This window comes from Neoarius graeffei, chromosome 2 (assembly GCF_027579695.1).
Source record: "Neoarius graeffei isolate fNeoGra1 chromosome 2, fNeoGra1.pri, whole genome shotgun sequence".
NCBI classification, from domain to species: Eukaryota; Metazoa; Chordata; class Actinopteri; order Siluriformes; family Ariidae; genus Neoarius; species Neoarius graeffei.
Genome location: NC_083570.1, coordinates 117,199,613 through 117,271,701, shown reverse-complemented (window position 1 = coordinate 117,271,701; position 72,089 = coordinate 117,199,613). Strand labels below are relative to the sequence as shown.

General features: G+C 41.6%; 1 protein-coding gene and 4 long non-coding RNA genes across 10 annotated transcripts; 1 reads left to right on the top strand and 4 right to left on the bottom strand.

Moving 5' to 3' along the window:
• The first annotated feature begins 2,513 nt into the window (after window positions 1-2,513).
• On the top strand, window positions 2,514-4,362 carry LOC132875098 (programmed cell death 1 ligand 1-like). 2 transcript variants are annotated; one of them, XM_060911725.1, is made up of 5 exons: window positions 2,514-2,622; window positions 3,226-3,310; window positions 3,418-3,765; window positions 4,106-4,171; window positions 4,317-4,362. In XM_060911725.1, the coding sequence occupies exons 2-4, from the start codon at window positions 3,256-3,258 to the stop codon at window positions 4,129-4,131; spliced, it is 429 nt and encodes a 142-aa protein (XP_060767708.1). In that variant the 5' UTR covers window positions 2,514-2,622; window positions 3,226-3,255; the 3' UTR covers window positions 4,132-4,171; window positions 4,317-4,362. The 2 variants fall into 2 exon arrangements, with proteins under 2 accessions (XP_060767708.1, XP_060767700.1); XM_060911717.1 differs by having other exon boundaries at window positions 3,418-3,770.
• Window positions 4,363-16,874: 12,512 nt separating this feature from the next.
• Window positions 16,875-27,537, bottom strand: LOC132882159 (uncharacterized). 3 transcript variants are annotated; one of them, XR_009654122.1, is made up of 3 exons: window positions 27,140-27,537; window positions 19,309-26,787; window positions 16,875-18,937 (listed from the first exon to the last, which is right to left on the bottom strand). It is a non-coding gene; the product is annotated as an uncharacterized LOC132882159 (long non-coding RNA). The 3 variants fall into 3 exon arrangements; XR_009654123.1 differs by lacking the exon at window positions 16,875-18,937 and having other exon boundaries at window positions 19,014-20,956; window positions 24,687-26,787; window positions 27,140-27,535; XR_009654121.1 differs by lacking the exon at window positions 16,875-18,937 and having other exon boundaries at window positions 19,014-26,787.
• Window positions 27,538-42,503: 14,966 nt separating this feature from the next.
• LOC132882158 (uncharacterized) lies at window positions 42,504-43,478 on the bottom strand. Its single transcript, XR_009654120.1, has 2 exons — window positions 43,070-43,478; window positions 42,504-42,713 (listed from the first exon to the last, which is right to left on the bottom strand). It is a non-coding gene; the product is annotated as an uncharacterized LOC132882158 (long non-coding RNA).
• A 3,875-nt stretch (window positions 43,479-47,353) lies between these two features.
• On the bottom strand, window positions 47,354-57,468 carry LOC132882156 (uncharacterized). 2 transcript variants are annotated; one of them, XR_009654119.1, is made up of 3 exons: window positions 57,173-57,461; window positions 53,799-56,815; window positions 47,354-47,399 (listed from the first exon to the last, which is right to left on the bottom strand). It is a non-coding gene; the product is annotated as an uncharacterized LOC132882156 (long non-coding RNA). The 2 variants fall into 2 exon arrangements; XR_009654118.1 differs by lacking the exon at window positions 47,354-47,399 and having other exon boundaries at window positions 55,339-56,815; window positions 57,173-57,468.
• A 3,107-nt stretch (window positions 57,469-60,575) lies between these two features.
• Window positions 60,576-71,064, bottom strand: LOC132882155 (uncharacterized). Of its 2 annotated transcripts, XR_009654117.1 has the most exons (3): window positions 70,703-71,064; window positions 61,224-67,285; window positions 60,576-61,138 (listed from the first exon to the last, which is right to left on the bottom strand). It is a non-coding gene; the product is annotated as an uncharacterized LOC132882155 (long non-coding RNA). The 2 variants fall into 2 exon arrangements; XR_009654116.1 differs by having other exon boundaries at window positions 60,576-67,285.
• Window positions 71,065-72,089: the final 1,025 nt, after the last annotated feature.

The following is a 72,089-nucleotide window of genomic DNA, read 5'->3' as shown; positions in this document are numbered from 1 at the left end:
GCAGATTGATGCTCTGGGTGACTGCTGTTCGCTGTATCCAGCATGGTTCTGATGTTCCAGCATGCTACTTTCAAAAATTTTGAGGTGAGTGGAGAGCACATATTCTTTTTTCCTGATTGTCGACCGCATTGGAAGATGCCCGTTGACTGCGGCAAGCCAAATGGGTTCTATGGAGACAAGCTTTGATCAGGCCACCTTTTCTAGGCCCCTCCCCAAGTGGGGCAAGCAGTGCTGTCCCTAAACAGGGCTGCTTGGTCGCTCAGTGCGCTGCCGGGTGACGTCGTCATCTCCAGGTCGACGTCAGATGACCCATGGTCCTGAGGCGCCTGCATGCAGGCTTGGGGCTGAGAATACCAGTGACATCTTCCACTTGCTGTTTTCGCCCCCACCCATCACTGCAGGACTGGATATGGACTTGTCCTTCATGCCTTGCGCTATGGAGCTTTAAGGTAGAGTGCAGTGTGCCCCAAACTGGCCCTACCCTTTACACCAGGGGTTCCTCTGTCATGGCCGAGTAAACTGGGATGGTGGCAGTGATGCTCCTTGGTCGTATGTTTTATATCAGAGTTTCCCTCTCCTGTGCAGGTTGCTGTACTGAGCTGAGAGGCCTGCCTCCCCTATTTGAAACCACGGCCGCAGTCCGCTGGAGTGGAGCGCCCTGATTCGTACACCTGGCCAGTGACTCCATCGCGGGAGTTCATATGCCCAGTGATGCAGTGAAAACATCACCCCCTCGCGTGGTTTAGCCCGCCAGCTGAAGCGGTGTACCGGGGTGTGGTGCTAGGTGCCAGCATGTGAGAGTTTGGAGATGGATGAGGACCAGTGATGTCTGTTACATCCTACATGTGGATGAAGCTGCCAGACATCAAAGGTACTACCTCTATCCAGAGCCCCCTACACCATATATATATATATATATATATATATATATAAATATGTATATCTCATCTTATTATCTGTAGCCGCTTTGTCCTGTTCTACAGGGTTGCAGGCAAGCTGGAGCTTATCCCAGCTGGCTACGGGCGGGGTACACCCTGGACAAGTCGCCAGGTCATCACAGGGCTGACACATAGACACAGACAACCATTCACACTCCCATTCACACCTATGGTCAATTTAAAGTCACCAGTTAACCTAACCTGCATGTTTAAGGACTGTGGGGGAAACCGGAGCACCCGGAGGAAACCCACGCGGACATGGGGAGAACATGCAAACTCCACACAGAAAGGCCCTCGCCGGCCACGGGGCTTGAACCCAGAACTTCTTGCTGTGAGGCGACAGCGCTAACCACTACACCACCATGCTGCCCGTCGAAATAATTGTAAATCATAAATGTAGAGCCAGTAGTCTGTAGAAAGTGATCTCAGTATGGATGTGAGATTTTAAAGTGAACACGTGTAACTGCTTAAAGAGAATAAAGGCTAAAACAGAGGGAACTGAGGAAGGATCCGAAGAGAACCGGTGCTAGAACCCAGCAGGGTGTTTCCCACAGCAGTGTTGCTGAAAGCATGTTGGTATTTAAAGCACATCTAGTTTCCTGGAAAGGGTGTGAGATGTGTTCCATGTTCCTGTAAATCACATTCTCATCTCCTGCTTCGGGATCTGAACAAACTCCTGCCTTCATTTGTTCTTTCACCACTAAACTGATCCCATCGTCCTTGTTCCACTCACACACTGTAATCAACAACAGCACAAGCAAATATTCTGCTGTTCAACTCAGTCAAAGAACACACACACTTCACTGTCTTTATGTTCCATCACAGTTTTAGTTCCATTACAGCTTTTATTTTATTAACACTGCAGTAAATAGTACATTTGATACACTTTTCATCATTTTAACATCCAAGATTTATTACATTTCAGTAAAAGTCAAGTTGACATTGTTATTATTATTATTATTATTATTATTCCTTTTATTTACATATCAGGGCGGCACGGTGGTGTAGTGGTTAGCGCTGTCGCCTCACAGCAAGAAGGTCCTGGGTTCGAGCCCCGGGGCCGGCGAGGGCCCTTCTGTGCGGAGTTTGCATGTTCTCCCCGTGTCCACGTGGGTTTCCTCCGGGTGCTCCGGTTTCCCCCACAGTCCAAAGACATGCAGGTTAGGTTAACTGGTGACTCTAAATTGACCGTAGGTGTGAATGTGAGTGTGAATGGTTGTCTGTGTCTATGTGTCAGCCCTGTGATGACCTGGCGACTTGTCCAGGGTGTACCCCGCCTTTCGCCCATAGTCAGCTGGGATAGGCTCCAGCTTGCCTGCAACCCTGTAGAAGGATAAAGCGGCTAGAGATAATGAGATGAGATGAGATGAAAAACGTACACTGCTGTAAGTTTCAGCTGATTCCTTTTCCTTCAGACTTTTTCGGTCTCGACAGACTGAGGAGAAAATTCCAGGAAATGAATCTTGACAGAGACACAGAGACTCTGAATAAAGCTCAGTCAACTGAAGCGAAGTGAAGTAAATCGACTCACTGAATCAGCTGTGGAGTCGACTCAAGACTTTCGGAAGTGAACTGAAGTTTTAACCGAAAATTTTCTCCTTAAATGTTGTTCTGTAAGGAGAGATGAGTGAAGGTGAGAGTAGGAGGAGTGAAAGGAGGATCCAGTGGCTCAGAGTGAACTCAGGTAGGCTTGGCTTTCAGTCCTGTGCCCAGTGTTTGCTCTTGTGGAGTGTAATTAGTGAAACACGTCACTTTAGTGAATCGGTTAGAAAGAGTGACTCGTTTCAGAAAGAGTCGTTTTGATTTTCTTCTGTGATTTGATTCAGACACAGGATTCAGTTGTGTTTGATGAGAGAATCAGAGAAACACACACTAACATGACTGAATAGTGTTTATACCTTTTGCTGTTTCTGGCTGTAAATGAAGCAGCTCTGTTTTATTCACACTGCTGCTTCATGGTTCCACTTTTGTCCGAATATTTTTAGCTGAAATACTTCAACAAAAAAGGTCACTGGCATGATATTTTTAGTGTTTGTAGCTCTGACCTGTGAGAAAGAGAACTTTGATTTATATTGAGACTTTTAGATCTTTACAGCTTCAACATCGTCGAATTTAATCCCTTTCTTGGTGCGTAGAGCCGCAGCATCAGCACCCGACCAAACACGAACATGATCTCAACTGTAATTGGGATTAATCACAATCTCACAGGCTGACCATCAGCAACTGTGTTTGAGAGTGCATCAGCTGGAACACGTCTCACTTTTGCTAATGTTGTCTTTTGTTTTAGAAAATCTACACACACACAACTCCAGAGAGAATGGATTTCACCAAATGGGTTTGTGTTTGTATCCTGTGCTTCATCGTATCTGTAGGTGAGAGACCAGTTTCAGTGAAACCCATCAGCCTAAAGCTTTATTACAGCAGTATATTAGGCGAAAAGCAGTCAGAGTGATCCAGATGTTGATCTTTTGCTCCACAGACTCCCCCTCTGTAGGCTCTCAGATCAGTGTATCTGCTGCAGAGGGACACACAGCTGTCCTGCCGTGTGAATTAAACGTCCCTGTTCAAGCACTATGCGTCTCGTGGTGTGTAGATGATGAATTTGTGTTTGAGCGATGTGCTGAGGAGACACTTCAGGGTTTAGGATATAAAGGACGTGTGGACGTTCCTGAGGAGGAACTGCTTAGAGGAAACGGTTCCATGGTGCTAAAGAAGGTCAGGAAGGCTGATGAGGGAATCTACACCTGCTCACTGAGAACAGGACACAGGAAGAGATCTGCCTTGACCAACCAGGAGGTGATCCAGAGTGTTAAACTCCAGCTCGATGGTACGGTAAGTGTTTTAGTCTCAGTAGAGCAGACGAGGACTCGAGCCATCAGAGCAGATCAGAAAGGTTTTAATCATGTTTTATATCTAAAGATGCTCATACGAGCTTATTTAATGGCATCGGTAGGTGTTGTCTCCATATTACACCGTGTAGTGTTTGTAAGGCCGTCCAGCTGTGCAGTTACGATCACTACATGTGTAACTATTAAGACGTAACTCCCTGCTGTAGAGTTAAGGAGAAGATTAATGTGAGCGTTTTGTTGAGAAAGCTGACTGTTAGCGCTCTCATTGTGCTACGATCAGACAATGCTCATGATTTTTGTCTTTTTCTTTTTCCTCAGAAGAAACATCTGTTTCCCCTGACTAAACCTGTGAAAGCAGTTCAGATTGAAATTCAGCTCTAGCAGGTGAGTGATATTAAATCTAATCCCCGCACAGGAGCTTTACACTTCCTGCATTTCTAAAATGACCAAGAGCTCTCAGATATTTCAACCAGGAAGTCATTTGAACAGAAAATTGAAGTAACAAGAAGACATTTCTGTCTCTCTACAGATGATGCTGGGGTGAATGTTCCTCACTGGCTTTGAAGAAATATGTGAAAAACAAAAAGTTTAATAAAACTTGAAATTGTTCAAATAATGTCCTGAGTGGTTCCTCTCTCTTTTGTTTGTTTGTTTGTTTGTTTGTCCTGTGATAATTATTACTTTAGGCTTGTTAGCAAGCTGTCTATTTAATTTTTCTACTCTGAAATTACGATCATTATGAGCTTCCACATAGAGCTTTATTAGAACCTTACACCCAAATATTAGCTACTTCTATGGAAAGACCCAGTAATAACAGATTTACTGATTGCTCTGGTAGAGTTAACACTTTGCTAATATCTCTCTTGTTTGGGTTTAGATGGAAAGCTCAAGTCAAGTCTACCAATTATAAATCAAGTATACAGTACCAAAAAGTTTGTACACCCCTAGTTGACTCATTAATGGGATTTTGTGTATTTTGATAATTTTCTACATTGTAGAACAATAGTGAAGACATCAAAACTATGAAATAACATCTGGAACATATATGGAATTATGTGGTAAACAAAAGTGTTAAAAAATACAAAATAAGTTTGATATTTTAGATTCTTCAAAGTATCCAGCGTTTACCTTGATGACTCTTTGCACACTATTGTCATTACTTTTCAATTAACAGCTGAGTCTTGTCAAAAGCTAATTAGTGGACGAGTTTCTTTCCTGCTTAATGCATTTGAGATCAAACATTCATCTCATTCATCATTATCTCTAGCCGCTTTATCCTGTTCTACAGGGTCGCAGGCAAGCTGGAGCCTATCCCAGCTGACTACGGGCGAAAGGCGGGGTACACCCTGGACAAGTCGCCAGGTCATCACAGGGCTGACACATAGACACAGACAACCATTCACACTCACATTCACACCTACGGTCAATTTAGAGTCACCAGTTAACCTAACCTGCATGTCTTTGGACTGTGGGGGAAACCGGAGCACCCGGAGGAAATGGAGAGAACATGCAAACTCCGCACAGAAAGGCCCTCGCCGGCCATGGGGCTCGAACCCGGACCTTCTTGCTGTGAGGCGACAGCGCTAACCACTACACCACCGTGCCGCCCTGAGATCAAACAGTAAATATTAAATAATAAATATACAGTAAATAGCCCTATTCCATCCACAACTGTAGTAATCCACACAGTATTCTAACAACTAAGTAAAGAGAAACGACATCCATCATTACTTTAAGACATGAAGTGACTTAATTAATAACAATAAAGAATAAACAGTGAATTAGAAGGTGTGTCCAAACTTTTGACTGGTGCTGTGTGTATTACTGTATTTAGCTTTAAAGGACAAACATAAAAATAACTGAGGAGAAAACATTCTTCAGAAATGGGCAGGATTAAGAATAGAAGGAATTATTCAGATGCTGTCACATGTTCACTGAGTTCACACACGTAACTTCAGGACATAACATGAAATGCCCTTTACATTTTATTTTAGTAATGTTTTAACTCACATAATACAGTATTTTAAAAATGTGTGAATTGGACATATTTTTTTTCCTAAGGGTTGACACTGCTGATTGATCAGAACCACTATAAATAAATTAGCATGGGGTTTACACAATTAAGAATGATAAAGGTCAAAATATTTTCCTCGTTATATTCATACCTGTAATCAGGTGTCAGGCTGGTAAATGTCTGATTCCTGCATATACCACTCTATCCAAATCTGATGTGTTTCTCTCAGTGGGTTCTGTCTTGTATGAAAGACTGGCATAGTGCAGATTCATTTCCTACAGAAAAAAAAAACATTATACAGTTGATGAATAACATGTAATAATGTTATCATTTTCAAGTGGACTTATTGCATGGGGAAGCCGTGGCCGAAAGGTGAGAGAACAGGCTGCTGGTTCGAGTCCCTGGACCAGCAAGAATGGCTGAAGTGCTTCTTGAGCAAGGCACCTAACCCCTAACTGCTCCCGGACAGCATGATGGTCAAGTTGTTAATGCTTTTGCCTTACAACAAAAAGGTTGCAGGTTCTAACCTCACAGCTGGCAGGGGCCTTTCTGTGTGGAGTTTGTGTGTTCTCCCCATGTCAGTGTGGGTTTCTTCCGGGTGCTCCGGCTTCCCCCACAGTCCAAAGACATGCAGTTAGGTTAACATGGAGCAGTCACAGCCCTGAGGTTGGGCTGAAGTGCCCTTCAGCAATGCACTTAACCCACAACTGCTCCCCGGGCGCTGTAGCATAGTTGCTCACTGCTGTGGGTATGTGTGTGTGCTCATTGCTCATTTGTATGTGCGTATGTATGTGTGTGTGTGTGTGTGTGTGTGTGTGTGTGTGTGTGTGTGTGTGTGTGTGTTAACTGCTTCAGATGGGTTAAATGCAGAGGTTAAATTTCACTGTGTGCTGAGTCTATGCTTGAGTGTACATGTGACCAATAAAGGCTTCTTGGTTTGACTTTTTCTTCTTATATATATATATATATATATCAGTGGCGGCTACTGGTTTTTAAAACAGGGGAAGCCCATTTTACGCATTCATCGTAAAACCTGTAGGCCGGATATCAAAGCATAGGAAGGTGTGCCCCATTAGCATAGTGAACTAGACAACCCTACCTAGTGGCAGAAAGTATTTTTGCTTGTACATTTCATGTTATAGTCTGGCTTGCCAGGCTAGTGCCTCATATCCTTAATCAAAAATATCAAACATCCAAAAATCACTGGCTATTCAATGAAGAGCCTTGAACATCATACCCTGATATGCAACACAGAGTCTTTAACACAACACCCAGCTGTGCAACACATCCTTGAACATCTTCTGCAACACAGTCTGGAAATTCATAACAAGGTAGGCTATGCAACACACAGAACCTTGAATATTATACCCAGGTATAACCTATAACACAGAGCCCACCATTCTCTTAACATTACTGAACAATATGCACACTTCAGATTCATGAACATTATATGATGCACACTATTTATACACAAATTCTGCCCTCCGCTCCTTTTCCAGAAAATGGTCTGTGACCCTGTCATACTAGCTGGTTGTGCTTTCCAGAGACTTCACCAATTTCTGTTAGCAGCTAGCACTGCAGATCCCAATAAGGCTCAAGCTAGCCTACAACCAGATTGAACTACAAATGAAATAAACAAGTGAATTCACGAATGATCAAACTGATAGAATGGATGAAAGTTAACGGAGCACAACGAGTAATATTTACATTTATTTACAGAATAATGTACAGAGACATCAATGAGAAGAAACGTTTATATGAAAAGAAATTCGGACAGCACTTTGGCACACGACTACACTTTCTTGACATCCGCTAGGGACTGACTGATCATGTGCTTACCGTGTTCCTCGCCGACGCCGAAGTACAGAGCCCGCCCTCCTCATGTCTTTCAAACACTACCTCCAATAATCCTTCATCAGCCCGGCTTCTTGCCCCTCCCACTGTCTCGTTTAGTCCCAGAGAAGCCCAGCTTCCCTGGAAGTGACGATTTTGTCGATTTTAACCAATAACAACTAGCCGAAATTGGCTGTTCAGAGCCATCTCATAGACTGCAACGGATACCCGGCTGCCAGCGCATAGAGCGCATTGAAATAAGAAAGGTTACAGCCAGTGTTGCCAGATTGGGCGGTTTTAAGTGCATTTTGGCGGGTTTTGAACATATTTTGGCTGGAAAACGTCAGCAGTATCTGGCAACGCTGGTTACAGCCTGGCAGCAAAGGTGATTCTCGTAGCAAACTGCAAGTTTGTCAGACATCATTCAAATAAGTTACAGGATAGTTATGAACATAAATACAATCTTGGGCATATATTATGTTATGCAAGTCATTGTTTTAATGAGAATTCAATGTCATAGATGCTGCAGTTTGGGGAGAGAATTTTAGGGGAAGCTCGGCTTCCCTTGTTGTCTCTGAGAAATCGCCCCTGATATATATATATATATATATATATATATATATATATATATATATATACAGTGGGGCAAAAAAGTATTTAGTCAGTCACCAATTGTGCAAGTTCTCCCACTTAAAAAGATGAGAGAGGCCTATAATTTTCATCATAGGTATACCTCAACTATGAGAGACAAAATGAGAAAAAAAAATCCAGAAAATCACATTGTCTGATTTTTAAAGAATTTATTTGCAAATTATGGTGTAAAATAAGTATTTGGTCAATAACAAAAGTTAATCTCAATACTTTGTTATATACCCTTTGTTGGCGATGACAGAGGTCAAACGTTTTCTGTAAGTCTTCACAAGGTTTTCACACACTGTTGCTGGTATTTTGGCCCATTCCTCCATGTAGATCTCCTCTAGAGCAGTGATGTTTTGGGGCTGTCGCTGGGCAACACGGACTTTCAACTCCCTCCAAAGATTTTCTATGGGGTTGAGATCTGGAGACTGGCTAGGCCACTCCAGGACCTTGAAATGCTTCTTATGAAGCCACTCCTTTGTTGCCCGGGCGGTGTGGTTGGGATCATTGTCATGCTGAAAGACCCACCCACATTTCATCTTCAATGCCCTTGCTGATGGAAGGAGGTTTTCACTCAAAATCTCACGATACATGGCCCCATTCATTCTTTCCTTTACATGGATCAGTCGTCCTGGTCCCTTTGCAGAAAAACAGCCCCAAAGCATGATGTTTCCACCCCCATGCTTCACAGTAGGTATGGTGTTCTTTGGATGCAACTCAGCATTCTTTCTCCTCCAAACACAACAAGTTGAGTTTTTACCAAAAAGTTCTATTTTGGTTTCATCTGACCATATGACATTCTCCCAATTCTCTTCTGGATCATCCAAATGCTCTCTAGCAAACTTCAGACAGGCCTGGACATGTACTGGCTTAAGCAGGGGGACACGTCTGGCACTGCAGGATTTGAGTCCCTGGCGGTGTAGAGTGTTACTGATAGTAGCCTTTGTTACTTTGGTCCCAGCTCTCTGCAGGTCATTCACTACAGTAGGTCCCCCCGTGTGGTTCTGGGATTTTTGCTCACCGTTCTTGTGATCATTTTGACCCCACGGGGTGAGATATTGCGTGGAGCCCCAGATCGAGGGAGATTATCAGTGGTCTTGTATGTCTTCCATTTTCTAATAATTGCTCCCACAGTTGATTTCTTCACACCAAGCTGCTTACCTATTGCAGATTCAGTCTTCCCAGCCTGGTGCAGGTCTACAATTTTGTTTCTGGTGTCCTTTGACAGCTCTTTGGTCTTAGCCATAGTGGAGTTTGGAGTGTGACTGTTTGAGGTTGTGGACAGGTGTCTTTTATACTGATAACGAGTTCAAACAGCTGCCATTAATACAGGTAACGAGTGGAGGACAGAGGAGCCTCTTAAAGAAGAAGTTACAGGTCTGTGAGAGCCAGAAATCTTGCTTGTTTGTAGGTGACCAAAAACTTATTTAACAGAGGAATTTACCAATTAATTCATTAAAAATCCTACAATGTGATTTCCTGGATTCTTTCCCCCCATTCTGTCTCTCATAGTTGCAGTGTACCTGTGATGAGAATTACAGAATTACAGGCATCTCTCATCTTTTTAAGTGGGAGAACTTGCACAATTGGTGGCTGACTAAATACTTTTTTGCCCCACTGTATATATATATATATATATATATATATATATATATATATATATATATATATAATTTATTTAATTGTCAATAAAAACGGAATGCAATGATGTGGAAGTTTCAAAATTCCATATTTTATTCAGAATAGAACATAGATGACATATCAAATGTTTAAACTGAGAAAATGGATCATTTAAAGAGAAAAATTAGGTGATTTTAAATTTCATGACAACACATCTCAAAAAAAGTTGGGACAAGGCCATGTTTACCACTGTGAGACATCCCCTTTTCTCTTTACAACAGTCTGTAAATGTCTGGGGACTGAGGAGACAAGTTGCTCAAGTTTAGGGATAGGAATGTTAACCCATTCTTGTCTAATGTAGGATTCTAGTTGCTCAATTGTCTTTGGTCTTTTTTGCCGTATCTTCTGTTTTATGATGCGCCAAATGTTTTCTATGGGTGAAAGATCTGGACTGCAGGCTGGCCAGTTCAGTACCTGGACCCTTCTTCTGCGCAGCCATGATGCTGTAATTGATGAAGTATGTGGTTTGGCATTGTCATGTTGGAAAATGCAAGGTCTTCCCTGAAAGAGACGTTGTCTGGATGGGAGCATATGTTGCTCTAGAACCTGGATATACCTTTCAGCATTGATGGTGTCTTTCCAGATGTGTAAGCTGCCCATGCCACATGCACTAATGCAACCCCATACCATCAGAGATGCAGGCTTCTGAACTGAGCGCTGATAACAACTTGGGTTGTCCTTCTCCTCTTTAGTCCAAATGACACGGCGTCCCTGATTTCCATAAAGAACTTCAAATTTTGATTCGTCTGACCACAGAACATTTTCCACTTTGCCACAGTCCATTTTAAATGAGCCTTGGCCCAGAGAAGACATCTGCGCTTCTGGATCATGTTTAGATACGGCTTTTTCTTTGAACTATAGAGTTTTAGCTGGCAACAGCGGATGGCACAGTGAATTGTGTTCACAGATAATGTTCTCTGGAAATATTCCTGAGCCCATTTTGTGATTTCCAATACAGAAGCATGCCTGTATGTGATGCAGTGCCGTCTAAGGGCCCAAAGAGCACGGGCACCCAGTATGGTTTTCCAGCCTTGACCCTTACCACAGAGATTCTTTCAGATTCTCTGAATCTTTTGATGATATTATGCACTGTGGATGATGATATGTTCAAACTCTTTGCGATTTTACACTGTCGAACTCATCTCATCTCATCTCATTATCTGTAGCCGCTTTATCCTTCTACAGGGTCGCAGGCAAGCTGGAGCCTATCCCAGCTGACTACGGGCGAAAGGCAGGGTACACCCTGGACAAGTCGCCAGGTCATCACAGGGCTGACACATAGACACAGACAACCATTCACACTCACATTCACACCTACGGTCAATTTAGAGTCACCAGTTAACCTAACCTGCATGTCTTTGGACTGTGGGGGAAACCGGAGCACCCAGAGGAAACCCACGCGGACACGGGGAGAACATGCAAACTCCACACAGAAAGGCCCTCGCCGGCCCCGGGGCTCGAACCCAGGACCTTCTTGCTGTGAGGTGACAGCGCTAACCACTACACCACCGTGCCGCCCCACTGTCGAACTCCTTTCTGATATTGCTCCACTATTTGTCGGCACAGAATTAGGGGGATTGGTGATCCTCTTCCCATCTTTACTTCTGAGAGCCGCTGCCACTCCAAGATGCTCTTTTTATACCCAGTCATGTTAATGACCTATTGCCAATTGACCTAATGAGTTGCAATTTGGTCCTCCAGCTGTTCCTTTTTTGTACCTTTAACTTTTCCAGCCTCTTATTGCCCCTGTCCCAACTTTTTTAAGATGTGTTGCTGTCATGAAATTTCAAAATGTCTCACTTTCGACATTTGATATGCTGTCTATGTTCTATTGTGAATACAATATCAGTTTTTGAGATTTGTAAATTCTTGCATTCCGTTTTTATTTACAATTTGCACTTTGTCCCAACTTTTTTGGAATCAAGGTTATATATATATATATATATATATATATATATATATATATATATATATATATATATATCTTCTCTCTCTTGGCATTGATTCGCGAATGAATATTTATGAGGGGGAATGTCCACGTTGGCTACAGTCTCTCTTATGGCTGATGAGACCTATCCTCGACAGACAGGTTCGGCCACAGAGGTTGCAGGTCAGCATGAAATCAGGGTTGGGAGCAGTGGTTGGTTTATTTTTCCTTCTGCTCCTTTTGTCCTCCAGGTTTGCTCTCCGGTCGTCCTCAAAGGAACTGACAGCACTGTGAACAGTTTTTCACCATCTGTCACGATCTGAAGCAAGAGATGTCCTGGAGTTGGGATTGATGTTGCAGATCTTTAGGGAAGCCTTCAGGAGATCTTTATACCTCTTGACTGGGGCCCCTGGGTTTCGACGGCCAGAGGACAGCTCCCTGTACAGGACAATCTTGGGTAATCGATGGTCTTCCATTCTGGCCACATGTCCAGCCTATCGCAGCCATGATTTCAGTAGCATGGCCTCAAGAATGGTGGCCTCCGCCCTCTGTTGGACCTCACCATTCATGAAACTGGCCCTACCAGGGGTTCCTCTGTCATGGCCTAGTGAACTGGGATGGTGGCAGTGATGCTCCTTGGTCGTAGGTTTTATATCAGAGTTTCCCTCTCCTATGCAGGTTGCTGTACTGAGCTGAGAGGCCTGCCTCCCCTATTTGAAACCACGGCTGCAGTCCGCTGGAGTGGAGTGCCCTGTTTCGTACACCTGGCCAGTGACTCCATCGCAGGAGTTCATATGCCCAGTGATGCAGTGAAACATCACCCCCTCACATGGTTTAGCCGGCCAGCTGAAGCGTTATACCAGGGTGTGGTGCTAGGTGCCAGCATGTGAGTGTTTGGAGATGGAGGAGGACCAGTGATGCCTGTTACATCCTACAAGAGGATGCAGCTGCTAGACATCAAAGGTACTACAGTACCTCTATCCAGAGCCCCCTACACCCTATACACACACACACACACACACACACACACACACAGTGGTGCTTGAAAGTTTGTGAACCCTTTAGAATTTTCTATATTTCTGCATAAATATGACCTAAAACTTCAACAGATTTTCACACCAATCCTAAAAGTAGATAAAGACACCCAATTTAAAGAAATGAGACAAAAATATTATACTTGGTCATTTATTTATTGAGGAAAATGATCCAATATTACATATCTGTGAGTGGCAAAAGTATGTGAACCTTTGCTTTCAGTATCTGGTGTGACCCCCCCTAGTGCAGCAATAACTGCAACTAAACGTTTGCGGTAACTGTTGATCAGTCCTGCACACCAGCTTAGAGGAATTTTAGCCCATTCCTCCATACAGAACAGCTTCAACTCTGGGATGTTGGTGGGTTTCCTCACATGAACTGCTCGTTTCAGGTCCTTCCACAACATTTCAGTTGGATTAAGGTCAGGACTTTGACTTGGCCATTCCAAAACATTAACTTTATTCTTATTTAACCATTCTTTGGTAGAACGACTTGTGTGCTTAGGGTCATTGTCTTGCTGCATGACCCACCTTCTCTTGAGATTCAGTTCATTGACAGATGTCCTGACATTTTCCTTTAGAATTCTCTGGTACAATTCAGAATTCATTGTTCCATCAATTAGGGCAAACTGTCTTGGCCCAGATGCAGCAAAACAGGCCCAAACCATGATGCTACCACCACCATGTTTCATAAATGGGATAAGGTTCTTATGCTGGAATGCAGTGTTTTCCTTTCTCCAAGCATAATGCTTCTCATTTAAACCAAAAAGTTCTATTTTGGTCTCATCCATACACAAAACATTTTTCCAATAGCCTTCTGGCTTGTCCGTGTGATCTTCAGCAAACTGCAGACGAGCAGCAATGTTCTTTTTGGAGAGCAGAGTGAGAGAGAGTAAGAGTTAGAAATATCTATGAAATATCTTGATGGCGAGTTCTAACAAACTTCACCAACAGATCCATATCACCCAAGAGAGGCCATCAGTGCATCTGTGTAAATTATAAGTGCAGTATTATCAGCCTTAGGGTGCTGGGAGGTGTGGCTCACCTCGACAGACAAACCCAAAATTAATCAAAAATAGTTTCACAACTATCAGGGCAATACACATAATCTTGGTCTCTATGGATCTGTAAGACCTCACAGAATTTCCAGTGTCAGTACCATGGTGACATACTAAGCCTGAGTAAATTGTGATAAACAAAAGAAGAAATCTGTCTTCTTTATCCTCGCCTAAAGTTTATTCTGGATTAGACAGTGGACAACACCATGATCGCAACAGGCGCAGATGCAAAGATACCACTTTTTTCATTCAGCAACACCATGACTACAGCTGGAAAAAAACCCTTGAAATATCACAGAGTACAGAGATACTACAAAAGTTTTGATCAGGATAGAACTTACCAAAAAAAAGCATGTTTAAACTTTTTATGGGAAGTCAATTCTATTGGACCTGGTACCGGATCTGTAGGGTTTAAGAAATTAATTATCTCCTGGAGGAACCAGTGAGCTGAGCTGCAAACTGAGAGGAGCTGTTGGTTCCACAAGTATCCTTCCTGGCAAGGATTCCTCTCAGAGCAATCCTTGCCAGAATCTCAGGTTTTGAGCCTTCATCTGATATAATGTGACGGCAGAGGGAGCCAAAGACCCACAGATCACCCTAACAACCCTCTTGGCTGCTAACACCGTTCACACCCAGCTTCCAGTGACCTTAAAACCTACAGGATGATTGAGAGGGTCAACGACCCATGTGACTTCAACAACTCTCCTTAGGGTTGCTTTTTGGTCCACTAGAGGATAAATACCTGGAACTCCCCACTAGTCAGACAGAACTGAAGAAGCCTTTCGGATGAGAGGTGAAACATCTTCAAGGATTTCAAACAAGTCCGGTTGCCTTCTTTAGCACCCACGGTTTGTCTGCTGGAAGAAAAGGATGAGTAAAACTGTCTGTAGGCAGAGGAAGGGAACAAGACACATTACCACGAATACTATTTAACTTTTCAATGAGTGTTGCTGTATAATCACTGATGATTGTGTCCAGGTCACCTGTAAAACAAGGCCCAGGATGACCCTTTACTCTCATGACTACTTCATAGGGTGACAATTTAGTAGCAGCTCTGGGTGTCACTTATTTCACAAACGACGGCAGATGACAGATCAACCCACGACTTACCACTTTTCATCCTTGCTGTAGTTAGTCTATCTTTTCAACATTCCATTTGCTCTTCAACCACCCCAGATGACTGTGGGTGATAAGGAATGTGAAATTTCCACTCAGCGTTTAAGTATTGACAAAGTTTTTGTCTTACTTTGGATCTAAAATGTGTTCCATTATCAATTTTAATAGTTATTTATAATTCTGTGCCTTAGGATAATTTTTTTCGCATTTTTTTACAACAAGGAAGAGTTTCAACCCATTTTGAGAGTCTGTCAACAATGAACAGCATGTATTTTAAGTTGCCTATGGGTGGCATATGAGTGAAATCAACTTGCAGGTACTGGAATGGGGCAGGAGATAAAGCATCATGCTTAGCCATTTTTCCAGGTTGGTTGGTCCTGGCACATACAAGGCAGGTATGTAGTAGCAATTTTACAGTTTTAGCTTAGATCTGTAATGCGGAATAGTTGTTTGATGTTCTTAATTACCCCTCTCCAGGTGACATGAGAAACACCATGATAATGTTACATTAGGAATGGTAACACAGAAGCCAGGAGCATTAGACGTTGTGTAAAGTCCCTCAACAGGCATCAGGGCCTGGGGTACACTTCTGCCAGTGTGTCCGGTCACATTCTGTGGGTCTAGATTGGAGAAAAGCAACATCAGTGCCAGGAGTGAGCACATTACTAAACATGAAATACACAGCGACCGTGCAAATATGTGGTAAGGACGTGCCCTTTTTGGCTGCCCATTTAACCACTTCATCTGCCAACCCATTGCCCTGAGCTACTTGTGTGTTAGAAATGTCATGCCTTTTAACCTCGATGACAGCTGAGTAAATAGGCTTTGAGCAAGCATCAGCAAGATCAGCTACCAAAGTGGAATTGATGAGAACTGATGAGAAGTGTGAAAGATGAGGGTGTGAGAGAAGGCCAGTTTCTCACCATCAGCAACCAGGAGAGCTGCTGCAGCCACCGCACAAAGGCATGATGGCGTGCCCTGGACTACAGATGTTTTAGGTAAATAAGATACAGGATAATAATTACCACCTGCTCTTGGGGAACGACTCCAGCAGCCATACTACTGTTTTGAGAAACAAAATTCAAAACAAGCAGGTTCTTTTTGAATAGTTTGGATCCCAGGAGAGGGCCTTTAATTGGTTTTTCAGTGCTTAAAGTATTCAGTTCATCAAAATGCTATTTTCTGTTAGAAAATCAACAGAACAAAGATGCTCTTACTGTGAATGTCTCATCTCTCATCTCATTATCTCTAGCCGCTTTATCCTTCTACAGGGTCGCAGGCAAGCTGGAGCCTATCCCAGCTGACTACGGGCGAAAGGCGGGGTACACCCTGGACAAGTCGCCAGGTCATCACAGGGCTGACACATAGACACAGACAACCATTCACACTCATATTCACACCTACGGTCAATTTAGAGTCACCAGTTAACCTAACCTGCATGTCTTTGGGCGAAACCGGAGCACCTGGAGGAAACCCACGCGGACACGGGGAGAACATGCAAACTCCACACAGAAAGGCCCTCGCCGGCCCCGGGGCTCGAACCCAGGACCTTCTTGCTGTGAGGCGACAGCGCTAACCACTACACCACCGTGCCGCCCCTACTGTGAATGTGTGCTGCATAATTTTTTTTACAAACTGCAACCCATTCATTTTGTTTTTATGTTCCCAACAATGCTTGCTGGGGCTGATTCAAGACTGAATCTAAAGATGAAGCACTGCCAAAGTTATTTTAAATATAGGGTGAGGCTGTTAGCTCAGGTATGTACTGTATTAAAGATACCAGGCCACATTTGAAAGCACGAAAGGAATTTATTTTTAATCATGCTATCTTATCATCCAAATGAGAATGGGTTCCCTTTTGAATCTGGTTCCTCTCCAGGATTCTTCCTGATGTCGTCTCAGCGCCTTTTCCCTCACCACCGTCATCTCAGGCTTGTTCATCAGGGAGAAATTTATTACTTCATACTGTATGTTTAAAATCTATTTTTCTCTCAAGCTGCTTTGCAGCAATGTCAATTGTGAAAAGCTCTATAGAAATAAATTGACTTTATTCTGTGCACAAAAGCCGGGAAATTTTCCAACCACATCCAGACAATCCTTCTACTCAGTATCTTCAGGAAAGGTTGCCGATTGTATGGAAAAAAAGTTATTCATTTGTTGTGTCATTTGAGACAAAAAAGCAGTTCAAAACTCAACGACTTTATAGAAATATGTGAAATTAACAAACTGGCTTTCATCTCATCTCATCTCATCTCTCATTATCTCTAGCCGCTTTATCCTGTTCTGCAGGGTCGCAGGCAAGCTGGAGCCTATCCCAGCTGACTACGGGTGAAAGGTGGGGTACACCCTGGACAAGTCTCCACAAACTGGCTTTATTAAACAAATACTTTATTGGTGCCCCGATAGCTAACAGCTGCAGGCTTGTTTACTGATTCATCCCTTGTGAAACACTTCACATTACAGTCAGATTATTCACTGTTTTAGAAAACAGACAGCTTGTTTTGCAGGACCGGCTCTGCTCCCCTCTACTGGTATAATCCACTCAATTATGCTCATTATAGTACAACACCACCACCACACACACACACACACACACATTAGTGGCTCAGAAAGAGTGAACTGTTCCAGAACCAATATTTTTCTGGAAATAACTGTGAAGATAGATAGACAGATTGATAGATAATGTAGAGTAAATTTTAGTGTCATACTGTTTTGTAATTTTCCTTTTCACTGAGTGTTGCCTCTTCAAGGACTAATGATTCAGAACATTTGGCACTGAAACATGTTCATCTTATCATGCTTGTTACGTGCGTAGCAGACGCGTGTAGATGTGCATACAAGCCAACGATTAGAGACGATCCAATCAGCTTTAGAGCTGATCATGCACCCAGCGCGTGATCAGGGCATGTAATTGCAATGATGTAATGCAATAGATGTCTCCTTTTTATCTAGTAAAGAGTATATATAGATTTGAGAACAAAGGAGATGGTATGAGGGGTGTGCCGAACCCTCATCACTTGTCCGTTTCTGTAATAAACCTTCTTTCTCTTGCAAAAGGACGAGACTGGTGTTGGTGTTTGCCATTTTTCCACGACGATAGATAGATAGATAGATAGATGTGGAAATGATGAGTGAAGTCAAAATAATTAATCTCATCTCATTATCTCTAGCCGCTTTATCCTGTTCTACAGGGTCGCAGCCAAGCTGGAGCCTATCCCAGCTGACTACGGGCGGGGTACACCCTGGACAAGCCGCCAGGTCATCACAGGGCTGACACATAGACACAGACAACCATTCACACTCACACCGATGGTCAATTTTCACCTGTTAACCTAACCTGCATGTCTTTGGACTGTGGAGGAAACCCACACGGACACGGGGAGAACATGCAAAATCCACACAGAAAGGCCCTTGCCCGCCACGAGGCTCGAACTCAGGACCTTCTTGCTGTGAGGCAACAGCGCTAACCACTACACCACCGTGCTGCCCGTCGAAATAATTGTAAATCATAAATGTAGAGCCAGTAGTCTGTAGAAGGTGATCTCAGTATGGATGTGAGATTTTAAAGTGAACATGTAACTGCTTAAAGAGAATAAAGGATAAAACAGAGGGAACTGAGGAAGGATCCAAAGAGAACCGGTGCTAGAACCCAGCAGGGTGTTTCCCACAGCAGTGTTGCTGAAAGCATGTTGGTGTTCAAAGCACATCTGGTTTCCTGGAAAGGGTGTGAGATGTGTTCCATGTTCCTGTAAATCACATTCTCATCTCCTGCTTCGGGATCTGAACAAACTCCTGCCTTCATTTGTTCTTTCACCACGAAACTGATCCCATCGTCCTTGTTCCACTCACACACTGTAATCAACAACAGCACAAGCAAATATTCTGCTGTTCAACTCAGTCAAAGAACTCACACACACACTTCACTGTCTTTATGTTCCATCACAGTTTTAGTTCCATTACAGCTTTTATTTTATTAACACTGCGGTAAATAGTACATTTGATACATTTTTCATCATTTAACATCCAAGATTTATTACATTTCAGTAAAATCAAGTTGACATTATTATTATTATTATTATTATTATTATTATTATTCCTTTTATTTACATATCACATTTATTAAAAGGTTCAGGAACTCTTCACCTCCATGAACTCGACAGAAATATGATTTCAAAAAGTGCAGCTCAATTCTAAATTCAGTGAAATGTGAAATAAAAACGTACACTGCTGTAAGTTTCAGCTGATTCCTTTTCCTTCAGACTTTTTCGGTCTCGACAGACTGAGGAGAAAATTCCAGGAAATGAATCTTGACAGAGACACAGAGACTCTGAATAAAGCTCAGTCAACTGAAGCGAAGTGAAGTGAATCGACTCACTGAATCAGCTGAGGAGTCGACTCAAGACTTCCGGAACCGAAGTTTTTAACCGAAAATTTTAACCGAAGTTTTAACCGAAAATTTTCTCCTTAAATGGTGTTCTGTAAGGAGAGATGAGTGAAGGTGAGAGGAGGAGGAGTGAAAGGAGGATCCAGTGGCTCAGAGTGAACTCAGGTAGGCTTGGCTTTCAGTCCTGTGCCCAGTGTTTGCTCTTGTGGAGTGTAATTAGTGAAACACGTCACTTCGGTGCTTCGGTTTCCCCCACAGTCCAAAGACATGCAGTTAGGTTAACATGGAGCAGCCACAGTGCTGAGGTTGTACTGAAGTGCCCTTCATGCACTTAACCCACAACTGCTCCCCGGGTGATGTAGCATAGTTGCTCACTACTGTGGGTATGTGTGTGTGCTCATTGCTCATTTGTATGTATGTGTGTGTGTGTTAACTGCTTCAGATGGGTTAAATGCAGAGGTTAAATTTCACTGTGTGCTGAGTCTATGCTTGAGTGTACATGTGACCAATAAAGGCTTCTTGGTTTGACGTTTTCTTCTTATATATATATCTTCTCTCTCTCTTGGCATTGATTCGCAAATGAATATTTATGAGGGGGAATGTCCACGTCGGCTACAGGCTCTCTTATGACTGATGAGACCTATCCTCGACAGACACGTTCAGCCACAGACGTTGCAGGCCAGCATGAAATCAGGGTTGGGAGCAGTGATTGGTTTATTTTTCCTTCTGCTCCTTTTGTCCTCCAGGTTTGCTCTCCAATCATCCTCAAAGGAACTGACAGCACTGTAAACAGTTTTTCACCATCTGTCACGATCTGAAGCAAGACATGTCTTGGAGTTGGGGTTGATGTTGCAGATCTTTAGGGAAGCCTTCAGGAGAGCTTTATACGTCTTGACTGGGGCCCCTGGGTTTCGACAGCCAGAGGACAGCTCCCCGTGCAAGACAATCTTGGGTAATCAATAATCTTCCATTCTGGACACATGTCCAGCCCATTGCACCTGTGACTTTAGTAGCATGGCCTCAAGAATGGTGGCCTCCGCCCTCTGTAGGACCTCAACATTCATGATGTAGTCACGCCAATGGATGTTAAGAATGGAGCGAAGACAGCGCTGATGGAAGCGCTCAAGGAGGCGCAGGTGGCGGTGGTGGTGACCCAGGCCTCAGAGCCGTAACAGAGAGTGGTCAGGACCACAGCGTGGTACACAAGGACCTTGGTGTTCTTCTTTAGGTCCTTGTTACCCCAGATTCTTTTCTGGAGCCTGCCAAAGGCGCTGTTTGCTTTGGCAAGCCTGTTGTCGATCTCCTTGTCAATCTTGGCATACGATGAGATTGTGTAGCCTAGGTAAGTGAACTGCTGGACCGAGTTTAGTTCAGTTGGGCAGATGCGAGGCTGATACACCTTGCGAGATGCAAGTTGGTGAAGCACCTCTGTCTTGTAGATGCCATCATCCTCACCAAGCTCTTCCATGGCCTGGTGTAGCATCATGCTACAGAAGATGGAGAAGAGCGTCAGCACAAGAACGGAGCCTTGATCATTTTTTTTAGCATTTTTTTACAACAAGGAAGAGTTTCAACCCATTTTGAGAGTCTGTCAACAATGAACAGCATGTATTTTAAGTTGCCTATGGGTGGCATATGAGTGAAATCAACTTGCAGGTACTGGAATGGGGCACGAGGTGAAGCATCATGCTTAGACATTTTTCCAGGTTGGTTGGTCCTGGCACATACAAGGCAGGTATGTAGTAGCAAATTTACAGTTTAAGCTCAGATCTGTAATGCAGAATAGTTGTTTGATGCAGAGGTGGAAAGTAACGAATTACATTACTCGCGTTACTGTACTTGAGTAGCTTTTTTGTGTACTTATACTTTTTCAAGTAATTTTTAAAGAGTGTACTTTTACTTTTACTTAAGTATGTTTTCTTTTAAGTAGTGTACTTCGGTACATTTTACATCACAACCGTTATTGAGTAAAAAAATAAATAAATAAAAAATTTAAAAAAGGCTAAAACGGAGAAGGGGAAATGCGTTCTGGAAATGAATCACGGGAAGGACAGTTGTCGCGCGCGCGAGTCTCACACAGACGATGGCGGACATGCACCGGCGCTTTAAGGGGGGGGTTCGGGGGGCTCAAGCCCCTGGGCCACAGCCAATCAGGGGCCTTGTAATATTAATAAAATAATAAACTGTCGGAATCATGGGCCTACATTAATGTACGGATAGAAATAAGGTTAGAAATAAATGAGCGCACAGTAGCCTGCTGTAAGAGACATGGTGGATGTGGTTCGCGAAACGAACACCCACAACTGGACCAGAATAAAATATAACAAAATGTAACGTCACGCACGAAAGCGCGCCAAAGACTACTGACTACAGAGACATAAATTTAGAGGCTTTGAAAGATGAAGCGTTCACGTGTTAGCAGGGCGCATAAAAGGAAAAAAAAGAGAGAGATGCAGGTAATGATAGAATTGTTGCCTAAAGTCACAGACTTTTTTAAGGTAAGGATCACCAATCTGTTCAGAATATCAGCTACTTATCAGTTATCAGCCTACCAGCAGCTAGGCTATGTGTAGCTAGGCTAGATATGCTATGATCTGTCCAACAGTAAAATAAATCAGTTGTGATTTGAATACGTGTTGTGTGATTTGAGTTATAATCCTGTTAGTATAATAGCATATTTCGATGGGGATAATAAAATGTCTAAAATGGCATCTACTGAAGAAATTGATGAAAAGATTGTAGCCTATAATTGTCACAGTTCGGGCAGCAGACAGAGTAAGCATACTGAGGGGAATAGCAATACAAAGCTAGCGCATATCCACATTTCTCGCTAGCTGTGTTGGGTGTGTTGTTAACCCGTGTGGATTTAAGTGAAATACTTGAGAAGTTCTGTGGTCAAGACAACGTTTTAAGGTAAGGACACTTGATTATTAATGTTTCCCCGCCGTGGCTTGTCGTTGACGAAAGGCCCACACGATTTTGCCTTATGCAGCTACTGCTAGTGTCATGCTTTGAACTAGGTTAAGCTCATTTGCGCTAAAGGATGGGTTTATTGAAGGACTTTGATGTAGCTAGTTTCTTTTTAAAAAATCGTATGCTCAAAACAGTATGCCCGTGTTCATCATGTTTAACTTTTTTCTTGATGGAGTGCGTGAAATATTGTTGCAAGTGGTATTTCGATGCAGTCATGTCAAAAAGGCAGTTGAATGCACGGTCTCATTCAAGGAGAAGGAAGACTTGCATGATGCTTGAACATAGATTGGTAAAATAGACCCTAGTAGGACTTGGTTTCGTGTATTTCGGTCTGTAGAGTTATGAGTTTGGCCGCTGTCCATGGTGTTTACGTTTCATGCGGCCGCCGAGCCAAGTACCTTGACTTGCAGTGAATGTTTGTTTTCATGCCGCCGAGCTATTTTTATGTATTTTATTTTTTAAAAGGACTTGTCTGTAGGTGTGTGTGTTTTATGTTTACAACACATAGGTCTACATTATAGCACACGCGCGCTTGTGTGGTTATCTCTGGCCATGCCCCTGTGTGAAAGTTACGCAGTATCACTGTCCTGTCCGTGGTAATAATCACAACCGGCTCTGTAATGATAATGCACGCATTATTCTCTCCCTCTGTGGTCGGATGTGTTGAGCGATGTGAGCGTGGGCCTTGCGCAGCTATGCTGAGCCAAACGTAACCTATCGTAGGCTTCTAGGCTAATTACGCGCTTACAATGTAAATGCTTGACACGTATTGCAAATAAAATAAGAGTGTTTTCCTGGCCAACGGTAAGGGTAGGGTTGACAGGTAGCCTATGAGGGGCCTAGCCCCTGGGCCACGGGTGTTGATAAAGTGCCCCTGCGGACATGGAGGAGACCGAGGAACCTGTGGTGGACGACCCTGCAGAAAACGCAATTTCTTCCAGTAATGAAGTGCACCCCTGGCCCTACATACGTGATCACTTCAGCTTCGTAGAGAAAAGGGGTGACAGTTTCATTATGCAATGCAGATTATGTGTGCCCAAGAAGACAACCATTGCGGCATACAAAAATTCAACATCTAATCTGCGCAAGCATGTTGAGGTAAGTATTGTCATTGGCATCATAATCACGGGCGCAGATAGAGGGTGGGACGGGTGGGATTCGTCCCACCCAGATTTAAATTCACCTCGTTCGGTCCCCCCCACTTATAGGAAGGAAAAAATGTCTATGCTGTCTTTCATTGCATAAGGCAAACCTCACGGAAAAATCAAAAGACTAATTACCATTCGGTTTATTGAGGTGCACAGCAGTACATACATAGTTGCAACAACTCACATAAAACAAAACAAAGACTGATATTCGGTTGGTTGAGCTGCGCAGACTGCACAGGTTGCGAGCTCGAGCTTGGTTGCTATGGTTACCCACAACAAGTTTGACAGGCATATCGGGGTTGGTTTGCTGGCAGCTTTGTCCCCCCCAGTTTTTTGTCCCCCCCAGTTCAAAAAATGTATCTGCACCCCTGATCATAATGTTTCCTTTCCATAGTAAAACTGACAATAGGCTGGTTATATTCCAAAAATAGTGGATGGCATTGCTAATGTTGAAGTAGCAACCTGTTGGTACTGTAACATAATGGTAACTAGTCTGTTATTCGGTTGGCTAATCATGCAAGCAAGTTAGCTCGCCAACCTGACGTGATCAGTCCTCCTACCATTCTACGTCCAACAGGCCAGAAAGGAATACTAAGCAAAACAAATAATGTTTGAATTGAATTGTTCAATAACACACAGTGCACACAGGCAAGCTACAAGATTTCGGTGCGACATTTCACTTTCATATTTCGTGTACAATGCTTTGTGTGTGGTCAGGGCGATGTAAACGACATGACTGTGTGTATTGACCTTTTTTGTTTGTCTCAGTTTTAATGCAGCATTATCCTAAGCATTCAATTTGATACACTTCCTTTAAATAAAACATCTGGGTTGAGATGTACATATATCCTTGTTTCCTCTTCTTTTTCATTTTTGCACAACACAATGGAGGCAGAAAACACCCATTGTTAAAAGTAACGTTTTACTTTTACTCAAAGTACATTTTAAATGATCTACTTTTTACTTTTACTTGAGTAGATTTTTTGTCTGGTAACTTTACTTGTACTTAAGTAAAATTTCATCAGAGTAACAGTACTTGTACTTGAGTATAATATTTTAGTACTCTTTCCACCTCTGGTTTGATGTTCTTAATTACCCCTCTCCAGGTGACATGAGAAACACCGTGATAATGTTACATGAGGAATGGTAACACAGAAGCCGGGAACGCTAGACATTGTGTAAAGTCCCTCAACAGGCATCAGGGCCTTCGGCACACTTCTGCCAGTGTGTCAAGTCACATTCTGTGGGTCTAGATTGGAGAAAAGCAACATCAGTGCCAGGAGTGAGCACATTACTAAACATGAAATACACAGCGACCGTGCAAACATGAGGTAAGGACGTGCCCTTTTTGGCTGCCCATTTAACCACTTCATCTGCCAACCCATTACCCTGAGCTACTGTACTTGTGTGTTAGAAATGTCATGCCGTTTAACCTCGATGACAGCTAAGTAAATAGGCTTTGAGCAAACATCAGCAAGATCAGCTACCAAAGTGGAATTGATGAGAACTGATGAGAAGTGTGAAAGATGAGGGTGTGAGAGAGGGCCAGTTTCTCACCATCAGTGACCAGGAGAGCTGCTGCAGCCACCGCACAAAGGCATGATGGCGTGCCCTGAACTACAGATGTTTTAGGTAAATAAGATACAGGATAATAATTACCACCTGCTCTTGGGGAACGACTCCAGCAGCCATACTACTGTTTTGAGAAACAAAATTCAAAACAAGCAGGTTCTCTTTGAATAGTTTGGATCCCAGGAGAGGGCCTTTAATTGGTTTTTCAGTGCTTATCAAAATGCTATTTTCTGTGAGAAAATCAACAGAACAAAGATGCTCTTACTGTGAATGTGTGCTGCATAAAATCTTTTACAAACTGCAACCCATTCACCCTCTGCACATTTGTTTTTATGTTCCTAACAATGCTTGCTGGGGCTGATTCAAGACTGAATCTAAAGATGAAGCACTGCCAAAGTTATTTTAAATATAGGGTGAGGCTGTTAGCTCAGGTATGTACTGTATTAAAGATACCAGGCCACATTTGAAAGCACGAAAGGAATTTATTTTTAATCATACTATCTTATCATCCAAATGAGAATGGGTTCCCTTTTGAATCTGGTTCCTCTCCAGGTTCCTTCCTGATGTTGTCTCAGTGCCTTTTCCCTCACCACCGTCATCTCAGGCTTGTTCATCAGGGAGAAATTTATTACTTCATACTGTATGTTTAAAATCTATTTTTCTCTCAAGCTGCTTTGCAGCAATGTCGATTGTGAAAAGGTCGATACAAATAAATTGACTTTATTCTGTGCACAAAAGCAGGGAAATTTTCCAACCAAATCCAGATAATCCTCCTATTCAGTATCTTCAGGAAAGGTTGCCGATTATATGCAAAAAAGTTATTCAGTTGTTGTGTCATTTGAGACAAAAGAGCAGTTCAAAACTCAATGACTCCGCAGAAATATGTGAAATGAACAAACTCATCTCATCTCATTATCTCTAGCCGCTTTATCCTTCTACAGGGTCGCAGGCAAGCTGGAGCCTATCCCAGCTGACTACGGGCGAAAGGCGGGGTACACCCTGGACAAGTCGCCAGGTCATCACAGGGCTGACACATAGACACAGACAACCATTCACACCTATGGTCAATTTAAAGTCACCAGTTAACCTAACCTGCATGTCTATGGACTGTGGGGGAAACCGGAGAACCCAGAGGAAACCCACCCGGACACGGGGAGAACATGCAAACTCCACACAGAAAGGCCCTCACCGACCACGGGGCTCGAACCCGGACCTTCTTGCTGTGAGGCAACAGCGCTAACCACTACACCACCATGCCGCCCGTCGAAATAATTGTAAATCATAAATGTAGAGCCAGTAGTCTGTAGAAGGTGATCTCAGTATGGATGTGAGATTTTAAATTGAACATGTAACTGTTTAAAGAGAATAAAGGATAAAACAGAGGGAACTGAGGAAGGATCCAAAGAGAACCGGTGCTAGAACCCAGTAGGGTGTTTCCCACAGCAGAGCTGCTGAAAGCATGTTGGTGTTCAAAGCACATCTGGTTTCCTGGAAAGGGTGTGAGATGTGTTCCATGTTCCTGTAAATCACATTCTCATCTCCTGCTTCGGGATCTGAACAAACTCCTGCCTTCATTTGTTCTTTCACCACGAAACTGATCCCATCGTCCTCATTCCACTCACACACTGTAATCAACAACAGCACAAGCAAATATTCTGCTGTTCAACTCAGTCAAAGAACTCACACACACACTTCACTGTCTTTATGTTCCATCACAGTTTTAGTTCCATTACAGCTTTTATTTTATTAACACTGCGGTAAATAGTACATTTGATACATTTTTCATCATTTTAACATCCAAGATTTATTACATTTCAGTAAAAATCAAATTTATCTCCTTCTTATTATTCCTTTTATTTACATATCACATTTATTAAAAGGTTCAGGAACTCTTCACCTCCATGAACTCGACAGAAATATGATTTCAAAAAGTTCAGCTCAATTCTAAATTCAGTGAAATGTGAAATAAAAACGTACACTGCTGTAAGTTTCAGCTGATTCCTTTTCCTTCAGACTTTTTCGGTCTCGACAGACTGAGGAGAAAATTCCAGGAAATGAATCTTGACAGAGACACAGAGACTCTGAATAAAGCTCAGTCAACTGAAGCGAAGTGAAGTGAATCGACTCACTGAATCAGCTGAGGAGTCGACTCAAGACTTCCGGAACCGAAGTTTTTAACCGAAAATTTTAACCGAAGTTTTAACCGAAAATTTTCTCCTTAAATGTTGTTCTGTAAGGAGAGATGAGTGAAGGTGAGAGGAGGAGGAGTGAAAGGAGGATCCAGTGGCTCAGAGTGAACTCAGGTAGGCTTGGCTTTCAGTCCTGTGCCCAGTGTTTGCTCTTGTGGAGTGTAATTAGTGAAACACGTCACTTTAGTGACTCGGCTAGAAAGAGTGACTCGTTTCAGAAAGAGTCGTTTTGATTTTCTTCTGTGATTTGATTCAGACACAGGATTCAGTTGTGTTTGATGAGAGAATCAGAGAAACACACACTAACATGACTGAATAGTGTTTATACCTTTTAATGTTTCTGGCTGTAAATGAAGCAGCTCTGTTTTATTCACACTGCTGCTTCATGGTTCCACTTTTGTCCGAATATTTTTAGCTGAAATACTTCAACAAAAAAGGTCACTGGCATGATATTTTTAGTGTTTGTAGCTCTGACCTGTGAGAAAGAGAACTTTGATTTATAATGAGACTTTTAGATCTTTACAGCTTCAACATCGTCGAGTTTAATCCCTTTCTTGGTGCGTAGAGCCGCAGCATCAGCACCCGACCAAACACGGACATGATCTCAACTGTAATTGGGATTAATCACAATCTCACAGGCTGACCATCAGCAACTGTGTGTGAGAGTGTATCAGCTGGAACACGTCTCACTTTTACTAATGTTGTCTTTTGTTTTAGAAAATCTACACACACACAACTCCAGAGAGAATGGATTTCACCAAATGGGTTTGTGTTTGTATCCTGTGCTTCATCGTATCTGTAGGTGAGAGACCAGTTTCAGTGAAACCCATCAGCCTAAAGCTTTATTACAGCAGTATATTGGGTGAAAAGCAGTCAGAGTGATCCAGATGTTGATCTTTTGCTCCACAGACTCCCCCTCTGTAGGCTCTCAGATCAGTGTATCTGCTGCAGAGGGACACACAGCTGTCCTGCCGTGTGAATTAAACATCCCTGTTCAAGCACTATGTGTCTCGTGGCGTGTGGACGATGAGGTTGTGTTTGAGCGATGTGCTGAGGAGACACTTCAGGGTTCAGGATATGAAGGACGTGTGGACGTTCCTGAGGAGGAACTGCTTAGAGGAAACTGTTCCCTGGTGTTGACGAAGGTCAGAAAAGCTGATGAGGGAATCTACACCTGCTCACTGATAACAGGACACAGGAAGAGATCTGCCTTGACCAACCAGGAGGTGATCCAGAGTGTTAAACTCCAGCTCGATGGTAAGAGTTTTAGTCTCAGTAGAGTAGATGAGGACGCGAGCCATCAGAGCAGATCAGAAAAGTGATTGATCAGAAAGGTTTTAATCATGTTTTATATCTAAAGATGCTCATATGAGCTGATTTTAATGGCATCGGTAGGTGTTGTCTCCATATTACACTGTTTGGTTTTTGTAACGCCATCCAGCTGTGCAGTTACAATCACTACATGTGTTACTCTTAATACGTAATTCCATGCTGTAGAGTTAAGGAGGAGATAAATCTGAGCATTTTGTTGAGAAAGCTGATTGTTAGCACTCTCATTGTGCTACGATGAGACATTGCTCATGATTTTTGTCTTTTTCTTTTTCCTCAGAAGAAACATCTGTTTCCTCTGACTCAACCTGCGAAAGCAGTTCAGATTGAAAGTCAGCTCTCACAGGTGACTGATATTAAATCTAATCCCCGCACAGGAGCTTTACACTTCCTGCATTTTTAAAATGACCAAGAGCTCTCAGATATTTCAACCAGAAAGTGATTTGAACAGAAAAATGAAGTCACAACAAGACATTTCTGATGCTGATGATGCTGAAGTGAACGTTCCTCACCGGCTTTGAAGAAATATCCCTGGTGAAAAATAAATGTGCTAAGTGTACTAAAATTTAGCATACTTTTGTGTACATATAGCCACACTAATCATCAATATACTTCAAGTGTGTTTATGATTAGTTAACTTGAGGCATGCTATTTTGGAACAACTAATTTTGTACTAAATATATTTTAATTGTAATTAAATTGTAGAAAAGTGCAACTTGAAGTGTATTTAGTGTACTTTTATGTGCTAAAGTGGAACAACTTAAAGTATATTTTGTATACTTTAAGTATATGACTTTATATGTACTAATATATGCTTAATTAGTCAAATTAAAGTGTACTTTGTTTGTATTATAAGTACCTTAAAATAAGTACACCTTAGAAATTACACATAACTTTCACTTAAAGTATATTTTAGTATAATATATTTCTATAAAGTGTAATATAGTATAATTATTTTAAAATGTGTTAAAAGTGTTAGCATGAAAGCGTGATGTTAGTATACTTTTTATATAGTTACAAAAAGTACAATTTGTGTAAATACATTTTCAATATACTATTGAAAATATGAATATACTTTAAATACAATAAAGTAAATTTCTTTTTCACCAGGGCTGTGAAAAAAAAAGTTGAATAAAAGTTGAAATTGTTCAAATAATGTCCTGAGTGGTTTCTTTCTCTCTCTTTTTGTTTGTCCTGTGATAATTATTACTCTAGGCCTGTTAGCGAGCTGACTATTTAATTTTTCTACTCTGGTGCAGAAATTACGATCATTATGAGCTTCCACACAGCTTTATTTGAACCTTACATCCAAATATTAGCTAGGACAGGAGCTTTACGCTTCCTGCATTTCTAAAATGACCAAGAGCTCTCAGATATTTCAACCAGGAAGTGATTTGAACAGAAAAATGAAGTAACAACAAGACATTTCTGTCTCTACAGATGATGCTGGAGTGAATTTTCCTCACTGGCTTTGAAGAAATATGTGAAAAACAAAAAGTTTAATAAAACTTGAAATTGTTCAAATAATGTCCTGAGTGGTTCCTCTCTCTCTCTTTTGTTTGTTTGTCCTGTGATAATTATTACTCTAGGCCTGTTAGTAAGCTGTCTATTTAATTTTTCTACTCTGAAATTACGATCATTATGAGCTTCTACATAAAGCTTTATTTGAACCTTACACCCAAATATTAGCTACTTCTATGGAAAGACCCAGTTATAACAGATATACTGATTGCTCTGGTAGAGTTAACTCTTTGCTAATATCTCTCTTGTTTGGGTTTAGATGGAAAGCTCAAGTCAAGTCTACCAATTATAAATCAAGTATACAGTACCAAAAAGATTGTACACCCCTACTTGACTCATTCATGGGATTTTGTGTATTTTGATAATTTTCTACATTGTAGAACAATACTGAAGACATCAAAACTATGAAATACCATCTGGAACATATATGGAATTATGTGGTAAACAAAAAAGTGTTAAAAATACAAAATAAGTTTGATATTTTAGAATCTTCAAAGTATCCTGATGACTCTTTGCACACTATTGTCATTACTTTTCAATTAACAGCTGAGTCTCGTCAAAAGCTAATTAGTGGACGAGTTTCTTTCCTGCTTAATGCGTTTGAGATCAAACAGTAAAAATTAAATAATAAATATACAGTAAGTAGCCCTATTCCATCCACAACTGTAGTAATCCACACAGTATTCTAACAACTAAGTAAAGAGAAACGACATCCATCATTACTTTGAGACATGAAGTGACTTTTAATTAATAACAATAAAGAATAAACAGTGAATTAGAAGGTGTGTCCAGACTTTTGACAGGTCCTGTGTGTATCACTGTATTTAGCTTTAAAGGGCAAAAATAAAAATAACTGAGGAGAAAACAATCTTCAGAAATGGGCAGGATTAAGAATATAAGGAATTATTCAGATGCTGTCACGTGTTCACTGAGTTCACACACATAACTTCAGGACATAACATGAAATGCCCTTTACATTTTATTTTAGTAATGTTTTAACTCACATAATACAGTTTTTTTTAAAATGTGTGAATTGGACATATTTTTTTCCTATGGGTTGACTTTGCTGATTGATCAGAACCACTATAAATAAATTAGCATGCGGTTTACACTATTAAGAATGATAAAGGTCAAAATATTTTCCTCGTTATATTCGTACAGATCTGTAATCAGGTTTCAGGCTGGTAAATGTCTGATTCCTGCATATACCACTCTGTCCAAATCTGATGTGTTTCTCTCAGTGGGTCATGTCTTGTATGAAAGACTGGCATAGTGCAGATTCATTTCCTACAGAAAAAAAAGGAAAAAAAAACATTCTACAGTTGATGAATTACATTTAATAATGTTATCATTTTCAAGTGGACTTATTGCATGGGGAAGCCGTGGCCGAAAGGTTAGAGAACAGGCTGCTGGTTCGAGTCCCTGGACCAGCAAGAATGGCTGAAGTGCTTCATGAGCAAGGCACCTAACCCCTAACTGCTCCTGGGCAGCATGATGGTCAAGTTGTTAATGCTGTTGCCTTACAACAAAAAGGTTGCAGGTTCTAACCTCATAGCCAGCTTGGGCCTTTCTGTGTGGAGTTTGTGTGTTCTCCCCGTGTCAGTGTGGGTTTCTTCCGGGTGCTCCGGCTTCCCCCACAGTCCAAAGACATGCAGTTAGGTTAACATGGAGCAGCCACAGCCCTGAGGTTGGGCTGAAGTGCTCTTCAGCAATGCACTTAACCCACAACTGCTCCTCGGGCGCTGTAGCATAGTTGCTCACTGCTGGGGGTATGTGTGTGTGCTCATTGCTCATTTTTGTGTGTGTGTGTGTGTTAACTGCTTCAGATGGGTTAAATGCAGAGGTTAAATTTCACTGTGTGCTGAGTCTGTGCTTGAGTGTACATGTGACCAATAAAGGCTTCTTGGGTTGACTTTTTCATCTGATATATATATATATATATATATACGGTATATATATATATATATATATATATATATATATATATATATATACAACCCTGATTCCAAAAAAGTTGGGACAAAGTACAAATTGTCAATAAAAACGGAATGCAATGATGTGGAAGTTTCAAAATTCCATATTTTATTCAGAATAGAACATAGATGGCATATAAAATGTTTAAACCGAGAAAATGTAGCATTTAAAGAGAAAAATTAGGTGATTTTAAATTTCATGACAACAACACATCTCAAAAAAGTTGGGACAAGGCCATGTTTACCACTGTGAGACATCCCCTTTTCTCTTTACAACAGCCTGTAAATGTCTGGGGACTGAGGAGACAAGTTGCTCAAGTTTAGGGATAGGAATTTTATCCCATTCTTGTCTAATGTAGGATTCTAGTTGCTCAACTGTCTTAGGTCTTTTTTGTTGTATATTCCGTTTTATGATGCGCCAAATGTTTTCTATGGGTGAAAGATCTGGACTGCAGGCTGGCCAGTTCAGTACCCAGACCCTTCTTCTACGCAGCCATGATGCTGTAATTGATGAAGTATGTGGTTTGGCCTTGTCATGTTGGAAAATGCAAGGTGTCCTGAAAGAGACGTTGTCTGGATGGGAGCATATGTTGCTCTAGAACCTGGATATACCTTTCAGCATTGATGGTGTCTTTCCAGATGTGTAAGCTGCCCATGCCACACGCACTAATGCAACCCCATACCATCAGAGATGCAGGCTTCTGAACTGAGCGCTGATAACAACTTGGGTCATCCTTCTCCTCTTTAGTCCAAATGACACGGCGTCCCTGATTTCCAGGGACTTCAAATTTTCAAAGAGCTTCAAATTTTGATTCGTCTGACCACAGAACAGTTTTCCACTTTGCCACAGTCCATTTTAAATGAGCCTTGGCCCAGAGAAGATGTCTGCGCTTCTGGATCATGTTTAGATATGGCTTTTTCTTTGAACTATAGGAGTTTTAGCTGGCAACGGCGGATGGCACAGTGAATTGTGTTCACAGATAATGTTCTCTGGAAATATTCCTGAGCCCATTTTGTGATTTCCCATACAGAAGCATGCCTGTATGTGATGCAATGCCATCTAAGGGCCCAAAGATCACGGGCACCCAGTATGGTTTTCCGGCCTTGACCCTTACGCACAGAGATTCTTCCAGATTCTCTGAATCTTTTGATGATGTTATGCACTGTAGATGATGATATGTTCAAACTCTTTGCAATTTTAAACTGTCGAACTCCTTTCTGATATTGCGCCACTATTTGTCAGCGCAGAATTAGGGGGATTGGTGATCCTCTTCCCATCTTTACTTCTGAGAGCCGCTGCCACTCCAAGATGCTCTTTTTATACCCAGTCATGTTAATGATCTATTGCCAATTGACCTCATGAGTTGCAATTTGGTCCTCCAGCTGTTCCTTTTTTGTACCTTTAACTTTTCCAGCCTCTTATTGCCCCTGTCCCAACTTTTTTGAGATGTGTTGCTGTAATGAAATTTCAAATGAGCCAATATTTGGCATGAAATTTCAAAATGTCTCACTTTCGACATTTGATATGTTGTCTATGTTCTATTGTGAATACAATATCAGTTTTTGAGATTTGTAAATTATTGCATTCCGTTTTATTTACAATTTGCACTTTGTCCCAACTTTTCTGGAATCGGGGTTGTGTATATATATATATATATATATATATATATATATATATATATACACATATATATATATATATATATATATATATATATATATATATATATATATTTACACATATATATATATATATATATATATATATATATATATATATATATATATACCTTCTCTCTCTCGGCATTGATTCGCGAATGAATATTTATGAGGGGGAATGTCCACATCGGCTACATGCTCTCTTATGACTGATGAGACCTACCCTCGACAGACAGGTTCGGCCACAGAGGTTGCAGGTCAGCATGAAATCAGGGTTGGGAGCAGTGGTTGGTTTATTTTTCCTTCTGCTCCTTTTGTCCTCCAGGTTTGCTCTCCGATCGTCCTCAAAGGAACTAACAGCACTGTGAACAGTTTTTCACCATCTGTCACGATCTGAAGCAAGAGATGTCCTGGAGTTGGGGTTGATGTTGCAGATCTTTAGGGAAGCCTTCAGGAGATCTTTATACCTCTTGACTGGGGCCCCTGGGTTTCAACGGCCAGAGGACAGTTCCCTGTACAGGACAATCTTGGGTAATCGATGGTCTTCCATTCTGGACACATGTCCAGCCTATCGCAGCCATGATTTCAGTAGCATGGCCTCAAGAATGGTGGCCTCCGCCCTCTTTTGGACCTCACCATTCGTGAAACTGGCCCTACCCTTTACACCAGGGGTTCCTCTGTCATGGCCTAGCGAACTGGGATGGTGGCAGTGATGCTCCTTGGTCGTAGGTTTTATATCAGTTTCCCTCTCCTATGCAGGTTGCTGTACTGAGTTGAGAGGCCTGCCTCCCCTATTTGAAACCACGGCCGCAGTCCACTGGAGTGGAGTGCCCTGTTTCGTACACCTGGCCAGTGACTCCATCGCGGGAGTTCATATGCCCAGTGAAGCAGTGAAACATCACCCCCTCACGTGGTTTAGCCAGCCAGCTGAAGTGGTATACCAGGGTGTGGTGCTAGGTGCCAGCATGTGAGAGTTTGGAGATGGATGAGGACCAGTGATGCCTGTTATATCCAACAAGCAGATGCAGCTGCCAGACATCAAAGGTACTACCTCTATCCAGAGCCCCCTACACACTATATATATATCTCATCTCATCTCATTATCTCTAGCCGCTTTATCCTTTTACAGGGTCGCAGACAAGCTGGAGCCTATCCTAGCTGACTACGGGCGAAAGGCGGGGTACACCCTGGACAAGTCGCCAGGTCATCACAGGGCTGACACATAGACACAGACAACCATTCACACTCACACCTACGGTCAATTTAGAGTCACCAGTTAACCTAACCTGCATGTCTTTGGACTGTGGGGGAAACCGGAGCACCCGGAGGAAACCCACGTGGACACGGGGAGAACATGCAAACTCCGCACAGAAAGGCCCTCGCCGGCCACGGGGCTCGAACCCAGGACCTTCTTGCTGTGAGGTGACAGCGCTACCCACTACACCACCGTGCCGCCCACTATATATATATATATATATATATATATATATATACACAGTGGTGCTTGAAAGTTTGTGAACCCTTTAGAATTTTCTATATTTCTGCATAAATATGACCTAAAACTTCATCAGATTTTCACACAAATCCTAAAAGTAGATAAAGAGACCCAAGTTAAAGAAATGAGACAAAAATATTTTCTTGGTCATTTATTAATTGAGGAAAATTATCCAATATTACATATCTGTGAGTGGCAAAAGTATGTGAACCTTTGCTTTCAGTGTCTGGTGTGGTGACACCCCCCCGTGCAGCAATAATTGCAACTAAACGTTTGCGGTAACTGTTGATCAGTCCTGCACACCGGCTTGGAGGAATTTTAGCCCATTCCTCCATACAGAACAGCTTCAGCTCCGGGATGTTGGTGGGTTTCCTCACATGAACTGCTCGTTTCAGGTCCTTCCACAACATTTCAGTTGGATTAAGGTCAGGACTTTGACTTGGCCATTCCAAAACATTAACTTTCTTCTTCTTTAACCATTCTTTGTTAGAACGACTTGTGTGCTTAGTGTCATTGTCTTGCTGCATGTCCCACCTTCTCTTGAGATTCAGTTCATGGACAGATGTCCTGACATTTTCTTTTAGAATTCGCTGGTATAATTCAGAATTCATTGTTCCATCAATTAGGGCAAACTGCCTTGGCCAAGATGCAGCAAAACAGGCCCAAACCATGATGCTACCACCACCATGTTTCATAAATGGGATAAGGTTCTTATGCTGGAATGCAGTGTTTTCCTTTCTCCAAGCATAATGCTTCTCATTTAAACCAAAAAGTTCTATTTTGGTCTCATCCATACACAAAACATTTTTCCAATAGCCTTCTGGCTTGTCCGTGTGATCTTCAGCAAATTGCAGACGAGCAGCAATGTTCTTTTTGGAGAGCAGAGTGAGAGAGAGTTAGAGTTAGAAATATCTATGAAATATCTTGATGGCGAGTTCTAACAAACTTCACCAACAGATCCATATCACCCAAGAGAGGCCATCAGTCCATCTGTGTAAATTATAAGTGCAGTATTATTAGTCTTAGGGTGCTGGGAGGTGTGGCTCATCTCGACAGACAAACCCAAAATTAATCAAAAATAGTTTCACAACTATCAGGGCATAATCTTGGTCTCTATGGATCTGTAAGACCTCACAGAATTTCCAGTGTCAGTACCATGGTGACATACTAAGCCTGAGTAAATTGTGATAAACCAAAGAAGAAATCTTTATCCTCGCCTAAAGTTTATTCTGGATTAGACAGTGGATAACACCATGATCGCAACAGGCGCAGATGCAAAGATACCACTTTTTTCATTCAGCAGCACCATGACTACAGCTGGAAAAAAAACTAGAAATATCACAAAGTACAGAGATACTGCAAAAGTTTTGATCAGGATAGAAGTTACCAAAAAAAAAAGCATGTTTAAACTTTTTACGGGAAGTCAATTCCATTGGATCTGGTACCGGATCTGTAGGGTTTAAGAAATTAATTATCTCCTGGAGGAACCAGTGAGCTGAGCTGCGAGCTGCGAGGAGCTGTTGGTTCCACAAGTACCCTTCCAGGCAAGGATTCCTCTCAGAGAAATCCTTGCCAGAATCTCAGGTTTTGAGCCTTCATCTGATATAATGTGATGGCAGAGAGAGCCAAAGACCCACAGATCACCCTAACAACCCTCTCGGCTGCTAACACCATTCACACCCAGCTTCCTGTTACCTTAAAACCTACAGAATGATTGAGAGGGTCAACGACCCATGTGACTTCAACAACTCTCCTTAGGGTTGCTTTTTGGTCCACTAGAGGATAAATACCTGGAACTCCCCACTAGTCAGACAAAACTGAAGAATCCTTTCAGATGAGAGGTGAAACATCTTCAAGGATTTCAAACAAGTCCGGTTGCCTTCTTTAGCACTCACGGTTTGTCTGCTGGAAGAAAAGGATGCGTAAAACTGTCTGTAGGCAGTGGAAGGGAACAAGACACATTACCACGAATACTATTTAACTTTTCAAAGAGTGTCACTGTATAATCACTGATGATTGTGTCCAGGTCACCTGTAAAACAAGGCCCAGGATGACCCTTTACTCTCATGGCTACTTCATAGGGTCACAATTTAGTAGCAGCTCTGGGTGTCACTTATTTCACAAACGACGGCAGATGACAGATCAACCCACGACTTACCACATTTCATCCTTGCTGTAGTTAGTCTATCTTTTCAACATTCCATTTGCTCTTCAACCACCCCAGATGACTGTGGGTGATAAGGAATGTGAAATTTCCACTCAGCATTTAAGTATTGACAAAGTTTTTGTCTTACTTTGGATCTAAAATGTGTTCCATTATCAATTTTAATAGTTATTTATAATTCTGTGCCTTAGGATATTTTTTTTCACATTTTTTTACAACAAGGAAGAGTTTCAACCCATTTTGAGAGTCTGTCAACAATGAACAGCATGTATTTTAAGTTGCCTATGGGTGGCATATGAGTGAAATCAACTTGCAGGTACTGGAATGGGGCACGAGGTAAAGCATCATGCTTAGCGATTTTTCCAGGTTGGTTGGTCCTGGCACATACAAGGCAGGTATGTAGTAGCAATTTTACAGTTTTAGCTTAGATCCGTAATGCGGAATAGTTGTTTGATGTTCTTAATTACCCCTCTCCAGGTGACATGAGAAACACCGTGATAATGTTACATGAGGAATGGTAACACAGAAGCCGGGAGCGTTAGACGTTGTGTAAAGTCCCTCAACAGGCATCAGGGCCTGGGGTACACTTCTGCCAGTGTGTCAGGTCACATTCTGTGGGTCTAGATTGGAGAAAAGCAACATCAATGCCAGGAGTGAGCACATTACTAAACATGAAATACACAGCGACCGTGCAAATATGTGGTAAGGAGGTGCCCTTTTTGGCTGCCCATTTAACCACTTCATCTGCCAGCCCATTGCCCTGAGCTACTTGTGTGTTAGAAATGTCATGCCCTTTAACCTTGATGACAGCTAAGTAAATAGGCTTTGAGCAAGCATCAGCAAGATCAGCTACCAAAGTGGAATTGATGAGAACTGGTGAGAAGTGTGAAAGATGAGGGTGTGAGAGAGGGCCAGTTTCTCACCATCAGTGACCAGGAGAGCTGCTGCAGCCACCACACAAAGGCATGATGGCGTGCCCTGAACTACAGATGTTTTAGGTAAATAAGATACAGGATAATAATTACCACCTGCTCTTGGGGAACGACTCCAGCAGCCATACTACTGTTTTGAGAAACAAAATTCAAAACAAGCAGGTTCTCTTTGAATAGTTTGGATCCCAGGAGAGGGCCTTTAATTGGTTTTTCAGTACTTAAAGTATTCAGTTCATCAAAATGCTATTTTCTGTAAGAAAATTAACAGAACAAAGATGCTCTTACTGTGAATGTGTGCTGCATAAAATCTTTTACAAACTGCTACCCATTCACCCTCGGCACATTTGTTTTTATGGTACTAACAATGCTTGCTGGGGCTGATTCAAAACTGAATCTAAAGATAAAGCACTGCCAAAGTTATTTTAAATATAGGTTGAGGCTGTTAGCTCAGGTATGTACTGTATTAAAGATACCAGGCCACATTTGAAAGCACGAAAGGAATTTATTTTTAATCATGCTATCTTATCATCCAAATGAGAATGGATTCCCTTTTGAATATGGTTCCTCTCCAGGTTTCTTCCTGATGTTGTCTCAGCGCCTTTTCCCTCACCACCATCATCTCAGGCTTGTTCATCAGGGAGAAATTTATTACTTCATACTGTATATTTAAAAGCTATTTTTCTCTCAAGCTGCTTCGCAGCAATGTCGATTGTGAAAAGCTCTATACAAATAAATTGACTTTATTTTGTGCACAAAAGCAGGGAAATTTTCCAACCAAATCCAGATAATCCTTCTATTCAGTATCTTCAGGAAAGTTTGCTGATTGTATGGAAAAAAGTTATTCAGTTGTTGTGTCATTTAAGACAAAAAAAGCAGTTCAAAACTCAACGACTTTATAGAAATATGTGAAATTAACAAACTGGCTTTCATCTCATCTCATCTCATCTCATCTCATCTCATCTCTCATTATCTCTAGCTGCTTTATCCTGTTCTACAGGGTCGCAGGCAAGCTGGAGCCTATCCCAGCTGACTACAGGTGAAAGGTGGGGTACACCTGGACAAGTCACCACAAACTGGCTTTATTAAACAAATACTTTATTGGTGCCCCGATAGCTAACAGCTGCAGGCTTGTTTACTGATTCATTCCTTGTGAAACACTTCACATTACAGTCAGATTATTCACTGCTTTAGAAAACAGACAGCTTGTTTTGCAGGACCGGCTCTGCTACCCTCTACTGGTGTAATCCACTCAATTATGCTCATTATAGTACAACACCACCACCACACACACACATTAGTGGCTCAGAAAGAGTGAACTGTTCCAGAACCAATAATTTTCTGGAAATAACTGTGAAGATAGATAGACAGATTGATAGATAATGTAGAGTAAATTTTAGTGTTTTGTAATTTTCCTTTTCACTGAGTGTTGCCTCTTCAAGGACTAATGATTCAGAACATTTGGCACTGAAACATGTTCATCTTATCATGCTTGTTACGTGCGTAGCAGACGCGTGTAGATGTGCATACAAGCCAACGATTAGAGACGATCCAATCAGCTTTAGAGCTGATCATGCACCCAGCGCGTGATCAGGGCATGTAATTGCAATGATGTAATGCAATAGATGTCTCCTTTTTATCTAGTAAAGAGTATATATAGATTTGAGAACAAAGGAGATGGTATGAGGGGTGTGCCGAACCCTCATCACTTGTCCGTTTCTGTAATAAACCTTCTTTCTCTTGCAAAAGGACGAGACTGGTGTTGGTGTTTGCCATTTTTCCACGATGATAGATAGATAGATAGATAGATAGATAGATGTGGAAATGATGAGTGAAGTCAAAATAATTAATCTCATCTCATTATCTCTAGCCGCTTTATCCTGTTCTACAGGGTCGCAGGCAAGCTGGAGCCTATCCCAGCTGACTACGGGCGGGGTACACCCTGGACAAGCCGCCAGGTCATCACAGGGCTGACACATAGACACAGACAACCATTCACACTCACACCTATGGTCAATTTTCACCTGTTAACCTAACCTGCATGTCTTTGGACTGTGGGGGAAACCGGAGCACCCGGAGGAAACCCACACGGACACGGGGAGAACATGCAAACTCCGCACAGAAAGGCCCTTGCCCGCCACGGGGGTCGAACTCAGGACCTTCTTGCTGTGAGGCGACAGCTCTAACCACTACACCACCGTGCTGCCCGTCGAAATAATTGTAAATCATAAATGTAGAGCCAGTAGTCTGTAGAAGGTGATCTCAGTATGGATGTGAGATTTTAAAGTGAACATGTGTGGCGTTGGGACTGGATCTCAAGCACAGAGGGCCAGGTCAAGTCTGTAAAAAGGTGAGGTAAGATGACCAAGGGGAGTGTGTATTCTGAGTGTGGAGTAAGTTGGGAGAGGTATGATTGTCCAATGATATATAATCTGCTAGCAGGTTTTTCCAATGGGTAATGTGGATTGAGTTCTTTGAGTTCCAGTTCATGAGGATTGTTTTCTTGGCGACAGTTAGTGCTACCAGAAGAAATTTATTGTCTGTGGTGTTAAGGTTGGTTGAAGATGTATCTCCTAGTATGCAGAGGGAAGGAGTTGCTGGGATGTGATGGCCAAGGATAGAGGTGAGTGAGTCTGTGACTTTTATCCAGAACCTATGGATTGGGGTGCAATGCCAACGCCACACTCAAATATCCTTCCATAATCGTTAATACTTAGCCATACATATTAGGGAAGGGAGGATGGAAGCTGGAATCTCTTATCTCTGTTTGTTTATGTACTTCATTTATTAATTTTTCCCACCACTCCCTCCCTCCCTCTGCTACCATCTTCCCTCCCCCACTTCATCTACTCTTGTTATACCTGGGCTTCTGGGATGGCGTGGTCGGCCCCATCCTGTCTGGCTGTCAGGTGGGACTAGCATTGGTTGGTGCCATTGGGAGGGTTGATGGGTCAGGGTTCCCCTCCGGGTCAGGGTCCCGAGGTTTTCTCGGCGCCCCGCCCACCCCACGCATGCACTCTGATACCTGCCTACTCTTGGTATTGCACAGCGTGCCTTATCCTCTTTTAAATGCTCTACACATTAGGAAGCACACACCATTTGTACACCTGCAATAAGAACAACATGATAGACTAGGGTAAGGGAGGAGTGCATGTGGGAAACCTCTGCAGGTGCTTCGCTGCACTCCTTGCCTCTTTTAATGCAAATACATCTCTTCTTTTAATGCAGTACATTTTAGAGAAGGCACACATTCTTGTCATATACAGTCATATATAGGATAGGTGGGGCGTGTTGTGCGGAGGCTATGGGGGGCTGGTGTCGGTGCATGGGGCGTCAGGGCCCGGAGCCCTGCCTCATGCAGTACCTCCCCCTCCCCTCTGTCGTCCCATCATGAATCAGCTTGGGCAGGGGGGGCTGGCACCATAGCCATAACAGGTGCTCAGGTAGTCATCATAATTAACTATTAAATAACTATTATTTTTAGAATTTCTATCTATAAAAAATTTACTAACACAAATGATTAGCAAATAAAATAATACTCCCCCTCTCTCCTTCATTATGATCCAGTTTCCTTCTCCCTGGCCCGACACAGACCAGCACTGCTTACACACACACACACACACACACGTGCTTACTTTCACATATCCCGCTCCCCCCCAACATATACACACTGTCCCTTCACCCATAATTCAAGGCCCAAAACCCCTCCAAATCTCCCCCACCTACCCTCCTCTATCTCATATGCACATTCATTACCCCTAATCAACCCCACCCATCCTCCTCTATACAGCAATATAGCTCTTGTTTATCTTTGTCGAATTTGTCTCCATGTGTTCTGTTACATCTCTTTGTTAACATATTAGTAGTATTGTCCAGCCTTTGAAATTGTTGTTAGTTACGTCAGTGCGTCTGTTGTATGTCATGTGTATGTATTGATTTGTTTCATTCTGTCCTTTTTACTTTGTATTTGTTTGTATTTGTTAGCAAATAAATTAAAAAAAAAAAGTGAACATGTGTAACTGCTTAAAGAGAATAAAGGATAAAACAGAGGGAACTGAGGAAGGATCCAAAGAGAACCGGTGCTAGAACCCAGCAGGGTGTTTCCCACAGCAGTGTTGCTGAAAGCATGTTGGTGTTCAAAGCACATCTGGTTTCCTGGAAAGGGTGTGAGATGTGTTCCATGTTCCTGTAAATCACATTCTCATCTCCTGCTTCGGGATCTGAACAAACTCCTGCCTTCATTTGTTCTTTCACCACGAAACTGATCCCATCGTCCTCATTCCACTCACACACTGTAATCAACAACAGCACAAGCAAATATTCTGCTGTTCAACTCAGTCAAAGAACTCACACACACACTTCACTGTCTTTATGTTCCATCACAGTTTTAGTTCCATTACAGCTTTTATTTTATTAACACTGCGGTAAATAGTACATTTGATACATTTTTCATCATTTAACATCCAAGATTTATTACATTTCAGTAAAATCAAGTTGACATTATTATTATTATTATTATTCCTTTTATTTACATATCACATTTATTAAAATGTTCAGGAACTCTTCACCTCCATGAACTCGACAGAAATATGATTTCAAAAAGTTCAGCTCAATTCTAAATTCAGTGAAATGTGAAATAAAAACGTACACTGCTGTAAGTTTCAGCTGATTCCTTTTCCTTCAGACTTTTTCGGTCTCGACAGACTGAGGAGAAAATTCCAGGAAATGAATCTTGACAGAGACACAGAGACTCTGAATAAAGCTCAGTCAACTGAAGCGAAGTGAAGTGAATCGACTCACTGAATCAGCTGAGGAGTCGACTCAAGACTTCCGGAACCGAAGTTTTTAACCGAAAATTTTAACCGAAGTTTTAACCGAAAATTTTCTCCTTAAATGTTGTTCTGTAAGGAGAGATGAGTGAAGGAGAGATGAGTGAAGGTGAGAAGAGGAGGCGTGAAAGGAGGATCCAGTGGCTCAGAGTGAACTCAGGTAGGCTTGGCTTTCAGTCCTGTGCCCAGTGTTTGCTCTTGTGGAGTGTAATTAGTGAAACACGTCACTTTAGTGACTCGGTTAGAAAGAGTGACTCGTTTCAGAAAGAGTCGTTTTGATTTTCTTCTGTGATTTGATTCAGACACAGGATTCAGTTGTGTTTGATGAGAGAATCAGAGAAACACACACTAACATAACTGAATAGTGTTTATACCTTTTACTATTTCTGGCTGTAAATGAAGCAGCTCTGTTTTATTCACACTGCTGCTTCATGGTTCCACTTTTGTCCAAATATTTTTAGCTGAAATACTTCAACAAAAATGGTCACTGGCATGATATTTTTAGTGTTTGTAGCTCTGACCTGTGAGAAAGAGAACTTTGATTTATAATGAGACTTTTAGATCTTTACAGCTTCAACATCGTCGAGTTTAATCCCTTTCTTGGTGCGTAGAGCCGCAGCATCAGCACCCGACCAAACACGGACATGATCTCAACTGTAATTGGGATTAATCACAATCTCACAGGCTTACCATCAGCAACTGTGTGTGAGAGTGTATCAGCTGGAACACGTCTCACTTTTACTAATGTTGTCTTTTGTTTTAGAAAATCTACACACACACAACTCCAGAGAGAATGGATTTCACCAAATGGGTTTGTGTTTGTATCCTGTGCTTCATCGTATCTGTAGGTGAGAGACCAGTTTCAGTGAAACCCATCAGCCTAAAGCTTTATTACAGCAGTATATTGGGTGAAAAGCAGTCAGAGTGATCCAGATGTTGATCTTTTGCTCCACAGACTCCCCCTCTGTAGGCTCTCAGATCAGTGTATCTGCTGCAGAGGGACACACAGCTGTCCTGCCGTGTGAATTAAACATCCCTGTTCAAGCACTATGTGTCTCGTGGCGTGTGGACGATGAGGTTGTGTTTGAGCGATGTGCTGAGGAGACACTTCAGGGTTCAGGATATGAAGGACGTGTGGACGTTCCTGAGGAGGAACTGCTTAGAGGAAACTGTTCCCTGGTGTTGACGAAGGTCAGAAAAGCTGATGAGGGAATCTACACCTGCTCACTGATAACAGGACACAGGAAGAGATCTGCCTTGACCAACCAGGAGGTGATCCAGAGTGTTAAACTCCAGCTCGATGGTAAGTGCAGTAGAGTAGATCAGAAAGTGATTGATCAGAAAGGTTTTAATCATGTTTTATATCTAAAGATGCTCATATGAGCTGATTTTAATGGCATCGGTAGGTGTTGTCTCCATATTACACTGTTTGGTTTTTGTAACGCCATCCAGCTGTGCAGTTACAATCACTACATGTGTTACTCTTAATACGTAATTCCATGCTGTAGAGTTAAGGAGGAGATAAATCTGAGCATTTTGTTGAGAAAGCTGATTGTTAGCACTCTCATTGTGCTACGATGAGACATTGCTCATGATTTTTGTCTTTTTCTTTTTCCTCAGAAGAAACATCTGTTTCCTCTGACTCAACCTGCGAAAGCAGTTCAGATTGAAAGTCAGCTCTCACAGGTGACTGATATTAAATCTAATCCCCGCACAGGAGCTTTACACTTCCTGCATTTTTAAAATGACCAAGAGCTCTCAGATATTTCAACCAGGAAGTGATTTGAACAGAAAAACGAAGTCACAACAAGACATTTCTGATGCTGATGATGCTGAAGTGAACGTTCCTCACCGGCTTTGAAGAAATATCCCTGGTGAAAAATAAATGTGCTAAGTGTACTAAAATTTAGCATACTTTTGTGTACATATAGCCACACTAATCATCAATATACTTCAAGTGTGTTTATGATTAGTTAACTTGAGGCATGCTATTTTGGAACAACTAATTTTGTACTAAATATATTTTAATTGTAATTAAATTGTAGAAAAGTGCAACTTGAAGTGTATTTAGTGTACTTTTATGTGCTAAAGTGGAACAACTTAAAGTATATTTTGTATACTTTAAGTATATGACTTTATATGTACTAATATATGCTTAATTAGTCAAATTAAAGTGTACTTTGTTTGTATTATAAGTACCTTAAAATAAGTACACCTTAGAAATTACACATAACTTTCACTTAAAGTATATTTTAGTATAATATATTTCTATAAAGTGTAATATAGTATAATTATTTTAAAATGTGTTAAAAGTGTTAGCATGAAAGCGTGATGTTAGTATACTTTTTATATAGTTACAAAAAGTACAATTTGTGTAAATACATTTTCAATATACTATTGAAAATATGAATATACTTTAAATACAATAAAGTAAATTTCTTTTTCACCAGGGCTGTGAAAAAAAAAGTTGAATAAAAGTTGAAATTGTTCAAATAATGTCCTGAGTGGTTTCTTTCTCTCTCTTTTTGTTTGTCCTGTGATAATTATTACTCTAGGCCTGTTAGCGAGCTGACTATTTAATTTTTCTACTCTGGTGCAGAAATTACGATCATTATGAGCTTCCACACAGCTTTATTTGAACCTTACATCCAAATATTAGCTAGGACAGGAGCTTTACGCTTCCTGCATTTCTAAAATGACCAAGAGCTCTCAGATATTTCAACCAGGAAGTGATTTGAACAGAAAAATGAAGTAACAACAAGACATTTCTGTCTCTACAGATGATGCTGGAGTGAATTTTCCTCACTGGCTTTGAAGAAATATGTGAAAAACAAAAAGTTTAATAAAACTTGAAATTGTTCAAATAATGTCCTGAGTGGTTCCTCTCTCTCTCTCTTTTGTTTGTTTGTCCTGTGATAATTATTACTCTAGGCCTGTTAGTGAGCTGTCTATTTAATTTTTCTACTCTGAAATTACGATCATTATGAGCTTCTACATAAAGCTTTATTTGAACCTTACACCCAAATATTAGCTACTTCTATGGAAAGACCCAGTTATAACAGATATACTGATTGCTCTGGTAGAGTTAACTCTTTGCTAATATCTCTCTTGTTTGGGTTTAGATGGAAAGCTCAAGTCAAGTCTACCAATTATAAATCAAGTATACAGTACCAAAAAGATTGTACACCCCTACTTGACTCATTCATGGGATTTTGTGTATTTTGATAATTTTCTACATTGTAGAACAATACTGAAGACATCAAAACTATGAAATACCATCTGGAACATATATGGAATTATGTGGTAAACAAAAAAGTGTTAAAAATACAAAATAAGTTTGATATTTTAGAATCTTCAAAGTATCCTGATGACTCTTTGCACACTATTGTCATTACTTTTCAATTAACAGCTGAGTCTCGTCAAAAGCTAATTAGTGGACGAGTTTCTTTCCTGCTTAATGCGTTTGAGATCAAACAGTAAAAATTAAATAATAAATATACAGTAAGTAGCCCTATTCCATCCACAACTGTAGTAATCCACACAGTATTCTAACAACTAAGTAAAGAGAAACGACATCCATCATTACTTTGAGACATGAAGTGACTTTTAATTAATAACAATAAAGAATAAACAGTGAATTAGAAGGTGTGTCCAGACTTTTGACAGGTCCTGTGTGTATCACTGTATTTAGCTTTAAAGGGCAAAAATAAAAATAACTGAGGAGAAAACAATCTTCAGAAATGGGCAGGATTAAGAATAGAAGGAATTATTCAGATGCTGTCACGTGTTCACTGAGTTCACACACATAACTTCAGGACATAACATGAAATGCCCTTTACATTTTATTTTAGTAATGTTTTAACTCACATAATACAGTTTTTTAAAAATGTGTGAATTGGACATATTTTTTTCCTAAGGGTTGACTTTGCTGATTGATCAGAACCACTATAAATAAATTAGCATGGGGTTTACACTATTAAGAATGATAAAGGTCAAAATATTTTCCTCGTTATATTCGTACAGATCTGTAATCAGGTTTCAGGCTGGTAAATGTCTGATTCCTGCATATACCACTCTGTCCAAATCTGATGTGTTTCTCTCAGTGGGTCATGTCTTGTATGAAAGACTGGCATAGTGCAGATTCATTTCCTACAGAAAAAAAAGAAAAAAAAACATTCTACAGTTGATGAATTACATTTAATAATGTTATCATTTTCAAGTGGACTTATTGCATGGGGAAGCCGTGGCCGAAAGGTTAGAGAACAGGCTGCTGGTTCGAGTCCCTGGACCAGCAAGAATGGCTGAAGTGCTTCATGAGCAAGGCACCTAACCCCTAACTGCTCCTGGGCAGCATGATGGTCAAGTTGTTAATGCTGTTGCCTTACAACAAAAAGGTTGCAGGTTCTAACCTCATAGCCAGCTTGGGCCTTTCTGTGTGGAGTTTGTGTGTTCTCCCCGTGTCAGTGTGGGTTTCTTCCGGGTGCTCCGGCTTCCCCCACAGTCCAAAGACATGCAGTTAGGTTAACATGGAGCAGCCACAGCCCTGAGGTTGGGCTGAAGTGCCCTTCAGCAATGCACTTAACCCACAACTGCTCCTCGGGCGCTGTAGCATAGTTGCTCACTGCTGGGGGTATGTGTGTGTGCTCATTGCTCATTTTTGTGTGTGTGTGTGTGTGTGTGTGTGTGTGTGTGTGTGTGTGTGTTAACTGCTTCAGATGGGTTAAATGCAGAGGTTAAATTTCACTGTGTGTTGAGTCTGTGCTTGAGTGTACATGTGACCAATAAAGGCTTCTTGGGTTGACTTTTTCTTCTGATATATATATATATATATATATATATATATATATATATATATATATATACACAACCCTGATTCCAAAAAAGTTGGGACAAAGTACAAATTGTCAATAAAAACGGAATGCAATGATGTGGAAGTTTCAAAATTCCATATTTTATTCAGAATAGAACATAGATGGCATAGAAAATGTTTAAACCGAGAAAATGTAGCATTTAAAGAGAAAATTAGGTGATTTTAAATTTCATGACAACAACACATCTCAAAAAAGTTGGGACAAGGCCATGTTTACCACTGTGAGACATCCCCTTTTCTCTTTACAACAGCCTGTAAATGTCTGGGGACTGAGGAGACAAGTTGCTCAAGTGTAGGGATAGGAATGTTATCCCATTCTTGTCTAATGTAGGATTCTAGTTGCTCAACTGTCTTAGGTCTTTTTTAATGTATATTCCGTTTTATGATGTGCCAAATGTTTTCTATGGGTGAAAGATCTGGACTGCAGGCTGGCCAGTTCAGTACCCGGACCCTTCTTCTACGCAGCCATGATGCTGTAATTGATGAAGTATGTGGTTTGGCCTTGTCATGTTGGAAAATGCAAGGTGTGCTGAAAGAGACGTTGTCTGGATGGGAGCATATGTTGCTCTAGAACCTGGATATACCTTTCAGCATTGATGGTGTCTTTCCAGATGTGTAAGCTGCCCATGCCACACACACTAATGCAACCCCATACCATCAGAGATGCAGGCTTCTGAACTGAGCGCTGATAACAACTTGGGTCGTCCTTCTCCTCTTTAGTCCAAATGACACGGCGTCCCTGATTTCCAGGGACTTCAAATTTTGATTCGTCTGACCACAGAACAGTTTTCCACTTTGCCACAGTCCATTTTAAATGAGCCTTGGCCCAGAGAAGATGTCTGCGCTTCTGGATCATGTTTAGATATGGCTTTTTCTTTGAACTATAGGAGTTTTAGCTGGCAACGGCGGATGGCACAGTGAATTGTGTTCACAGATAATGTTCTCTGGAAATATTCCTGAGCCCATTTTGTGATTTCCCATACAGAAGCATGCCTGTATGTGATGCAATGCCATCTAAGGGCCCAAAGATCACGGGCACCCAGTATGGTTTTCCGGCCTTGACCCTTACGCACAGAGATTCTTCCAGATTCTCTGAATCTTTTGATGATGTTATGCACTGTAGATGATATGTTCAAACTCTTTGCAATTTTAAACTGTCGAACTCCTTTCTGATATTGCGCCACTATATGTCAGCGCAGAATTAGGGGGATTGGTGATCCTCTTCCCATCTTTACTTCTGAGAGCCGCTGCCACTCCAAGATGCTCTTTTTATACCCAGTCATGTTAATGATCTATTGCCAATTGACCTCATGAGTTGCAATTTGGTCCTCCAGCTGTTCCTTTTTTGTACCTTTAACTTTTCCAGCCTCTTATTGCCCCTGTCCCAACTTTTTTGAGATGTGTTGCTGTCATGAAATTTCAAATGAGCCAATATTTGGCATGAAATTTCAAAATGTCTCACTTTCGACATTTGATATGTTGTCTATGTTCTATTGTGAATACAATATCAGTTTTTGAGATTTGTAAATTATTGCATTCCGTTTTATTTACAATTTGCACTTTGTCCCAACTTTTTTGGAATCGGGGTTGTGTATATATATATATATATATATATATATATATATATACACATATATATATATATATATATATATATATATATATATATATATATATATATACCTTCTCTCTCTCGGCATTGATTCGCGAATGAATATTTATGAGGGGGAATGTCCACATCGGCTACATGCTCTCTTATGACTGATGAGACCTACCCTCGACAGACAGGTTCGGCCACAGAGGTTGCAGGTCAGCATGAAATCAGGGTTGGGAGCAGTGGTTGGTTTATTTTTCCTTCTGCTCCTTTTGTCCTCCAGGTTTGCTCTCCGATCGTCCTCAAAGGAACTAACAGCACTGTGAACAGTTTTTCACCATCTGTCACGATCTGAAGCAAGAGATGTCCTGGAGTTGGGGTTGATGTTGCAGATCTTTAGGGAAGCCTTCAGGAGATCTTTATACCTCTTGACTGGGGCCCCTGGGTTTCAACGGCCAGAGGACAGTTCCCTGTACAGGACAATCTTGGGTAATCGATGGTCTTCCATTCTGGACACATGTCCAGCCTATCGCAGCCATGATTTCAGTAGCATGGCCTCAAGAATGGTGGCCTCCGCCCTCTTTTGGACCTCACCATTCGTGAAACTGGCCCTACCCTTTACACCAGGGGTTCCTCTGTCATGGCCTAGCGAACTGGGATGGTGGCAGTGATGCTCCTTGGTCGTAGGTTTTATATCAGTTTCCCTCTCCTATGCAGGTTGCTGTACTGAGTTGAGAGGCCTGCCTCCCCTATTTGAAACCACGGCCGCAGTCCACTGGAGTGGAGTGCCCTGTTTCTTACACCTGGCCAGTGACTCCATCGCGGGAGTTCATATGCCCAGTGAAGCAGTGAAACATCACCCCCTCACGTGGTTTAGCCAGCCAGCTGAAGTGGTATACCAGGGTGTGGTGCTAGGTGCCAGCATGTGAGAGTTTGGAGATGGATGAGGACCAGTGATGCCTGTTATATCCGACAAGCAGATGCAGCTGCCAGACATCAAAGGTACTACCTCTATCCAGAGCCCCCTACACACTATATATATATCTCATCTCATCTCATCTCATTATCTCTAGCCGCTTTATCCTTTTACAGGGTCGCAGACAAGCTGGAGCCTATCCTAGCTGACTACGGGCGAAAGGCGGGGTACACCCTGGACAAGTCGCCAGGTCATCACAGGGCTGACACATAGACACAGACAACCATTCACACTCACACCTACTGTCAATTTAGAGTCACCAGTTAACCTAACCTGCATGTCTTTGGACTGTGGGGGAAACCGGAGCACCCGGAGGAAACCCACGTGGACACGGGGAGAACATGCAAACTCCGCACAGAAAGGCCCTCGCCGGCCACGGGGCTCGAACCCAGGACCTTCTTGCTGTGAGGTGACAGCGCTACCCACTACACCACCGTGCCGCCCACTATATATTTTATATATATATATATATATATATACACACAGTGGTGCTTGAAAGTTTGTGAACCCTTTAGAATTTTCTATATTTCTGCATAAATATGACCTAAAACTTCATCAGATTTTCACACAAATCCTAAAAGTAGATAAAGAGACCCAAGTTAAAGAAATGAGACAAAAATATTTTCTTGGTCATTTATTAATTGAGGAAAATTATCCAATATTACATATCTGTGAGTGGCAAAAGTATGTGAACCTTTGCTTTCAGTATCTGGTGTGGTGACACCCCCCCGTGCAGCAATAATTGCAACTAAACGTTTGCGGTAACTGTTGATCAGTCCTGCACACCGGCTTGGAGGAATTTTAGCCCATTCCTCCATACAGAACAGCTTCAGCTCCGGGATGTTGGTGGGTTTCCTCACATGAACTGCTCGTTTCAGGTCCTTCCACAACATTTCAGTTGGATTAAGGTCAGGACTTTGACTTGGCCATTCCAAAACATTAACTTTCTTCTTCTTTAACCATTCTTTGTTAGAACGACTTGTGTGCTTAGTGTCATTGTCTTGCTGCATGTCCCACCTTCTCTTGAGATTCAGTTCATGGACAGATGTCCTGACATTTTCTTTTAGAATTCGCTGGTATAATTCAGAATTCATTGTTCCATCAATTAGGGCAAACTGTCTTGGCCAAGATGCAGCAAAACAGGCCCAAACCATGATGCTACCACCACCATGTTTCATAAATGGGATAAGGTTCTTATGCTGGAATGCAGTGTTTTCCTTTCTCCAAGCATAATGCTTCTCATTTAAACCAAAAAGTTCTATTTTGGTCTCATCCATACACAAAACATTTTTCCAATAGCCTTCTGGCTTGTCCGTGTGATCTTCAGCAAATTGCAGACGAGCAGCAATGTTCTTTTTGGAGAGCAGAGTGAGAGAGAGTTAGAAATATCTATGAAATATCTTGATGGCGAGTTCTAACAAACTTCACCAACAGATCCATATCACCCAAGAGAGGCCATCAGTCCATCTGTGTAAATTATAAGTGCAGTATTATTAGTCTTAGGGTGCTGGGAGGTGTGGCTCATCTCGACAGACAAACCCAAAATTAATCAAAAATAGTTTCACAACTATCAGGGCATAATCTTGGTCTCTATGGATCTGTAAGACCTCACAGAATTTCCAGTGTCAGTACCATGGTGACATACTTAGCCTGAGTAAATTGTGATAAACCAAAGAAGAAATCTTTATCCTCGCCTAAAGTTTATTCTGGATTAGACAGTGGATAACACCATGATCGCAACAGGCGCAGATGCAAAGATACCACTTTTTTCATTCAGCAGCACCATGACTACAGCTGGAAAAAAAACTAGAAATATCACAAAGTACAGAGATACTGCAAAAGTTTTGATCAGGATAGAAGTTACCAAAAAAAAAAGCATGTTTAAACTTTTTATGGGAAGTCAATTCCATTGGATCTGGTACCGGATCTGTAGGGTTTAAGAAATTAATTATCTCCTGGAGGAACCAGTGAGCTGAGCTGCGAGCTGAGAGGAGCTGTTGGTTCCACAAGTACCCTTCCAGGCAAGGATTCCTCTCAGAGAAATCCTTGCCGGAATCTCAGGTTTTGAGCCTTCATCTGATATAATGTGATGGCAGAGAGAGCCAAAGACCCACAGATCACCCTAACAACCCTCTCGGCTGCTAACACCATTCACACCCAGCTTCCTGTTACCTTAAAACCTACAGAATGATTGAGAGGGTCAACGACCCATGTGACTTCAACAACTCTCCTTAGGGTTGCTTTTTGGTCCACTAGAGGATAAATACCTGGAACTCCCCACTAGTCAGACAAAACTGAAGAATCCTTTCAGATGAGAGGTGAAACATCTTCAAGGATTTCAAACAAGTCCGGTTGCCTTCTTTAGCACTCACGGTTTGTCTGCTGGAAGAAAAGGATGCGTAAAACTGTCTGTAGGCAGTGGAAGGGAACAAGACACATTACCACGAATACTATTTAACTTTTCAAAGAGTGTCGCTGTATAATCACTGATGATTGTGTCCAGGTCACCTGTAAAACAAGGCCCAGGATGACCCTTTACTCTCATGGCTACTTCATAGGGTCACAATTTAGTAGCAGCTCTGGGTGTCACTTATTTCACAAACGACGGCAGATGACAGATCAACCCACGACTTACCACATTTCATCCTTGCTGTAGTTAGTCTATCTTTTCAACATTCCATTTGCTCTTCAACCACCCCAGATGACTGTGGGTGATAAGGAATGTGAAATTTCCACTCAGCATTTAAGTATTGACAAAGTTTTTGTCTTACTTTGGATCCAAAATGTGTTCCATTATCAATTTTAATAGTTATTTATAATTCTGTGCCTTAGGATATTTTTTTTCACATTTTTTTACAACAAGGAAGAGTTTCAACCCATTTTGAGAGTCTGTCAACAATGAACAGCATGTATTTTAAGTTGCCTATGGGTGGCATATGAGTGAAATCAACTTGCAGGTACTGGAATGGGGCACGAGGTAAAGCATCATGCTTAGCGATTTTTCCAGGTTGGTTGGTCCTGGCACATACAAGGCAGGTATGTAGTAGCAATTTTACAGTTTTAGCTTAGATCCGTAATGCGGAATAGTTGTTTGATGTTCTTAATTACCCCTCTCCAGGTGACATGAGAAACACCGTGATAATGTTACATGAGGAATGGTAACACAGAAGCCGGGAGCGTTAGACGTTGTGTAAAGTCCCTCAACAGGCATCAGGGCCTGGGGTACACTTCTGCCAGTGTGTCAGGTCACATTCTGTGGGTCTAGATTGGAGAAAAGCAACATCAATGCCAGGAGTGAGCACATTACTAAACATGAAATACACAGCGACCGTGCAAATATGTGGTAAGGAGGTGCCCTTTTTGGCTGCCCATTTAACCACTTCATCTGCCAGCCCATTGCCCTGAGCTACTTGTGTGTTAGAAATGTCATGCCCTTTAACCTTGATGACAGCTAAGTAAATAGGCTTTGAGCAAGCATCAGCAAGATCAGCTACCAAAGTGGAATTGATGAGAACTGGTGAGAAGTGTGAAAGATGAGGGTGTGAGAGAGGGCCAGTTTCTCACCATCAGTGACCAGGAGAGCTGCTGCAGCCACCACACAAAGGCATGATGGCGTGCCCTGAACTACAGATGTTTTAGGTAAATAAGATACAGGATAATAATTACCACCTGCTCTTGGGGAACGACTCCAGCAGCCATACTACTGTTTTGAGAAACAAAATTCAAAACAAGCAGGTTCTCTTTGAATAGTTTGGATCCCAGGAGAGGGCCTTTAATTGGTTTTTCAGTACTTAAAGTATTCAGTTCATCAAAATGCTATTTTCTGTAAGAAAATTAACAGAACAAAGATGCTCTTACTGTGAATGTGTGCTGCATAAAATCTTTTACAAACTGCTACCCATTCACCCTCGGCACATTTGTTTTTATGGTACTAACAATGCTTGCTGGGGCTGATTCAAAACTGAATCTAAAGATAAAGCACTGCCAAAGTTATTTTAAATATAGGTTGAGGCTGTTAGTTCAGGTATGTACTGTATTAAAGATACCAGGCCACATTTGAAAGCACGAAAGGAATTTATTTTTAATCATGCTATCTTATCATCCAAATGAGAATGGATTCCCTTTTGAATATGGTTCCTCTCCAGGTTTCTTCCTGATGTTGTCTCAGCGCCTTTTCCCTCACCACCATCATCTCAGGCTTGTTCATCAGGGAGAAATTTATTACTTCATACTGTATATTTAAAAGCTATTTTTCTCTCAAGCTGCTTCGCAGCAATGTCGATTGTGAAAAGCTCTATACAAATAAATTGACTTTATTTTGTGCACAAAAGCAGGGAAATTTTCCAACCAAATCCAGATAATCCTTCTATTCAGTATCTTCAGGAAAGTTTGCTGATTGTATGGAAAAAAGTTATTCAGTTGTTGTGTCATTTGAGACAAAAAAAGCAGTTCAAAACTCAACGACTTTATAGAAATATGTGAAATTAACAAACTGGCTTTCATCTCATCTCATCTCATCTCATCTCATCTCATCTCTCATTATCTCTAGCTGCTTTATCCTGTTCTACAGGGTCGCAGACAAGCTAGAGCCTATCCCAGCTGACTACAGGTGAAAGGTGGGGTACACCCTGGACAAGTCGCCACAAACTGGCTTTATTAAACAAATAGTTTATTGGTGCCCCGATAGCTAACAGGTGCAGGCTTGTTTACTGATTCATCCCTTGTGAAACACTTCACATTACAGTCAGATTATTCACTGCTTTAGAAAACAGACAGCTTGTTTTGCAGGACCGGCTCTGCTACCCTCTACTGGTATAATCCACTCAATTATGCTCATTATAGTACAACACCACCACCACACACACACACACATTAGTGGCTCAGAAAGAGTGAACTGTTCCAGAACCAATAATTTTCTGGAAATAACTGTGAAGATAGATAGACAGATTGATAGATAATGTAGAGTAAATTTTAGTGTCATACTGTTTTGTAATTTTCCTTTTCACTGAGTGTTGCCTCTTCAAGGACTAATGATTCAGAACATTTGGCACTGAAACATGTTCATCTTATCATGCTTGTTACGTGCGTAGCAGACGCATGTAGATGTGCATACAAGCCAACGATTAGAGACGATCCAATCAGCTTTAGAGCTGATCATGCACCCAGCGCGTGATCAGGGCATGTAATTGCAATGATGTAATGCAATAGATGTCTCCTTTTTATCTAGTAAAGAGTATATATAGATTTGAGAACAAAGGAGATGGTATGAGGGGTGTGCCGAACCCTCATCACTTGTCCGTTTCTGTAATAAACCTTCTTTCTCTTGCAAAAGGACGAGACTGGTGTTGGTGTTTGCCATTTTTCCACGACGATAGATAGATAGATAGATGTGGAAATGATGAGTGAAGTCAAAATAATTAATCTCATCTCATTATCTCTAGCCGCTTTATCCTGTTCTACAGGGTCGCAGGCAAGCTGGAGCCTATCCCAGCTGACTACGGGCAGGGTACACCCTGGACAAGCCGCCAGGTCATCACAGGGCTGACACATAGACACAGACAACCATTCACACTCACACCTATGGTCAATTTTCACCTGTTAACCTAACCTGCATGTCTTTGGACTGTGGAGGAAACCCACACGGACACGGGGAGAACATGCAAAATCCGCACAGAAAGGCCCTTGCCCGCCACGGGGCTCGAACTCAGGACCTTCTTGCTGTGAGGCAACAGCGCTAACCACTACACCACCGTGCTGCCCGTCGAAATAATTGCAAATCATAAATGTAGAGCCAGTAATCTGTAGAAGGTGATCTCAGTATGGATGTGAGATTTTAAAGTGAACATGTGTAACTGCTTAAAGAGAATAAAGGATAAAACAGAGGGAACTGAGGAAGGATCCAAAGAGAACCGGTGCTAGAACCCAGCAGGGTGTTTCCCACAGCAGTGTTGCTGAAAGCATGTTGGTGTTCAAAGCACATCTGGTTTCCTGGAAAGGGTGTGAGATGTGTTCCATGTTCCTGTAAATCACATTCTCATCTCCTGCTTCGGGATCTGAACAAACTCCTGCCTTCATTTGTTCTTTCACCACGAAACTGATCCCATCGTCCTCATTCCACTCACACACTGTAATCAACAACAGCACAAGCAAATATTCTGCTGTTCAACTCAGTCAAAGAACTCACACACACTTCACTGTCTTTATGTTCCATCACAGTTTTAGTTCCATTACAGCTTTTATTTTATTAACACTGCGGTAAATAGTACATTTGATACATTTTTCATAATTTAACATCCAAGATTTATTACATTTCAGTAAAATCAAGTTGACATTATTATTATTATTATTATTATTCCTTTTATTTACATATCACATTTATTAAAAGGTTCAGGAACTCTTCACCTCCATGAACTCGACAGAAATATGATTTCAAAAAGTGCAGCTCAATTCTAAATTCAGTGAAATGTGAAATAAAAACGTACACTGCTGTAAGTTTCAGCTGATTCCTTTTCCTTCAGACTTTTTCGGTCTCGACAGATTGAGGAGAAAATTCCAGGAAATGAATCTTGACAGAGACACAGAGACTCTGAATAAAGCTCAGTCAACTGAAGCGAAGTGAAGTGAATCGACTCACTGAATCAGCTAAGGAGTCGACTCAAGACTTCCGGAACCGAAGTTTTTAACCGAAAATTTTAACCGAAGTTTTAACCGAAAATTTTCTCCTTAAATGTTGTTCTGTAAGGAGAGATGAGTGAAAGGACGATCCAGTGGCTCAGAGTGAAGTCAGGTAGGCTTGGCTTTCAGTCCTGTGCCCAGTGTTTGCTCTTGTGGAGTGTAATTAGTGAAACACGTCACTTTAGTGACTCGGTTAGAAAGAGTGACTCGTTTCAGAAAGAGTCGTTTTGATTTTCTTCTGTGATTTGATTCAGACACAGGATTCAGTTGTGTTTGATGAGAGAATCAGAGAAACACACACTAACATGACTGAATAGTGTTTATACCTTTTACTATTTCTGGCTGTAAATGAAGCAGCTCTGTTTTATTCACACTGCTGCTTCATGGTTCCACTTTTGTCCAAATATTTTTAGCTGAAATACTTCAACAAAAATGGTCACTGGCATGATATTTTTAGTGTTTGTAGCTCTGACCTGTGAGAAAGAGAACTTTGATTTATATTGAGACTTTTAGATCTTTACAGCTTCAACATCGTCGAGTTTAATCCCTTTCTTGGTGCGTAGAGCCGCAGCATCAGCACCCGACCAAACACGAACATGATCTCAACTGTAATTGGGATTAATCACAATCTCACAGGCTCACCATCAGCAACTGTGTGTGAGAGTGCATCAGCTGGAACACGTCTCACTTTTGCTAATGTTGTCTTTTGTTTTAGAAAATCTACACACACACAACTCCAGAGAGAATGGATTTCACCAAATGGGTTTGTGTTTGTATCCTGTGCTTCATCGTATCTGTAGGTGAGAGCCCAGTTTCAGTGAAACCCATCAGCCTAAAGCTTTATTACAGCAGTATATTGGGTGAAAAGCAGTCAGAGTGATCCAGATGTTGATCTTTTGCTCCACAGACTCCCCCTCTGTAGGCTGTCAGATCAGTGTATCTGCTGCAGAGGGACACACAGCTGTCCTGCCGTGTGAATTAAACATCCCTGTTCAAGCAGTATGTGTCTCGTGGCGTGTGGATGATGAGGTTGTGTTTGAGCGATGTGCTGAGGAGACACTTCAGGGTTCAGGATATGAGGGACGTGTGGACGTTCCTGAGGAGGAACTGCTGAGAGGAAACTGTTCCCTGGCGTTGAAGAAGGTCAGAAAGGCTGATGAGGGAATCTACACCTGCTCACTGATAACAGGACACAGGAAGAGATCTGCCTTGACCAACCAGGAGGTGATCCAGAGTGTTAAACTCCAGCTCGATGGTAAGTGCAGTAGAGCAGATGAGGACTCGAGCCATCAGAGCAGATCAGAAAAGTGATTGATCAGAAAGGTTTTAATCATGTTTTATATCTAAAGATGCTCATACGAGCTGATTTTAATGGCATCGGTAGGTGTTGTCTCCATATTACACCGTTTAGTGTCTGTTACGCCATCCAGCTGTGCAGTTACAATCACTACATGTGTTACTCTTAATACGTAATTCCATGCTGTAGAGTTAAGGAGGAGATTAATCTGAGCATTTTGTTGAGAAAGCTGATTGTTAGCACTCTCATTGTGCTACGATGAGACATTGCTCATTTTTGTCTTTTTCTTTTTCCTCAGAAGGAACATCTGTTTCCTCTGACTCAACCTGCGAAAGCAGTTCAGATTGAAAGTCAGCTCTCACAGGTGACTGATATTAAATCTAATCCCCGCACAGGAGGTTTACACTTCCTGCATTTCTAAAATGACCAAGAGCTCTCAGATATTTCAACCAGGAAGTGATTTGAACAGAAAAACGAAGTCACAACAAGACATTTCTGATGCTGATGATGCTGATGCTGAAGTGAACGTTCCTCTCCGGCTTTGAAGAAATATCCCTGGTGAAAAATAAATGTGCTAAATGTACTAAAATTTAACATACTTTTGTGTACATATAGCCACACTAATCATCAATATACTTCAAGTGTGTTTATGATTAGTTAACTTGAGGCATGCTATATTGGAACAACTAATTTTGTACTAAATATATTTTAATTGTAATTAAATTGTAGAAAAGTGTAACTTGAAGTGTATTTAATGTACTTTTATGTGCTAAAGTGGAACAACTTAAAGTATATTTTGTATACTTTAAGTATATGACTTTATATGTACTAATATATGCTTAATTAGTCAAATTAAAGTGTACTTTGTATTATAAGTACCTTAAAATAAGTACACCTTAGAAATTACACATAACTTTCACTTAAAGTATATTTTAGTATAATATATTTCTATAAAGTGTAATATAGTATAATTATTTTAAAATGTGTTAAAAAAGTGTTAGCATGAAAGCATGATGTTAGTATACTTTTTATATAGTTACAAAAAGTACAATTTGTGTAAGTACATTTTCAATATACTATTGAAAATATGAATATACTTTAAATACAATAAAGTAAATTTCTTTTTTGCCAGGGCTGTGAAAAAAAAATTTGAATAAAAGGTGAAATTGTTCAAATAATGTCCTGAGTGGTTTCTTTCTCTCTCTTTTGTTTGTTTGTTTGTCCTGTGATAATTATTACTCTAGGCCTGTTAGCGAGCTGACTATTTAATTTTTCTACTCTGGTGCAGAAATTACTATCATTATGAGCTTCCACACAGAGCTTTATTTGAACCTTACACCCAAATATTAGCTACTTCTATGGAAAGACCCAGTTATAACAGATATACTGACTGCTCTGGTAGAGTTAACTGTTTGCTAATATCTCTCTTGTTTGGGTTTAGATGGAAAGCTCAAGTCAAGTCTACCGATTATAAATCAAGTATACCTTACCAAAAAGTTTGTACGCCCCTACTTGACTCATTCATGGGATTTTGTGTATTTTGATAATTTTCTACATTGTAGAACAATACTGAAGATATCAAAACTATGAAATAACATCTGGAACCTATATGGAATTATGTGGTAAACAAAAAAGTGTTAAAAAATACAAAATAAGTTTGATATTTTAGATTCTTCAAAGTATCCAGTGTTTACCCTGATGACTCTTTGCACACTATTGTAATTACTTTTCAATTAACAGCTGAGTCTCGCCAAAAGCTAATTAGTGGACGAGTTTCTTTCCTGCTTAATGCGTTTGAGATCACACAGTAAATAGTAAATAATAAATATACAGTAAATAGCCCTATTCCATCCACAACTGTAGTAATCCACACAGTATTCTAACAACTAAGTAAAGAGAAACGACATCCATCATTACTTTAAGACATGAAGTGACTTTTAATAACAATAAAGAATAAACAGTTAATTAGAAGGTGTGTCCAAACTTTTGACTGGTGCTGTGTGTATCACTGTATTTAGCTTTAAAAGACAAACGTAAAAATAACTGAGGAGAAAACATTCTTCAGAAAAGGGCAGGATTAAGAATATAAGGAATTATTCAGATGCTGTCACGTGTTCACTGAGTTCACACATGTAACTTCAGGACATAACATGAAATGCCCTTTACATTTTATTTTAGTAATGTTTTAACTCACATAATACAGTATTTTAAAAATGTGTGAATTGGACATATTTTTTTTCCTAAGGGTTTACACTGCTGATTGATCAGAACCAAGATAAATAAATTAGCATGGGGTTTACACTATTAAGAATGATAAAGGTCAAAATTTTTTTTTGTTATATTCGTACAGATCTGTAATCAGGTGTCAGGCTGGTAAATGTCTGATTCCTGCGTATACCACTCTGTCCAAATCTGATGTGTTTCTCTCAGTGGGTTCTGTCTTGTATGAAAGACTGGCATAGTGCAGATTCATTTCCTACAGAAAAAAAAAGAAAAAAATAAACATTCTACAGTTGATGAATTACATGTAATCATGTTATCATTTCAAGTGGACTTATTACATGGGGAAGCCGTGGTCGAAAGGTTAGACAACAGGCTGCTGGTTCGAGTCCCTGGACCTGCAGGAATGGCTGAAGTGCTTCTTGAGCAAGACACCTAACCACTAACTACTCCTGGGCAGCATGATGGTCAAGTAGTTAATGCTGTTGCCTTACAACAAAAAGGTTGCAGGTTCTAACCTCATAGCCAGCGGGCACCTTTCTGTGTGGAGTTTGTGTGTTCTCCCCATGTCAGTGTGGGTTTCTTCCGGGTGCTTCGGTTTCCCCCACAGTCCAAAGACATGCAGTTAGGTTAACATGGAGCAGCCACAGTGCTGAGGTTGTGCTGAAGTGCCCTTCATGCACTTAACCCACAACTGCTCCCCGGGTGATGTAGCATAGTTGCTCACTACTGTGGGTATGTGTGTGTGCTCATTGCTCATTTGTATGTGTGTGTGTGTTAACTGCTTCAGATGGGTTAAATGCAGAGGTTAAATTTCACTGTGTGCTGAGTCTATGCTTGAGTGTACATGTGACCAATAAAGGCTTCTTGGTTTGACGTTTTCTTCTTATATATATATCTTCTCTCTCTCTTGGCATTGATTCGCAAATGAATATTTATGAGGGGGAATGTTCACGTCGGCTACAGGCTCTCTTATGACTGATGAGACCTATCCTCGACAGACACGTTCAGCCACAGACGTTGCAGGCCAGCATGAAATCAGGGTTGGGAGCAGTGATTGGTTTATTTTTCCTTCTGCTCCTTTTGTCCTCCAGGTTTGCTCTCCAATCATCCTCAAAGGAACTGACAGCACTGTAAACAGTTTTTCACCATCTGTCACGATCTGAAGCAAGACATGTCTTGGAGTTGGGGTTGATGTTGCAGATCTTTAGGGAAGCCTTCAGGAGAGCTTTATACGTCTTGACTGGGGCCCCTGGGTTTCGACAGCCAGAGGACAGCTCCCCGTGCAAGACAATCTTGGGTAATCAATAATCTTCCATTCTGGACACATGTCCAGCCCATTGCACCTGTGACTTCAGTAGCATGGCCTCAAGAAGGGTGGCCTCCGCCCTCTGTAGGACCTCAACATTCATGATGTAGTCACGCCAATGGATGTTAAGAATGGAGCGAAGACAGCGCTGATGGAAGCGCTCAAGGAGGCGCAGGTGGCGGTGGTGGTGACCCAGGCCTCAGAGCCGTAACAGAGAGTGGTCAGGACCACAGCGTGGTACACAAGGACCTTGGTGTTCTTCTTTAGGTCCTTGTTACCCCAGATTCTTTTCTGGAGCCTGCCAAAGGCGCTGTTTGCTTTGGCAAGCCTGTTGTCGATCTCCTTGTCAATCTTGGCATACGATGAGATTGTGTAGCCTAGGTAAGTGAACTGCTGGACCGAGTTTAGTTCAGTTGGGCAGATGCGAGGCTGATACACCTTGCGAGATGCAAGTTGGTGAAGCACCTCTGTCTTGTAGATGCCATCATCCTCACCAAGCTCTTCCATGGCCTGGTGTAGCATCATGCTACAGAAGATGGAGAAGAGCGTCAGCACAAGAACGGAGCCTTGATCATTTTTTTTTAGCATTTTTTTACAACAAGGAAGAGTTTCAACCCATTTTGAGAGTCTGTCAACAATGAACAGCATGTATTTTAAGTTGCCTATGGGTGGCATATGAGTGAAATCAACTTGCAGGTACTGGAATGGGGCACGAGGTGAAGCATCATGCTTAGACATTTTTCCAGGTTGGTTGGTCCTGGCACATACAAGGCAGGTATGTAGTAGCAAATTTACAGTTTAAGCTCAGATCTGTAATGCAGAATAGTTGTTTGATGCAGAGGTGGAAAGTAACGAATTACATTACTCGCGTTACTGTACTTGAGTAGCTTTTTTGTGTACTTATACTTTTTCAAGTAATTTTTAAAGAGTGTACTTTTACTTTTACTTAAGTATGTTTTCTTTTAAGTAGTGTACTTCGGTACATTTTACATCACAACCGTTATTGAGTAAAAAAATAAATAAATAAAAAATTTAAAAAAGGCTAAAACGGAGAAGGGGAAATGCGTTCTGGAAATGAATCACGGGAAGGACAGTTGTCGCGCGCGCGAGTCTCACACAGACGATGGCGGACATGCACCGGCGCTTTAAGGGGGGGGTTCGGGGGGCTCAAGCCCCTGGGCCACAGCCAATCAGGGGCCTTGTAATATTAATAAAATAATAAACTGTCGGAATCATGGGCCTACATTAATGTACGGATAGAAATAAGGTTAGAAATAAATGAGCGCACAGTAGCCTGCTGTAAGAGACATGGTGGATGTGGTTCGCGAAACGAACACCCACAACTGGACCAGAATAAAATATAACAAAATGTAACGTCACGCACGAAAGCGCGCCAAAGACTACTGACTACAGAGACATAAATTTAGAGGCTTTGAAAGATGAAGCGTTCACGTGTTAGCAGGGCGCATAAAAGGAAAAAAAAGAGAGAGATGCAGGTAATGATAGAATTGTTGCCTAAAGTCACAGACTTTTTTAAGGTAAGGATCACCAATCTGTTCAGAATATCAGCTACTTATCAGTTATCAGCCTACCAGCAGCTAGGCTATGTGTAGCTAGGCTAGATATGCTATGATCTGTCCAACAGTAAAATAAATCAGTTGTGATTTGAATACGTGTTGTGTGATTTGAGTTATAATCCTGTTAGTATAATAGCATATTTCGATGGGGATAATAAAATGTCTAAAATGGCATCTACTGAAGAAATTGATGAAAAGATTGTAGCCTATAATTGTCACAGTTCGGGCAGCAGACAGAGTAAGCATACTGAGGGGAATAGCAATACAAAGCTAGCGCATATCCACATTTCTCGCTAGCTGTGTTGGGTGTGTTGTTAACCCGTGTGGATTTAAGTGAAATACTTGAGAAGTTCTGTGGTCAAGACAACGTTTTAAGGTAAGGACACTTGATTATTAATGTTTCCCCGCCGTGGCTTGTCGTTGACGAAAGGCCCACACGATTTTGCCTTATGCAGCTACTGCTAGTGTCATGCTTTGAACTAGGTTAAGCTCATTTGCGCTAAAGGATGGGTTTATTGAAGGACTTTGATGTAGCTAGTTTCTTTTTAAAAAATCGTATGCTCAAAACAGTATGCCCGTGTTCATCATGTTTAACTTTTTTCTTGATGGAGTGCGTGAAATATTGTTGCAAGTGGTATTTCGATGCAGTCATGTCAAAAAGGCAGTTGAATGCACGGTCTCATTCAAGGAGAAGGAAGACTTGCATGATGCTTGAACATAGATTGGTAAAATAGACCCTAGTAGGACTTGGTTTCGTGTATTTCGGTCTGTAGAGTTATGAGTTTGGCCGCTGTCCATGGTGTTTACGTTTCATGCGGCCGCCGAGCCAAGTACCTTGACTTGCAGTGAATGTTTGTTTTCATGCCGCCGAGCTATTTTTATGTATTTTATTTTTTAAAAGGACTTGTCTGTAGGTGTGTGTGTTTTATGTTTACAACACATAGGTCTACATTATAGCACACGCGCGCTTGTGTGGTTATCTCTGGCCATGCCCCTGTGTGAAAGTTACGCAGTATCACTGTCCTGTCCGTGGTAATAATCACAACCGGCTCTGTAATGATAATGCACGCATTATTCTCTCCCTCTGTGGTCGGATGTGTTGAGCGATGTGAGCGTGGGCCTTGCGCAGCTACGCTGAGCCAAACGTAACCTATCGTAGGCTTCTAGGCTAATTACGCGCTTACAATGTAAATGCTTGACACGTATTGCAAATAAAATAAGAGTGTTTTCCTGGCCAACGGTAAGGGTAGGGTTGACAGGTAGCCTATGAGGGGCCTAGCCCCTGGGCCACGGGTGTTGATAAAGTGCCCCTGCGGACATGGAGGAGACCGAGGAACCTGTGGTGGACGACCCTGCAGAAAACGCAATTTCTTCCAGTAATGAAGTGCACCCCTGGCCCTACATACGTGATCACTTCAGCTTCGTAGAGAAAAGGGGTGACAGTTTCATTATGCAATGCAGATTATGTGTGCCCAAGAAGACAACCATTGCGGCATACAAAAATTCAACATCTAATCTGCGCAAGCATGTTGAGGTAAGTATTGTCATTGGCATCATAATCACGGGCGCAGATAGAGGGTGGGACGGGTGGGATTCGTCCCACCCAGATTTAAATTCACCTCGTTCGGTCCCCCCCACTTATAGGAAGGAAAAAATGTCTATGCTGTCTTTCTTTGCATAAGGCAAACCTCACGGAAAAATCAAAAGACTAATTACCATTCGGTTTATTGAGGTGCACAGCAGTACATACATAGTTGCAACAACTCACATAAAACAAAACAAAGACTGATATTCGGTTGGTTGAGCTGCGCAGACTGCACAGGTTGCGAGCTCGAGCTTGGTTGCTATGGTTACCCACAACAAGTTTGACAGGCATATCGGGGTTGGTTTGCTGGCAGCTTTGTCCCCCCCAGTTTTTTGTCCCCCCCAGTTCAAAAAATGTATCTGCACCCCTGATCATAATGTTTCCTTTCCATAGTAAAACTGACAATAGGCTGGTTATATTCCAAAAATAGTGGATGGCATTGCTAATGTTGAAGTAGCAACCTGTTGGTACTGTAACATAATGGTAACTAGTCTGTTATTCGGTTGGCTAATCATGCAAGCAAGTTAGCTCGCCAACCTGACGTGATCAGTCCTCCTACCATTCTACGTCCAACAGGCCAGAAAGGAATACTAAGCAAAACAAATAATGTTTGAATTGAATTGTTCAATAACACACAGTGCACACAGGCAAGCTACAAGATTTCGGTGCGACATTTCACTTTCATATTTCGTGTACAATGCTTTGTGTGTGGTCAGGGCGATGTAAACGACATGACTGTGTGTATTGACCTTTTTTGTTTGTCTCAGTTTTAATGCAGCATTATCCTAAGCATTCAATTTGATACACTTCCTTTAAATAAAACATCTGGGTTGAGATGTACATATATCCTTGTTTCCTCTTCTTTTTCATTTTTGCACAACACAATGGAGGCAGAAAACACCCATTGTTAAAAGTAACGTTTTACTTTTACTCAAAGTACATTTTAAATGATCTACTTTTTACTTTTACTTGAGTAGATTTTTTGTCTGGTAACTTTACTTGTACTTAAGTAAAATTTCATCAGAGTAACAGTACTTGTACTTGAGTATAATATTTTAGTACTCTTTCCACCTCTGGTTTGATGTTCTTAATTACCCCTCTCCAGGTGACATGAGAAACACCGTGATAATGTTACATGAGGAATGGTAACACAGAAGCCATGATTGTGTCCAGGTCACCTGTAAAACAAGGCCCAGGATGACCCTTTACTCTCATGGCTTCTTCATAGGGTCACAATTTAGTAGCCGCTCTGGGTGTCACTTATTTCACAAACGACGGCAGATGACAGATCAACCCATGACTTACCACATTTCATCCTTGCTGTAGTTAGTCTATCTTTTCAACATTCCATTTGCTCTTCAACCACCCCAGATGACTGTGGGTGATAAGGAATGTGAAATTTCCACTCAGCATTTAAGTATTGACAAAGTTTTTGTCTTACTTTGGATCTAAAATGTGTTCCATTATCAATTTTAATAGTTATTTATAATTCTGTGCCTTAGGATATTTTTTTTTCACATTTTTTTACAACAAGGAAGAGTTTCAACCCATTTTGCGAGTCTGTCAACAATGAACAGCATGTATTTTAAGTTGCCTATGGGTGGCATATGAGTGAAATCAACTTGCAGGTACTGGAATGGGGCACGAGGTAAAGCATCATGCTTAGCGATTTTTCCAGGTTGGTTGGTCCTGGCACATACAAGGCAGGTATGTAGTAGCAATTTTACAGTTTTAGCTTAGATCCGTAATGCGGAATAGTTGTTTGATGTTCTTAATTACCCCTCTCCAGGTGACATGAGAAACACCGTGATAATGTTACATGAGGAATGGTAACACAGAAGCCGGGAGCGTTAGACGTTGTGTAAAGTCCCTCAACAGGCATCAGGGCCTTCGGCACACTTCTGCCAGTGTGTCAGGTCACATTCTGTGGGTCTAGATTGGAGAAAAGCAACATCAGTGCCAGGAGTGAGCACATTACTAAACATGAAATACACAGCGACCGTGCAAACATGAGGTAAGGACGTGCCCTTTTTGGCTGCCCATTTAACCACTTCATCTGCCAGCCCATTGCCCTGAGCTACTTGTGTATTAGAAATGTCATGCCCTTTAACCTCGATGACAGCTAAGTAAATAGGCTTTGAGCAAGCATCAGCAAGATCAGCTACCAAAGTGGAATTGATGAGAACTGATGAGAAGTGTGAAAGATGAGGGTGTGAGAGAGGGCCAGTTTCTCACCATCAGTGACCAGGAGAGCTGCTGCAGCCACCACACAAAGGCATGATGGCGTGCCCTGAACTACAGATGTTTTAGGTAAATAAGATACAGGATAATAATTACCACCTGCTCTTGGGGAACGACTCCAGCAGCCATACTACTGTTTTGAGAAACAAAATTCAAAACAAGCAGGTTCTCTTTGAATAGTTTGGATCCCAGGAGAGGGCCTTTAATTGGTTTTTCAGTACTTAAAGTATTCAGTTCATCAAAATGCTATTTTCTGTAAGAAAATTAACAGAACAAAGATGCTCTTACTGTGAATGTGTGCTGCATAAAATCTTTTACAAACTGCTACCCTTTCACCCTCGGCACATTTGTTTTTATGGTACTAACAATGCTTGCTGGGGCTGATTCAAAACTGAATCTAAAGATAAAGCACTGCCAAAGTTATTTTAAATATAGGGTGAGGCTGTTAGCTCAGGTATGTACTGTATTAAAGATACCAGGCCACATTTGAAAGCACGAAAGGAATTTATTTTTAATCATGCTATCTTATCATCCAAATGAGAATGGGCTCCCTTTTGAATCTGGTTCCTCTCCAGGTTCCTTCCTGATGTTGTCTCAGCGCCTTTTCCCTCACCACCATCATCTCAGGCTTGTTCATCAGGGAGAAATGTATTACTTCATACTCATCTCATCTCATCTCATTATCTCTAGCCGCTTTATCCTTCTACAGGGTCGCAGGCAAGCTGGAGCCTATCCCAGCTGACTATGGGCGAAAGGCGGGGTACACCCTGGACAAGTCGCCAGGTCATCACAGGGCTGACACATAGACACAGACAACCATTCACACTCACATTCACACCTACGGTCAATTTAGAGTCACCAGTTAACCTAACCTGCATGTCTTTGGACTGTGGGGGAAACCGGAGCACCCGGAGGAAACCCACGCGGACACGGGAAGAACATGCAAACTCCACACAGAAAGGCCCTCGCCGGCCCCGGGGCTCGAACCCAGGACCTTCTTGCTGTGAGGCGACAGCGCTAACCACTACACCACCGTGCCGCCCGTCTTACTTCATACTGTATATTTAAAAGCTATTTTTCTCTCAAGCTGCTTCGCAGCAATGTCGATTGTGAAAAGCTCTATACAAATAAATTGACTTTATTTTGTGCACAAAAGCAGGGAAATTTTCCAACCAAATCCAGATAATCCTTCTATTCAGTAGCTTCAGGAAAGTTTGCTGATTGTATGGAAAAAAGTTATTCAGTTGTTGTGTCATTTGAGACAAAAAAAGCAGTTCAAAACTCAACGACTTTATAGAAATATGTGAAATTAACAAACTGGCTTTCATCTCATCTCATCTCATCTCATCTCATCTCATCTCTCATTATCTCTAGCTGCTTTATCCTGTTCTACAGGGTCGCAGGCAAGCTGGAGCCTATCCCAGCTGACTACAGGTGAAAGGTGGGGTACACCCTGGACAAGTCGCCACAAACTGGCTTTATTAAACAAATAGTTTATTGGTGCCCCGATAGCTAACAGGTGCAGGCTTGTTTACTGATTCATCCCTTGTGAAACACTTCACATTACAGTCAGATTATTCACTGCTTTAGAAAACAGACAGCTTGTATTGCAGGACCGGCTCTGCTACCCTCTACTGGTATAATCCACTCAATTATGCTCATTATAGTACAACACCACCACCACACACACACACATTAGTGGCTCAGAAAGAGTGAACTGTTCCAGAACCAATAATTTTCTGGAAATAACTGTGAAGATAGCTAGACAGATTGATAGATAATGTAGAGTAAATTTTAGTGTCATACTGTTTTGTAATTTTCCTTTTCACTGAGTGTTGCCTCTTCAAGGACTAATGATTCAGAACATTTGGCACTGAAACATGTTCATCTTATCATGCTTGTTACGTGCGTAGCAGACGCATGTAGATGTGCATACAAGCCAACGATTAGAGACGATCCAATCAGCTTTAGAGCTGATCATGCACCCAGCGCGTGATCAGGGCATGTAATTGCAATGATGTAATGCAATAGATCTCATCTCATCTCATTATCTCTAGCCGCTTTATCCTTCTACAGGGTCGCAGGCAAGCTGGAGCCTATCCCAGCTGACTACGGGCGAGAGGCGGGGTACACCCTGGACAAGTCGCCAGGTCATCACAGGGCTGACACATAGACACAGACAACCATTCACACTCACGGTCAATTTTCACCTGTTAACCTAACCTGCATGTCTTTGGACTGTGGGGGAAACCGGAGCACCCGGAGGAAACCCACGCGGACACGGGGAGAACATGCAAACTCCACACAGAAAGGCCCTCGCCGGCCACGGGGCTCGAACCCAGGACCTTCTTGCTGTGAGGCAACAGCACTAACCACTCCACCACCGTGCCGCCCGTCGAAATAATTGTAAATCATAAATGTAGAGCCAGTAGTCTGTAGAAGGTGATCTCAGTATGGATGTGAGATTTTAAAGTGAACGTGTAACTGTTTAAAGAGAATAAAGGATAAAACAGAGGGAACTGAGGTAGGATCCAAAGAGAACCGGTGCTAGAACCCAGCAGGGTGTTTCCCACAGCAGAGCTGCTGAAAGCATGTTGGTATTTAAAGCACATCTGGTTTCCTGGAAAGGGTGTGAGATGTGTTCCATGTTCCTGTAAATCACATTCTCATCTCCTGCTTCGGGATCTGAACAAACTCCTGCCTTCATTTGTTCTTTCACCACTAAACTGATCCCATCGTCCTCATTCCACTCACACACTGTAATCAACAACAGCACAAGCAAATATTCTGCTGTTCAACTCAGTCAAAGAACTCACACACACACTTCACTGTCTTTATGTTCCATCACAGTTTTAGTTCCATTACAGCTTTTATTTTATTAACACTGCGGTAAATAGTACATTTGATACATTTTTCATCATTTAACACTTCAGATTTATTACATTTCAGTAAAAATCAAATTTATCTCCTTCTTATTATTCCTTTTATTTACATATCACATTTATTAAAAGGTTCAGGAACTCTTCACCTCCATGAACTCGACAGAAATATGATTTCAAAAAGTTCAGCTCAATTCTAAATTCAGTGAAATGTGAAATAAAAACGTACACTGCTGTAAGCTTCAGCTGATTCCTTTTCCTTCAGACTTTTTCGGTCTCGACAGACTGAGGAGAAAATTCCAGGAAATGAATCTTGACAGAGACACCGAGACTCTGAATAAAGCTCAGTCAACTGAAGCGAAGTGAAGTAAATCGACTCACTGAATCAGCTGTGGAGTCGACTCAAGACTTTCGGAAGTGAACTGAAGTTTTAACCGAAAATTTTCTCCTTAAATGTTGTTCTGTAAGGAGAGATGAGTGAAGGTGAGAGGAGGAGGAGTGAAAGGAGGATCCAGTGGCTCAGAGTGAACTCAGGTAGGCTTGGCTTTCAGTCCTGTGCCCAGTGTTTGCTCTTGTGGAGTGTAATTAGTGAAACACGTCACTTTAGTGACTCGGTTAGAAAGAGTGACTCGTTTCAGAAAGAGTCGTTTTGATTTTCTTCTGTGATTTGATTCAGACACAGGATTCAGTTGTGTTTGATGAGAGAATCAGAGAAACACACACTAACATAACTGAATAGTGTTTATACCTTTTACTATTTCTGGCTGTAAATGAAGCAGCTCTGTTTTATTCACACTGCTGCTTCATGGTTCCACTTTTGTCCAAATATTTTTAGCTGAAATACTTCAACAAAAATGGTCACTGGCATGATATTTTTAGTGTTTGTAGCTCTGACCTGTGAGAAAGAGAACTTTGATTTATAATGAGACTTTTAGATCTTTACAGCTTCAACATCGTCGAGTTTAATCCCTTTCTTGGTGCGTAGAGCCGCAGCATCAGCACCCGACCAAACACGAACATGATCTCAACTGTAATTGGGATTAATCACAATCTCACAGGCTCACCATCAGCAACTGTGTGTGAGAGTGTATCAGCTGGAACACGTCTCACTTTTGCTAATGTTGTCTTTTGTTTTAGAAAATCTACACACACACAACTCCAGAGAGAATGGATTTCACCAAATGGGTTTGTGTTTGTATCCTGTGCTTCATCGTATCTGTAGGTGAGAGACCAGTTTCAGTGAAACCCATCAGCCTAAAGCTTTATTACAGCAGTATATTGGGTGAAAAGCAGTCAGAGTGATCCAGATGTTGATCTTTTGCTCCACAGACTCCCCCTCTGTAGGCTCTCAGATCAGTGTATCTGCTGCAGAGGGACACACAGCTGTCCTGCCGTGTGAATTAAACATCCCTGTTCAAGCACTATGTGTCTCGTGGCGTGTGGACGATGAGGTTGTGTTTGAGCGATGTGCTGAGGAGACACTTCAGGGTTCAGGATATGAAGGACGTGTGGACGTTCCTGAGGAGGAACTGCTTAGAGGAAACTGTTCCCTGGTGTTGACGAAGGTCAGAAAAGCTGATGAGGGAATCTACACCTGCTCACTGATAACAGGACAC

Excerpts from the sequence above, each read along its gene's own strand:
- LOC132875098 (XM_060911717.1), top strand. The coding sequence starts at position 3,256 with ATGGATTTCACCAAATGGGTTTGTGTTTGTATCCTGTGCTTCATCGTA. Across the intron at positions 3,311-3,417 it reads GTGCTTCATCGTATCTGTAG|ACTCCCCCTCTGTAGGCTCT; the intron begins GTGAGAGACCAG and ends TTTGCTCCACAG. Across the intron at positions 3,771-4,105 it reads AACTCCAGCTCGATGGTACG|AAGAAACATCTGTTTCCCCT; the intron begins GTAAGTGTTTTA and ends CTTTTTCCTCAG.